The sequence below is a fragment of the Monodon monoceros genome, unplaced genomic scaffold, assembly GCF_005190385.1.
Source record: "Monodon monoceros isolate NGI ecotype Baffin Bay Population unplaced genomic scaffold, NGI_Narwhal_1 Super_Scaffold_21, whole genome shotgun sequence".
Lineage (NCBI taxonomy): Eukaryota > Metazoa > Chordata > Mammalia > Artiodactyla > Monodontidae > Monodon > Monodon monoceros.
Genome location: NW_021703778.1, coordinates 128,311,147 through 128,372,152, shown reverse-complemented (window position 1 = coordinate 128,372,152; position 61,006 = coordinate 128,311,147). Strand labels below are relative to the sequence as shown.

General features: G+C 40.1%; 2 protein-coding genes across 3 annotated transcripts in view; one reads left to right on the top strand and one right to left on the bottom strand.

Moving 5' to 3' along the window:
- Nucleotides 1-9,798: 9,798 nt before the first annotated feature.
- Nucleotides 9,799-38,560, bottom strand: CGRRF1 (cell growth regulator with ring finger domain 1). Its single transcript, XM_029239753.1, has 6 exons — nt 38,334-38,560; nt 26,481-26,620; nt 17,240-17,417; nt 16,947-17,094; nt 10,690-10,797; nt 9,799-10,465 (listed from the first exon to the last, which is right to left on the bottom strand). Exons 1-6 carry the CDS (start codon nt 38,435-38,437, stop codon nt 10,145-10,147), a joined length of 999 nt encoding a protein of 332 aa, XP_029095586.1. The 5' UTR covers nt 38,438-38,560; the 3' UTR covers nt 9,799-10,144.
- A 12,017-nt stretch (nt 38,561-50,577) lies between these two features.
- Nucleotides 50,578-61,006, top strand: part of GMFB (glia maturation factor beta) — a 14,238-nt gene continuing 3,809 nt past the window's right edge. The window contains exons 1-7 of one of the 2 annotated variants that reach the window (XM_029239387.1): nt 50,578-50,675; nt 55,014-55,110; nt 56,476-56,525; nt 57,443-57,492; nt 57,984-58,066; nt 59,106-59,179; nt 60,746-61,006. The exon at nt 60,746-61,006 is cut by the window's right edge and continues 2,550 nt beyond it. In XM_029239387.1, the coding sequence (XP_029095220.1) occupies nt 50,673-50,675; nt 55,014-55,110; nt 56,476-56,525; nt 57,443-57,492; nt 57,984-58,066; nt 59,106-59,179; nt 60,746-60,817 (429 nt within the window). In that variant the 5' untranslated portion in view covers nt 50,578-50,672 and the 3' untranslated portion in view covers nt 60,818-61,006. Of the gene's footprint in view, nt 50,676-50,749; nt 50,809-55,013; nt 55,111-56,475; nt 56,526-57,442; nt 57,493-57,983; nt 58,067-59,105; nt 59,180-60,745 lie in introns of those variants that run through there. The other variant, XM_029239388.1, reaches the window with a different exon arrangement.

Sequence of the window (61,006 nt, the reverse complement as noted above, 5' to 3'; positions counted from 1 at the left end):
AACCGTATGGGGATTCCCTTGTATGTTATTTGTTGCTTTTCCCTTGCTGCTTTTAATATTTTTTCTTTGTATTTAATTTTGATAGTTTGATTAATATGTGTCTTGGCGTGTTTCTCCTTGGATTTATCCTGTATGGGACTCTCTGTGCTTCCTGGACTTGATTAACTATTTCCTTTCCCATATTAGGGAAGTTTTCAACTATAATCTCTTCAAATATTTTCTCAGTCCCTTTCTTTTTCTCTTCTTCTTCTGGCACCCCTATAATTCGGATGTTCGTGCATTTAGTATTGTCCCAGAGGTCTCTGAGACTGTCCTCAATTCTTTTCATTCTTTTTTCTTTATTCTGCTCTGCAGTAGTGATTTCCACTGTTTTGTCTTCCTGGTCATGTATCCATTCTTCTGCCTCAGTTATTCTGGTACTGATTCCTTCTAGAGAATTTTTAATTTCATTTATTGTGTTGTTCATCATTGTTTGTTTGCTCTTTAGTTCTTCTAGGTCCCTGTTAAACGTTTCTTGTATTTTCTCCATTCTATTTCCAAGTTTTGGATCATCTTTACTATCATTACTCAGAATTCCTTTTCAGGTAGACTGCCTATTTCCTCTTCTTTTGTTTGGTCTGCTGGGTTTTTACATTGCTCTTTCATCTGCTGTGTGTTTCTCTGTCTTCTCATTTTGCTTCACTTACTGTGTTTGGGGTCTCCTTTTCACAGGCTGCAGGTTCATAGTTCTCATTGTTTTTGGTGTCTGCCCCCAGTGGCTAAGGTTGGTTCAGTGGGTTGTGTAGGCTTCCTGGTGGAGGGGACTGGTGCCTGTGTTCTGGTGGATGAGGCTGGATCTTGTCTTTCTGGTGGGCAGGACCGTGTCTGGTGTTGTGTTTTGGGGTGTCTGTGACCATATTATGATTTCAGGCAGCCTGTCTGCTAATGAGCGGGTTGTGTTCCTGTCTTGCTAGTTGTTTGGCATAGGGTGTTCAGTACTGTAGCTTGCTGGTAATTGAGTGGAGCTGGGTCTTAGTGTTGAGATGTAGATCTCTGGGAGAGCTTTTGCAATTTGACATTAGATGGAGCCAGGAGGTCTCTGGTGGACCATTATCCTGAACCCAGCTCTCTCACCTCAGAGGCACAGGATGACACCCGGCTGAGCACCAAGACCTGGAAATCCACACGACTTAGAAGAAAAGGGAGAAATAAATACATAAATAAATAAAATAAAAGTTATTTTAAAAATAATTATTAAAAGTTTTTTAAATTAAAAAGTAATAAAAAAATAAAAGAAAAAAGCGAGCAACCAAAACAAAAAACAAATCCACCAATGATAACAGGTGCTAAAAACTATACTAAAACAAACAAACAAAAAACGGACAGACAGAATCCTATGACAAATGGTAAAAGCAAAGCTATACAGACAAAATCACAAAAAGAAGCATAAACATACACACTCACAAAAAGAGAAAAAGGAAAAATATATATTTATCTACATGTTAAAAAAAAAGGAGGAAGAGAGCAACCAAATCAATAAACAAATCTACCAATGATAATAAACTCTAAATACTAAACTAAGATAAACATAAAGCCAGTAACAAATTAGACGCAGAAAGCAAACCCCAAGTCTACATTTGCTCCCAAAGTCCACTGCCTCAATTTTTGGATGATTCGTTGTCTATTCAGGTGTTCCACAGATGCAGGGTACATCATGTTGATTGTGGAGATTTAATCTGCTACTCCTGGGGCTGCTGGGAGAGATTTCCCTTTCTCTTCTTTGTTCGCACAGCTCCCGGGGTTCAGCTTTGGATTTGGCCCCGCCTCTGCATGTAGGTCACCTGAGGGCATCTGTTCCCCGCCCAGACAGGACGGGGTTAAAGGAGCAGCTGATTCGGGGGCTCTGGCTCAGTCAGGTCGGGGGGAGGGAGGGCTACGGAATGTGGGGCAAGCCTGCGGCAGCAGAGGTCAGCGTGACATTACACCAGCCTGAGGCTGCCGTGTGTTCTCCCGGGGAAGTTGTCCCTGGATCACGGGACCCTGGCAGTGGCAGGCTGCACAGGCTACCGGGAGGGGCGGTGTGGATAGTGACCTGTGCTCACACACAGGCTTCTTGGTGGCGGCAGCAGCAGCCTTAGCGTTTCATGCCCGTCTCTGGTGTCCGTGCTGATAGCCGCGGCTCGCGCCCGTCTCTGGAGCTCGTTTAGGTGGTGCTCTTAATCCCCTCTCCTCACGCACCCCAAAACAACGGTCTCTTGCCTCTTAGGCAGGTCTAGACTTTTCCCCAGACTCCCTCCCGGCTAGCTGTGGCGCACTAGCCCCTTCAGGCTGTGTTCACGCAGCCAACCCCAGCCCTCTCCCTGTGCTCCGACGGAAGCCTGAGCCTCAGCTCCCAGTCCCCGCCTGCCGCAGCGGGTGAGCAGACAAGCGTCTTGGGCTGGTGAGCGCTGGTCGGCACCAATCCTCTGTGCGGGAATCTCTCTGCTTTGCCCTCTGCACCCCTGTTGCTGCACTCTCCTCCGTGGCTCCGAAGCTTCCCCCCTCCGCCACCCGCAGTCTCCGCCCGCGAAGGGGCTTCCTAGTGTGTGGAAACCTTTGCTCCTTCACAGCTCCCTCCCCGAGGTGCACGTCCTGTCCCTATTCTTTTGTCTCTGTTTTTTCTTTCGTCCTACCCAGGTACGTGGGGAGTTTCTTGCCTTTTGGGAAGTCTGAGGTCTTATGCCAGTGTTCAGTGTGTTCCGTAGGAGTTGTTCCACATGTAGATGTATTTCTGACGTATTTGTGGGGAGGAAGGTGATCTCCACGTCTTACTCCTCCGCCATCTTGAAGGTCTCCCTGTGCCCAGGCTTTTGACAAGGTTTTTTCCTCAACCCTCAGGGCTCAGCTCAATTGTAGGCTCTTCAGAGAGACCTCCACAGACACCGTCCTATCTAGTTACCTGCTAACTTGCTTTTTCCCTTCAGAGTATGCAGCATAAGCAGTATCATCTTATTTTTTTAATTTACTATTTATTGTTAGTCTCCTCCAGTCATCCAAGTGAGTTCCACAAGCGCAAAGATCTCACATGCCTTGTTCATCCTCTACTTCTAGCACCAAGCACAGCAGCTGATCCATGTAAGACCTTCTAAGTATTTGTTGAATGAATGGATGGTGTTCTGGGGGTACAAACATGAATAAGACAGAGTCTCCCCAGTTTTCCTGACTCACTTTACCCAAGCCAGAAGCCTAAGAGCTATCCTGGACTCCTCCTCTCCATGATCCAATTTGATGAAGTCCTTTGGTCCTTATTGTTTCTCAGCTGGATTACTGTAATAGTATCTCGATCCTGATTTTTCCACATTTAGTCTTCCCCACATTTCAAACTCCAGACCATCTTCCAAACTTACCTATCTATTTATAAGTGATAGGCATGTTCTCCAGCTAATCCAAGATTAGTAAAATGTGATTTCTCATGCAGATAAAAATAAACATGAGTTCCAATATTTTCCCCACATTCCACTTTGTAGACTGCTACATTCAAAGCACCTCCAATACTGACATTTACAGAATGCATATCTGATTATATTGCTCTGTTTTAAATTACTGCAGCAATTCTTCAGTACCTTTAAGATTTGATCGTATGAATTTTATCCTTTGTTTTGTTAATATGGTGTGGCACATTGATAGATGTGCATCTGTTGAACCATCCTTGCATCCCTGGAAAAATTCCACTTGATCATGGTGTATGATTCTTTTAATGTATTGTTGAATTTGGTTTGCTAATATTTTGTTGAGGATTTCCACATGTAAAAAAATGAAGTTGAACCCCCTTCCTCACACCATATACAACATTTGACTCAAAATTGACTATAGACCTAAATGATAAAACCCTTAGAAAAAACATAAGAGTAAATCTTCGTGACCTTGAGTTAGGCAAAGCCTTCTTACGCATGACAACAAAAGTGCAGTAACCGAAGAAAAAATAGGTAAGTTGGACTTCGTCAATATTAAAAACTTTTATGCTTCAAAGTCACCACCAAGAAAGTGAAAAGACAGCCTGCAGAATGGGAGCAAATATTTGTAAATCATATATCTGCTAAAGGCTTTGTATCTAGAATACAAACACTTACAAATCAATAACAAAAAGTCTACTCAATTTTAAAATGGGTCAAAGATCTGAATAAATATACAAATGGCTACTAAGCACATGAAAAGATGCTCCACATCATTAGCCATTAGGCAAGTGCAAATTAAAACCACAGTTACACTGTAGAATGGTAGTTGCCAGGGACTGGGGTGAGGGGGAAATAGGGAGTTGTTATTTAATGAGAGTAGAGTTTCAGTTTTGCAAGATGAAAAATTCTGGAGGTCTATTTTGCGACAGTGTGATGTACTTAATGCTACTAAACTATACATTTTTAAAGGGTTAGGATGGTAAATTTTATGTTATGTATTTTTTACCCAGTTAAAAAAGTTTGATACCACTTCACACCCACTAGGATGGCAATAATAAAAAACATAATAACAAGTGTTGGTGAGGATGTGGGAAAATTGGAACACTATACATTGCTGGTAAGAACATAAAATGGTGCAGCTGCTTTGAAAACAGTTGGGAAGTTCCTCAAAATGTTCATTGTAGAATTTTGATATGAACCAGCACTTCCACTTCTAGGTGTATACCCAAGATTAATGAAAACATATGTCCATGTGAAAACTTGTAGCCAATGTCCACAGCAGCATTTTTCATAAGAGCCAAAAAGTGAAAAAAATCTAAATGTCCATAAATTGATGAATGGATAAACACAGTGTGGTATACCTATGCAATGGAATATTATTTGGCAATAAAAAGAAATAAAATACTGATTTATGCTATAACATGGATGAACCTTAAAAACATTATGCTAAGTAATGTTCTGTGGCCAGTCAAAAAAGGCCACATATTGTGTGTGATTCCATTTGTGATTCTACATGTGATTCCATTCCATGTAATGTCCAGGACAGGCAAATCTATACTATAAAGAAAGTAAATCGGTGGTTGCATAGGGTTAGGGAAACATGGCAGGGATTGGGGGTGATGGCTAATGCACACAGGGTTTTTCGTGTGGGTAATCAAAATGTTCTAATATTGACTGTAGGGGTGGTTGGAAAGCTTTGTGAGTACATTAAACCCTTGAATGGGGCAATTGTATTGATATGGTATTTAAACTATATCTCTATTAAGCTGTTAAAAAAGAAAAAAATGGCAAAAACAAAAAAGGCCATGCAGCTTTTGCCTTGTTCACTAAAAACACTTACTCTTGGAATCCTGAGCCCCCATTTAAGAAATGACTATCCTGAGGCCACCTGGCTGTGACAAAGTCCAAGCCACATGGAGAGGCCACAAGTTGTCCTAGCTTGGCCCGGCTTTCAAGTCCTCACAGCCCAGGCACCAAATACGTAAATGAAGAGCCTTCAGATGATTTTAGTCCTCCGGACTTTGAGTCACTTTAGTCATTTGGGTCTTCCCAACTAAGGTCCCAGACAGGCCCATCCCTGCCATACCCGGTCCCAATACCTGACTACACAATCTGTGAGTATAATAAAATGGTGATGCTTTTATACAACTCCATTTTGGGATGGTTTGTAAAGCCCACGCTTCTGGTTTTCCTCCTACCTCACCGTCTACTTCTCAGTGTACTTGTTCCTCCCAATCTCCCTGAATGCTGGAGTATCCCCTCAGTCCATGGACCACTTCTATTCCTGTGCTCACATCGTCGGTGATCTCATGCAGACTCATGGCTTTAAATGCCATGCTGATGACATCGCATCAAGAAAAGATGAAATCTATCAGCCAGATCTTTCCCCTGAACTTCAGAGTACTATATTCACCTGCTTATTTGAGATCCCTACTTGAATTTCCAACTGGCATCCAAAATGGAACAAAAACAAAATTGCTCTTGTCCTCCAAACCTACCTTTTCCCAATTGTTTCCATCTCAGTAAATTGCACCTCTCAGCCTTGCAGTGGTTAAGGCGTCTTTGTCTAGATATACAGAGCTCACTTCCTGGCCTTCTACAGGTCTCTATTATCCTGGTGAGGCCTTCCTTGACCATCGTATTTGAAGTAGAATCCTCACTTCCATCCTTCACATTCCCGACTCATTCATCCCAGCTTTGATTTTCTCCATAGCACTTAATCTCCACCTGATATATGGTATTGCTTACTAATTTCTCTCTCTCTCTACTAGAATGTAAGGCCTATGAAGGCACGGGTTTTTGCCTATTTTTTTTTACTGCCGTATTCTCATGCCCACACAACGTGTAATGTCTTTGGCACTCGTTAATTTTTCAATTACTGAATGAATAATTAAATGAGTTCAGGGAGCAAACAGAGATGAGATCAATAACACAAGCAGTGTTGGCCTCAGAAGTATCAATATATATAATATACCTCCTCTTTGGAGGAAGAGAGAAAAGAATGTCTACTGGCTTTGAACATCTAAACAAAGCAGTAATGGTAATACCTGTCACACATAGAGCTTACTATATGCTATGCCCAGGTCTAAGCACTTCACATGTATTAACTGGTATAAAACTCAACAGCCTATAGTTAGGTTCTATTATCACTATTTTTCTAGATGAGGAAACTGATCAGAGTGAGTGAGGTTAAATAATTTGTCCAAGGGACAAGTGGCAGAGCTGGGAAAAAACCCAAGATATATGACTTTGGGGGTCTATCATCTTCACCTACCTTTTTTGTGTGTGTGTGTGCGGTACGCGGGACTCTCACTGTTGCGGCCTCTCCCGTTGCGAAGCACAGGCTCCGGATGCGCAGGCTCAGCAGTCACGGCTCACGGGCCCAGCTGCTCCGCGGCACGTCAGATCTTCCCGAACCGGGGCACGAACCCGTGTTCCCTGCATTGGCAGGCGGACTCTCAACCACTGCGCCACCAGGGAAGCCCTTCACCTACCTTTTGGTTCTTTTCTGAAAGTGAGACAGCAGTGGTGGGGTACAAAACTTGACAAGAGTGGAAGAGAAATAGCTATTGGGAGTTCGGTAGGGGGTCCACTAGGAAAACAATAAAAGGATTGTTGAGCAGCAGTGAAGACCTGGAAGCAACTAAGCAGAGAGGCTTCATGGTGGACTCCATAAATTGGTTAGACCACTTGACCTTCTGTGGTAACAGCAGGAAAGAAACATAGTTGAGGTAAGCCAAGCGTGTGGGTTGCTGGGGCAGGTAGAGTGGAGAGGCCAAGAAAGCAAGGCAACATGGTAACACATTTGAAACAGTTGAGCCAGCAACCCAGGAGCAAGCTCATGAATTATTAGAATAGACTCAGGGACCCAGGAACTAGAGGTCATGATGACGAGAGAGAAACGATTCAGGAGAAATATAATATAGGGAGATATGAAAAGAGAGGGGAATTCAGTGTTCAAAATCTAGGTAATGGAGTTAGGGAATTATCCAGTGGAATAAGGGCCATCTGAGGCAGGAGTGAGTAGAAGAGGCTGAAAGCACCTCCACTGACCCTTCCTAAACCCCAGATTACCTATATTGATGCTACAAATTCCCACAAGCCAAGACAAAATTTCATTCCACAATTAATGAGGCTTAAAAAATACAATAATCCCAGTGGGAGATAATTCACGATTATCTGTGATGTGATGAGATGATTTGTGTTGTGTCCTTAAGCAACAGTTTTTAAGTTCCTCCCCTAGAGCTGGTTTCGACATTAAGAACCCTCATAGGTACCAAGTTGGGAAGAAAGGGTCACTGAAGGAGGAGGTGGCTACTCACCTATCAGGTCTGCTTAATGTATCCCTGGTTGAGATTTTTGGAAAGTACCAACTACTCTACATAAAGCAAATGTTTTATCTAATGATCCATAAAATAAATAAAATGCTTTTGTAGATGTTCTCACAAGATGTCCCTTATTCACTGCTGTTGGCAAATTCTGCCATAAGCCTCTAAGAGACACTGTACTTGTTTTTACTTGATTACTTGCCAAATTCCTCATATTTATTACTACTGAGGTCAGGAAAAACAATTCCTTTAGTTGCAGCAAGGGGAGCTAAGGGCAAATCATCTTTAAGAGTTATGAAAAACAATGGGTGAATGGATAAATGAAACGTGGTATATACATATAATGGAATATTATTCAGTCTTAAAAAGGCAGGAAATTCTGATACATGCTGCAACATAGACGAACCTTGAAAACACTGTACTCAATGAAATAAGCCAGACACAAAAGGACAAATATTGTATGATTCCATGTATATGAAGTACCTAGAATAGTCAAATTCATAGAGACAGAAAGTAGAATGGTGGTTGCCCAGGAGCTGAAGGGAGGGGTAATGGGGAGTTACTGTTTGATGGGTATAGAGTTTCAGTCTGGGATGATGGAAAAATTCTGAAGACGGATACTGGTGGTGGTCACATAACAATGTGAAAGTACTTAATGCCACCAAATTGTATACTTAAGAATGGTTAAAATGGTAAATTTTATGTTATGTATATTTTACTACAATAAAAAAAGTTATGAAAAACGGAATAAGATTGCAGGTGGAAGCTATCTCAGATGAGAAAGCAACCATGTATCTAGGACAGTTTAGGTACACATAGATCTGTAAAGAGAAGCAGGATGGATAGGATGGGCAAAATGATCCCTGAGTGTTCCCCCAACTGAACTACAAAGTGAATTTCCCAGATGAACTGCTATACAGCTAGCCAACTGCAGCAGGGACTGTAGCATTTGACCACCCTGCTTCCAGGAATAGAATTAGAACAGGGCCTTAGGAATTACTAAGATAGGGATGTGCTTCTAACAAGCCATCAATGCTTCTGTTAGGGACAAATACTTGGAGGTCAGGAGCCTTGTCTGATTCTTTGTAGCCCAGACTCCCAAAAGGTATCTGGCCCCTAGAAGGTATTTAGTACATAGCTATTGAACATAGATGAAATTTGATTTGGTTTATAAAATGGAGAATAGGTAATGTCTTTTTGAGAGTGTTATATTTGATGGGAATGAAATAATAGTACATAAACACACTGATACAAAGATAAGGCATTATTCTTAATACAAACAGGACAAATGAGCCTTGGAAATCTCCCTGCATGTCACAGTTTATTTGCCATGATCTAATTTCTTAGTGAGTTAGAGGTAATTTCCACTGAAGAAACAGGAAGCTCTGATTTACTTTTTTCTTCTTAGTCATCTTGGGAAAAGTGGGGAATGGGGCTTTTTTGACTACCAGGTTACTCAACTCTTAACAGGATGTAACAAAGGATGAACAAAGTGATTTACTATTCAGAAGGACATGGGGTTTACTTAGAATGAAAAACACCCTAGAAAAAAAGAGTCACTTGTTTCTTTTAGTGATTTTTCTGGCTCTAAACCCCTTCAGTTTTGATGGGTTCGTGTGCAGGAGGAACTCTAAGGTAAGGCATTGAGAGCCTCGCAGATCTTCCCTGGTAGGTCACATCCAGCTACTCTAATCATATTGGACAATACATTTAATTATCCAATAAATTTTATTATCCATGTTTTATATATCTGCTTCCTATAAATGAGTATCATTTAAGTCTATGATACACTGAGAACAGTCAAGAATTGTTTCTTGCATTTATGATTTAAGAAGCTATATTTAAAAATTAAGACTTGTGTTTATGTGACTATAATTATAAGGAAAATTAGAAACCGAACAGCTGGATATTTATAAAAACGGATATTTCAGGAAAGGATTTAAAGTTAGAAGCCCTTTCCAACTCTTTTGTAAACCAGAAAACATACAATTATTTTAAGAAGGATTTCATTTTTACCCAACTGCATTCTAGATTTCGTCAAAGGAAAAACATTCAGAAATCTTAAGACTTTTACTTCCTTGAATTTTAGATGGATTGCTTTTCAGAATTTTTCTAATCAACATTACGTGAAATCCTCTAGCTGATAAAAGGCCAAATGTTTACATTCTTCTCAAGAGGTTGAATGAATTTTTATGCATTGACCCAGAATGGGATTCCAGTATTTGCCATACTGAACAGCAAGGAATAATTAATTTTCACCATCCATGTACCGTACAAATATGAAGTTAAAATAGAATTTTCACTGACGGTTAACACTGTAGATTCCACGTTATGATTAGTTCCAAGAGCACAAGAACACTGCATCTTCAGTGGGAAGTGTACTTCTTAGTTGTAACAACATCCTCAGAGACTTTTCAGTTTGTCTTTACCTTGCTCTTTTTGACTGCAAAGTGCAAAAGATTCTCGAACGAATTGCCTGCACATTGGGCACTGCTGAAAATACTTAACACAGCCATCACACAAGCACGTGTGTCTACATGGCAAGAGCACCCAGTTCACGGTCCCATTCTGGCAAACCACGCAGTCCTTGCTATTCTCTTCTGGAGGCTCTATTTCACTTTCAGATAGTCCAGCCTTTTCCAGCAAACTTCGGTCTGTGTTTTTTTCCTCTGGAGAGGAACTGCTGGAGGGAGTGGAATTATTATTTGCCGACATGAAAAGTTGCTGAAAATCAAAGAAACACATGTAAAGATATTACAAATGACAATTACGCTTCAAATCCGGGGGTCATAAGACGTGCTAAAAATTTATGAGCTAGCAAATCCAATAACTAATAATAGCTAACTTCTATGATAACTAACTGAAAAATATTATCTCTTTATAGATAGTCATTCTTTGAAACTGCAAACAAAAAAGACAGAGGATAAAGACTAGAGGGTACAACTTACCTTAAGATCATGAAATTGACCTTGAGCCAGGAGTAAATATTGATACAATATTCTACAGGAGAGTTTATAAGTCTCATCAGGAATATGAATTACTGACACCATGGAAATCTAAGATAAAAATTGAACACCAGTCAGTACATACCTCCTTATATTATTTAACAGATATGTGAAAAATACTTCTCAAATAAAAATAAGAGGTTGATAAATTAGAAAACTTACAATAAGTTCCTTAAATCACAGTCACAAAAGAGGGCCCAGTTACATATTTTTGCCAGAATTATTTTATTTATACTCAAATTTACAAATTCAATGTTGTTTCAGCAAAAATAGCAATTAGTTTTTATACAGCTGTATAAGTTGACTAAAATTTTCATATGGAAAAATAAAACATAAGAACGGCTAGGAAAGGGGCTTCCCTGGTGGCGCAGTGGTTAAGAATCCTCCTGCTAATGCGGGACACGGGTTCAAGCCCTGGTCCAGGAAGATCCCACATGCCACAGAGCAGCTAAGCCCGTGCGCCACAACTACTGAGCCCGCGAGCCACAACTATTGAGCCTGCGCTCTAGAGCCCATGAGCCACAACTACTGAGCCCGCACACCACAACTACTGCAGCCCACGGGCCTAGAGACTGTGCTCCGCAACAAGAGAAGCCACCGTGATGAAAAGCCCACGCACCGCAATGAAGAGTAGCCCCTGCTCGTTTCAACGAGAGAAAGCCCATGTGGAGCAACAAAGACCCAATGCAGCCAAAAATGAATAAATAAATTAAAAAAAAAATAGCTAGGGAAATATTGAAAAGAAAGCTATGAGAGGGACTAAGCTCAGTCAGATATTAAAGCACACTACAAAGCCTCTAAAATTAGAACAGTGTGGTACTGGCACATGAATAGACAGATGGATGGAACAGAATAAACAGTCCAGAAACAGACATAACTATATATACAAATATGACAAAGGTAGCATCTCAAATCATTAAACAAAGAGAGCCTTCTTAATAAAAAGTATTGGGGCAACTGGATAGCTGTTTGGAAAAATATAAAATTAGATGCATTCCTCATTCCATACATAAGAATAAACTCCAAAAGCATAAGAAATCTAATTGTGAAAAATAAAACTATACAAGTACTAGGAAAAACATGTGAATTTCTTTTTAGTTTCAGTGTAGAAAAAGACTTTCGAACTATGACCCAAACCCAGAGGCAGATAAATTTGACAAACCTAACTACATAAAAATATAAAATTTGCATGACAAAAAGCACTATAAGCAAAGTCAAAAGACATATGACAAGCTGAAATATATATTCACAACGTATATCACAGACTCGGGGTTAATATCTCTAATTTATAAAGAACTCTTAAAAATTGAAGAAAAAGTGAATAAAAATCCTATAGAGAAATGGGCAAAAGACATGAACAGATAATATACAAAAAGATAAAAACATGGTCCTTAGCCATATTAAAAGATGTTCATTTCACTCACAATATGATAAATGAAAATTAAGACTTGACTGAGATATAATTTCTTTCTCATCAGGTTAACGAAAATTGAAAAGCTTGTCAGTACACTCTATGGAGAAGTCATCACTCGCATATACTGCTGGTGGAAATGTGTTAAAAAAAAAAAATACAACTCCAAAGGTACAATTCCAATGGAGGGGAATTTGGCAGTATGTAACAGAAAGAAATGTATTTACTTAGCCTTCAACCGCATAACCTCAACAATGTTAAAATACGGACACACAGGTTATTCAGTGCAAGATTATCTGTTATTGCAGAATACTGGAAACTACCTGAATGTCCAACCACAGGAGATTGGCTGAATAACTGTCATACATGGATACCCTACATACAATAAAGTGCTAGGCAGCTGTAAGTGAAAAAAGCAAGAACATGTATAGTATATATAGGGTGCTACCTTTTGTGTAAGAAAGAAGGAAAAATAAGAAGAAACAGAAAGATATCTGTATTTTCTTATCATTACAATAAGAAACATAGGAAGGATAAACCAGAAAACAATGAACTTGATTATCTGTACAAGAATTGGGGTGTATGAGAATGGGGGTAAGGGATGAAAGCAACATCTGAGTATACCACTTTATATAGTTTTTTGACTTTTGAGAGAACTAATCTGAGTAATTTATGGACACAGTTTTTGACTATAAATCCTCAGTTTGGGGCAGGAAATAAGGAAAGGGCAGTTTGAGGATCAAAATAATCATATTCAGTAATGAATTATAAACCACTGGGGGAAAAAGGAATTCATGAGGCCATGAGGATAACAAATAGATAAACAAAGAGGTAAGTCGGAGGACTCTTGTTTGTAATAGAATGCTGAGGGCTGACTGGAGGGCTGGAGTTGGAAAATAATCTTTTGTTGTTGTTGTTGTTTTGTTTTTGCGGTACGCGGGCCTCTCACTGTTGTGGCCTCTCCCGTTGTGAAGCACAGATTCCGGACGCACAGGCTCAGCGGCCATGGCTCACGGGCCCAGCCGCTCCACGGCATGTGGGATCTTCCCGGACCGGGGCACGAACCCATGTCCCCTGCATCGGCAGGCGGACTCTCAACCACTGCGCCACTAGGGAAGCCCTGGAAAATAATCATTTTGCAACCATCATGGTAAAGATGAACTCTGGTAAGAATCATTAATGGATATTAAATCCAGGGGGAAATTTTACTAAAGAACAGGATATTTGTATGGTCTTAAAGTGCCTCCCCACACACTGCTTATTACTTGCAAGGGAGGGAAAAAAAAGGAAACAGTGGAAAATTGGATAACACCTTGACTGAGAGATCAAAATTTACATCACCAATGAGGGAAAAGAACCTCCCATTCTTCTACAGGTGATGCCCTGAAACGCACACATAATCACCTGCGTGGTACACTGGCTGAGAATGCTCAACTCCAATCTAATCATGATGAAACATCAGACAAAATGAGAAATGTTCTATTTTACAAAAACAGTGTGTGCATGTGACTCTATTCTTCAAAAATGCTAATGTAATAAAAGACAAAAGAAAGGCTATGGAAATGTTTCAGATTAAAGGAGGTTAAAGATACGTGACAAATACAACATCTGACTCTAGACTAGAATCTGTACTGGAGGGGAAAACATGTTGTAAAGAATACTGTTAGACAGACTGACAAATTGGAATATATATTATAATAGATTAGATAAAATATTATATCAATGTTAGATTTATAAAGTAGATAACCATATTGTAGTTATACAAGAGAATATCCCCATTATTAGGAAAACACACTGAAGTATTTGGGTGTAAAGAATCATCATGTATACAACTTATTCTCAATTCATTAAAAATATATATATACACATACACCCATAAATATGTATGTGGGCAAATAGTGAAAATGGTGCAAATGTTAACAATTAACAATAGGAGATCAGGGTAAAGGGTATATGGATGTTCTTCTACTTTTTTATTTTTGCAAGTTTTTGAAATTATGTCCATAAAGAAAGTTAAAAAACAACAACAACCCTATTATGGTTGTAAACATACAATATCCTTTACAGCCTTATAAGGATTTATTAATTTGGCAGTGACTTCAGAGGCTTTTAATACTAAATCAAAATGACAGGATTGGTAAAAGATAGTAATGTTATCACCTACTACTAACAATCCTGCCATTTAATTTAACATTAAAAGCCTCTGAAGCTACTATCATGCTAGTTATGAATATATATATAGTTGTAGATTTATATTTGATATGGAAAAGATGTTTAAAACATACTATTAAATGAAAGCAGATCCCAAAATAGTATGGACAATTTGATCCCATTTTTGTTTTAAAATTACATACATAAAGGTCTAGAAAGATACAAATATTCACAGTGGTTATCTTTGGATGATAGAATACAGGTGATTTTCCTTTTTTCCCTTTTGGCTTATCTAGATTTTCTACTTCTATTTCCTGCCACAAACATGTATCATTTGAGTAGTACAGAAAACAAACTAGTATAATTTAGTAAAAATGAAAAAAAAATTTAAGTCAAGGTCTTGCAGTGACAATCCCTACTTTCCTTATCTACCTAAAATAACAAACTGGTTCCTAACTACACAATCTGAATGTAATTTATTACTGTTACAATAGGAGTGAGAGAGTTAAAAAATTTCTTTCTTAGATTTAGAATTTCTGACCCCAGATAAAATACTGAAAAACCAAATGCCCAATTTGCTTTTAAAATTAAGAACAGAGAACATTCATACAAAATATACTAATATGCTTTAGTGCCAGTGTTAGGCCCCACCTGAGAGGTAAGAAAGCGAGAAGCAAGGATTAACAGGAAAAAAAGAAGGGAACCTACTGATAAGAACAGAAGATACAGAGAAGGACCCAGGCAGGGAGGTGTATACAAAGGACCTGAGAGCCAGGTACTTTGTCTGCCCTGTGGGAATAAGCCTCCCCCAACCACAGCCGGGCCAGTAGACTTCATTTCAGTTGCATCAGGGACCTGAGAGCAAATCTTTCCCTGTTTAGAATGCCACTGAACTGTACACTGAAAAGTGGTTAAAATGGTCAACTTTATGTTATATGTATTTTACACCTCCCAACACCAAACACACACACTCTCTCTCTCTCTCTCTCTCTCTCTCACTCCTTCTCTGTTTAGACTGAGGAGGAAAGTTAGAAAATAAGGAAGAGTCTGAGTACTCACGTTGACAAAGAGCACCAGCAGCGAGAGGGAAAGGAACCACAGGGGAAGCTGAGAGGAAGGTGACAGATCTGACCCTTTCTGTTTCGAATGAAAGGAAAGAAGTAGGGGAGCTTAGAAGAGATGGGGGACACAGTGGTGAGAGAAAGGCTATCTTGCCCAGGTAGGCAGAGTGAAGGACGGAAAGGCTGGACATATCAAACACCAACTTAATAGGTCTTATTTATCTTCAGTTGAAAAGAGTGGGAGGGCCAAAGGGAGGGACAGGGGAGACAACCAGAAGAGCTCTCCTATGGACTATTCAGGAGCTTGGCTGTGAGGCTCTATGTGGCTCACTAACATTGCTTGGTATGACTTTTTTTTTCACTTATCAAATTTACTGAGCACCTATTGTGTTTCAGGCACTCTGTTAGGTTCTGCAAATACACTGCTGTTAGTATGACTTTTATTTGGAAAAAGCAAACTGACTTCAGCTCAATGGAACTTCAATTTGATAAAATTAAACCCCGTTCCCCAAAAAACTACAGAGGCATAACTTATTGAGCAGGGTCTAGATCTCCCAATTAGGGTGTGCACCTTCCAAAGCTCAATGTGTGCTGGTTTTGGTGAGATACTCCTGTTAAAAACAAAGCATACTGCCACAGGACTACAAAGGCTCAGAATCGAGCCCTGCTTCCATCTCTTATTTCCTGAATGCCTGGGAGTTTTCTTTAGTCTCTTTCAGTGTCTATAAGACAGATGCCCTAACACACAAAGTTGTTGGAAGGAATAAATATGTTAATGGTAGCGAATGTACTTTGTATATTACAAAGTGTCATAAAAATGTTACCATATCTTTACTCATCAACATATCTATTTCATGCACTTCAGAAAAGTAGTAAATTGTGTATAAAGCCATTCTAATCATGATAGGATTTCACCAAAAGTTTATTTCACGTACAAGCTTCTACCATACTTATAGAAATGTCAGGCTCAGGACCTTTTAGACCTCTAACATGCTTTTATCTTCCTAATTGGGGTAAACTACCAGACTAAAGAAATAATTAGCACATAATGAGAAAAGGAAATTAAAATAATTACTAAAAATATAGGGACCAAACACATATAAGATGTAGGTGCAGCAGGGGCTATGATGGAACCAAGATGACTGCAAATATGCAAAGAAAAGAGTGGATACTGTCTTAAAATCAAGCCCTTCAGATCATTACAATGCTTATTTATTCAGTGCTAAAAATGCTAGGAATAAACATGCTTCCTAACAGACCTTTTTCTATGTGGCAAAAATGACAGAATATAGGATGATGAAATTAATGTAATTCAACTCTATCTTTCATTTTCTAAATAAAATCATATTCTTGCAATCCATATGGAAAAAAACAAGTCATGCTCTGAAGGAGCATTACACATATAAAACGCATACAAGTGTACTTCCCATGTATTCATTTTCCAAAAAAAAATGTGTCCAGGCCAAATGTATATCCTCAGAAATTAAAATAAACCTTTTTCTATTTCACCAAATAATTAAGACCCATCATCCAAATCACTTAAAAGTTAATGTTTCCACAATTTTAAAATTACTTACAATATCATAAATTTCTCGGTTATCTTCATCAGCTAGGGTCAACAGTGCTACCAATGGATAGCGAGATCTGGGCACTGTACCAAAGTCTTCAATTTTAGTATCTTTTGGTAACTGGCAATATATTTCTTCTTTGCTGTCCTTTTTAATACTTTTTGAAGATGTAAAGAGAAATTGCCACTATAAGCAAAAATACAATATACCAAAGGGGATAAATAATAACTTAGCAACACTATTTTATCCATAAAAAGTCTAAAATTTTCATGTGCTAATGGATATATCAGATAAAAGGATACAAATACTGCTCTTGATAGAGATATTCACTATACAGAGCATCTTCTAATGCTTGAGGAGTGTTTATTCGGAAGCAATAAAAGTGCTTCTGCAGAGCTTCATATAATTTTTGAACACTGCACCCCCAGTAGCAAGTAAGGAGGCTATCTTCAAGGCAATCTGTTGTCAAAGTTATGCCAGCTGTGGAAAACAAACGAGACAAAGAGAAGAAAATTACCTAATGCTATGTCTACTACAATTATACATAGCCAGTAACAAAACCTTCCTTTTGGTTGCTGGCCAGGCTGACGGCAGTTAAAGGAACTCATTAAAGGGTACGTGCCTATAAATGAAGGAAATGGTCTCTAAAACAAAAGATATAAAAACTTCAATGTCTACACAATTTTAAAGCGCTGTCAGTAAACTCTAATTTACATTATTTTATATTTATTCTTGGAAGTTATAAAGATTTTTTTTTGATGACTTCAAGACTCTTCCCACATATATTTAAAAAACTGAAATACAGTTCACTATTGATAACCTACCACTCTAATAGTGTATATAATCCTAACTACAAGAAGTAATAGAGCTGTCTCTAAAAGTGGATGCATACAACCCATGCGGTCCAGAAGATGATCAGTGGAGTAGGAAAAACATTAAGAAGAAATTGAGCCTTACTAACGTTAACATACTCATTGACAACACTGATATACTCTTGTCACACAGTTAATGTCCCATGTAATATGCAAAATATCCTAAGGAAAGAGCGGAGATTCCGAAACATGGAGGGTTTAATAGTGTTGCCCTCATTCATTTGTTTGCTTTCAGCATAGTAAAATATATTACAATTTAAGTAAACCTGATTAAGTGGATATATAAGTTATAAGTGGACATTCAAATTATCTTATATAGTTTTGCCTATTTACCTAACACTTACATAGGACTTACTATGCGCCACCTATATGATTTTTTCCCTTGCTCATTGCAGTTGTAGCAATATTAAGTTCAAGGGCAGCAGCATCCAATGTCTCATACTGCTGGCAGTGCAAGCTGCAACATCTAGTGCTCAGTGGCCATGGCATACTTACCAGAGCAAAAGGGCATGGTTTTGGTCATGGTTCCTGGCTGAACAGCCTTGGTCTCTGATTATGGCTCTCCAAACCTACAGGCAATTCTGTAAGCTACTCAATGTCCTTGGAGTCATTTCTGTTGTTTGCAAATAGGAATTTTTATTGATACATTATGTATTTTTTAAAAGGTGATCAAGAGTATGAGTTGGAAGGAGATACACAAACACAAGCAGATGCTCTACAGCAGGGGTCCCCAACCCCGGGCCGTGGATGGGCAGCGGTCTGCCGTAGCCTGTTAGGAACCAGGCCGCACAGCCAGAGATAAGCAACAGGCGAGAGACAGAAGCTTCATCTGCCGCCCCCCATCGCTTGTGTTACCGCCTGAGCCATCCCCCCAACCCTGCCCCGTGGAAAAATTGTCTTCCATGAAACGGGTCCCTGGTGCCAAAAAGGTTGGGGACCGCTGCTCTACAGGACACCAAAAATTGAGCTTTACACTTTTCTTCTCACTATTCAGTAGTATGTATACAGAGTCTCAGATTCTGAACATGTACAGTAGCAGCAACATAGAGCAATTTCTAATCATTGTTAAGCAAAAATCTTAATTGGCAGGAATTTCACATAGGTAATTGGAACAGAATTTGATTTCAAATTTTTAAATAATGCCCAACATCAGGTATTAATTCAAGAATGGAAAATTCAGTTAGTTATTTTTCTTGATTAACTATTGAATAGCTGAAGAGGAACACTCTATTAATACAAATTATATATATATATATATGTATATGTATACATATATATTAAAATCACACATACTTTCCTCTATGTCACTAAAGAACCACAAAACATGAGGAAAGGAAAAAAAGTTGGACGTAGACAGGACAGGAAAAAATATAAAAGGCATATTAAAAAAAGTAGAAAAAGAAAAAAAAAAGGAACCCAGAAAATGATTTCTTAATATTATTGTATTACTGGCAAAAATGCAAAAAAATGTGAAAAGATCTATGTTTAGAGCATAATTATAGCAAATTATAGTTATAGCAAAATGCTGGAACCCACCCAAATATCTATCAATAAGGGATTAAATGAATAAAATATGGAATATTTTATTTTTGTTTAACATCTTTATTGGAGAATAACTGCTTTACAATGGTGTGTTAGTTTCTGCTTTATAACAAAGTGAATCAGCTATACATATACATATATCCCCATATCTCCTCCCTCTTGCATCTCCCTCCCATCCTCCCTATCCCACCCCTCTAGGTGGCCACAAAGCACCGAGCTGATCTCCCTGTGCTATGCGGCTGCTTCCCAATAGCTATCTATTTTACATTTGGTAGTGTATATCTGTCCATGCCACCCTCTCACTTCGTCCCAGCTTACCCTTCCCCCTACCCGTGTCCTCAAGCACATTCTCTATGTCTGCATCTTTATTCCTGTCCTGCTCCTAGGTTCTTCAGAACCATTTTTTTTTTTTAGATTTGTTAGCATACAGTATTTGTTTTTCTCTTTCTGACTTATTTCACTCTGTATGACAGTCTCTAGGTCCATCCACCTCACTACAAATAACTCAATTTCGTTTCTTTTTATGGCTGAGTAATATTCCATTGTATGTATGTACCACATCTTCTTTATCAATTCATCTGTCAATGGACGCTTAGGTTACTTCCATGTCCTGGCTATTGTAAATAGAGCTGCAATGAACATTGTGGTACATGACTCTTTCTGAATTATGGTTTTCTCAGGGTATATGCCCAGTAGTGGGATTGCTGGGTCATATGGTAGTTCTATTTTTAGTTTTTTAAGGAACCTCCGTACTGTTCTCCATAGTGGCTGTATCAATTTACATTCCCACCAGCAGTGCAAGAGGGTTCCCTTTTCTCCACACCCTCTCCAGCATTTACCGTTTGTAGATTTTTTGATGATGGCCATTCTGGAATACTTTATAATGAAGTACTGTAACTCTTAAAAACGAATTGAGCCGTATCAAAATATCTGCATGTACTATCGTGGAACAATCTTCAGAATATATTGTTGAATGAAAAAAACAAGGTGAAGGGAAGTATATATAGTATGTTACTGTTTACCTCACAGGAGAGAATATCTATATATATGGTTTTACTTACACTAAAAAAAAGAACAATGGAAGGATAAACGTTAAAAAAAATATATAAAAACTCAACTTACAGAACATAGAAACCTACCCAGTGTGTTTGCTTTGTAAAAAGAATCAGAGTTCCAGCGGTTCAGAGCTGCATACAAGACTTGTGTACAGACTTTGTACATCTGACTACAATAGGGAGTGTCAGAGTCTACTCACCACTGGATATTACTCATACTTTAACATAATATGTCTCTGAAATTAATAAGTTAACAAAAAGAACTACAGAATCTATAAAATTCTACTCCCTACAATCTTTCATAAACTTTTCCATTAACAGACTGACAAGAGAATGTCTCCCTTTAGTTCTTCCCACTTCTTTGCAAATAGAATTCCCATTCTTACATTTTCTTAATCTTCTATAATTCAGTGTGGACACAACGGCATCTTAGATCTGCTGATCTAACAGATCAATAACAGATCATTAACAATACTGGGGCACAGGCATAAACCAGAAAATTCAGAAGCCAAATTAGGTGAGGCAGCATGGATGTGACCTCTCTCAACCTGCCCTTACGTGCCTAGCTGTAACAGCCAAGTAAAGCACAGCACAAAAGATAGCCTTGCAAAAAACTGGAAAAAAAAAAGGACTACAGTCAAATGAGTTGAGCCGTTAAAAAAGGAGAAACCCTAGGGCAGAAAAGCCACAAACCTTGAAGAAGAAGCCCTGAGAAAGAAGAACTATATACAAGGAGATCATGCATGAGGATAATAAAACCGGAGGGAGTACTGGGAGCTGAAAATTTTAGGTTGTAGGGAAGAGAGGTTCACAAATTCCTCCAAAAATGCTACGTGTGTCATCTTGCACAAGGGAGCTGTTTACAAAAGGACAGCAGAATTCCTGAACCACCACGGTTCTGCACATTTTAATCAGGAATGTTTTCTAAACAAGTTAGTTTTCTCTGTCCTATCTTGAAATTTGTTCTTCCTAAGTGCAAAATGTCAGAATGAACCCCTTATCTACCACTGGGGGGAAAAAAGGTCCTTAGTTCCCTTTAAGTCAATTCAACTCAACTAATATACCCTGAGTACTTACTTTTTTAAAAAAATAAATTTATTTATTTAACTTATTTATTTGGCTGTGTGGGGTATTTGTTGCTGTGCACAGGCTTTCTGTAGTTGCGGTGAGCGGGGGCTAGTCTTCATTGCGGTGCGCGGGCTTCTCACTGTGGTGGCTTCTCTTGTTGCAGAGCACGGGCTCTAGGCGTGCGGGCTTCAGTAGCTGTGGCACATGGGCTCAGTAGTTGTGGCTCGCGGGCTCTAGAGCACAGGCTCAGTAGTTGTGGCACACAGGCTTAGGTGCTCCGCGCCATGTTAGATCTTCCCAGACCAGGGCTCAAACCCGTGTCCCCTGCATTGGCAGGTTGTTTTTTTTTCTTTTTGCTGTTTTGTTTTTGTTTTTCAGCAGTTTTATTATGATGTGCTTATAATGATTTTCTTTGTATTTATTCTACTTGGGGCTTGCAGTGTTTCTTGAGTCTGTGGCATCAGATTCTTTATCTGTTCTAGAAAATTCTTGGTTATTGTATTACTTTTACAACATTCTCTCTCAGCTTTCCTTCTGTAATTAATGGTGTGTGTGTGTGTGTAATGCTCTTTTTTATCATTATTCCTGAAGTATAGTTCTTCAGAAATCCCTAACAAAAATCATCTGATACTTGTCAAATTCTCTATTCTTTGGAAGAATGGGACTCAGTATTTTGGTTCCACCTGTCCTAAGAAATTTCAAAAGCTCTGTTCAACTTCACAGCCTCTCAGCTACTGTTTTCTGCTCAGCTTCTCAGTCTCTTAATTACTCAATTATAAACAAAGAAAAACACCGAGCATCAGGCTAATGGCAGGTGGACTCTTAACCACTGAGCCAACAGGGAAGTCCCTGAGTACTTACTTTTAATGTCATTAAAGCTTCTACCCTGGGGACATGGAAGCATCATAAACCCACATACATTAAATAATAACAAAGCAATCCCAACAACCCACGCCTAATAAACAGAGCTAAACAACTAAGATTAAAACTGATTCTCTGCTTTATTTTCAAGTAAATCAGGTCTCCAGATGTTCACCCTTCCTCCTCTATGTGCCAGGCATCTTAGGTACAGCAGTGAAAATAAAGACTTGCATTTTTAAACTACCTATATACACATCAAATGAAATAACCTCTTACAATCTCACAATTATTGCTCAGAATATTATTTCAATGTTCTGGTTAGACACCTTCAATAACATCCACCATTCCACAGTTTAAACAAATGAATTTTATTCTACTGAATATAATTCCCAGCAAAACGTTCTTCTTATTTCCCCACAGAACATAGATAAAGAATGACATGCATTGCAAAACTACAATGAGGTACCACCTCACACCAGTCAGAATGGGCATCATTAAAAAGTCTACAAATAACAAATGCTAGAGAGGGTGTGGAGAAAAGGGAACCCTCCTACACTGTTGGTGGGAATGTAAGTTGCTGCAAGCACCATGGAAAACAGTATGGAGGCTCCTCAGAAAACTAAAAACAGAATTACCATATGATCCAGCAATCCCACTCCTGGGCATATATCCAGACAAACCTATAATTCAAAAAGATACATGCACCCTTATGTTCACAGCAGCACTATTCACAATAGCTAAGACATGGAAACAGCCTAAATGTCCATCAATAGATGAATGGATAACGAAGATGTACATATATAGGACGGAATACTACTCAGCCATAAAAAAGAATGAAATAATGCCATTTGCAGCAACATGGATGGACCTAGAGATTATGATACTAAGTAAAGTAAGTCAGAAAGAGAAAGACAAATACCATATGATATCACTTATATGTGGAATCTAAAATACGACACAAATGAACCTATCAATGAAACAGAAACAGAATCACGGACATAGAGAACAGACTGGTGATTGCCAAGGGGGAGGGGGTTGGGGGAGGGATGGAGTGGGAGGTTGCAGTTAGCAGAAGTACGCTTTTATACATAGAATGGATAAACCTACTGTGTAGCACAGAGAACTATATTCAATATCCTATGATAAACCATAATGGAAAAATATATTTTTAAAAATGTATATATATGTATAACTGAATCACCTTGCTGTACAGCAGTAATTAATACAACATGGTAAATCAACTATACTTCAATTTAAAAAAGAGGGACTTCCATGGTGGCGTAGTGGTTAAGAATCCGCCTGCCAATGCAGGGGACACGGGTTCAATCCCTGGTCTGGGAAGATCCCACATGCCGCGGAGCAACTAAGCCACAAGCCACAACTACTGAGCCCGTGTGCTGCAACTACTGAAGCCCTCATGCTTAGAACCTGTGCTCCGCAACAAGAGAAGCCACCACAACGAGAAGCCCGCGCACCACAACAAAGAGTAGCCCCCGCTCACCGCAATGAGAGAAAGCCCGTGTGCAGCAATGAAGACCCAACACAGCCAAAAATAAATAAATAAAATAAACAAATTTTTTAAAAAAGAATGATATGCATTAGTATTTGAAAAATTAAAATACTTCAGTAAGCATGCAACAAGTCTGCACACTTAAAATTTTTTTCACATACTTCACTAATGCTACTGTTAGCATCTTGTGTGTTGGACATAGCAGAGAGGTCATCTACTTACTGGGTATCTTTTCATTTGCTTCTAACATTTACAGGGTGGGCTCTATTTGAGACTTTTTCTGCATGAAAGACAGACTGATGGATTTCCTCACACATTCTAGCTCACAAGTGTCCTGTATTTGTTTGCTCATGATGTGACAGTTCTTCTTTTTCAGTGTTTCCAGGCTTGTGGAACTGTGCTGCAAGAAGGACAGTTTTGTGCTGGTGGATTTTTTTTATTGGCAGTCCTGCTCAAAAGCCAGATGTGACATTATAGCAGGTCTAAGTACGTGTCCATAGAGGTTAGCGATCAGGAAACCACCACAGTTCTGCACATCTTAATCAGGCATGTTTTCTAAACAAGTTAGTTTTCTCTGTCCTATCTTGAAATTTGTTATTCCTAAGTGCAAAATGTCAGAATGAACTGCTTATCCACCATGAGGGGGAAAAGAGGTCCTTAGTTTCCTTTAAGTCATAGGGTAATCATACAATATTTATAGGTAAGGAATAGGAAAAAGAAATTTTGTACTTTTTCAACGTAAATCAAGATTTACTTAAGGTTGGACTTCCCTGGTGGCACAGTGGTTAAGAATCCGCCTGCCAATGCAGGGGACACGGGTTAAAGCCCTGGTCTGGGAAGATCCCACATGCCGTGGAGCAACTAAGCCCATGTGCCACAACTACTGAGCCTGCGCTCTACAGCACGTGAGCCACAACTACTGAGTCTGCGTGTCACAACTCTGAAGCCTGCACGCCTAGAGCCTGTGCTCTGCAGCAAGAGAAGCCACAGCAATGAGAAGCCCACACACCAAAACGAAGAGTAGCCCCCGCTCACTGCAACTAGAGAAAGGCCCCTCACAGCAATGAAGACCCAACGCAGCCAAAAAAAACCCACAAATAAATGAATGAATTACTTAAAAAAAAGATTTACTTACGGTTGATAATCCCTGTTGACTATGTACACTGATGACAACTGATTCTAGAAGTTAGAGGCTGGAAGATGACTAGACAAGAAGGTCACAGGTGCCAAGGGAGAGGATGTCAAGAAGGAAGGCCTGGCCAACTCTGCTAAACACTGCAGAGAGAGCACTAACTCAGGCCGGAAATGCGTCCCCTGGATTTTACGACGTGGGGGGGGGGCCAGAGGTGGGGGCTGAAGCAGTAATTAGTGACCTTGGAGAAGGCCATCTCAGTACAGGGATACAGGCAAAAATCAGACCGCAATCATCTGAGGCGTAAAAGGGAACGAGCTAAGAGAAGGCAAATGCAAACCACTTTTAAGAAGCTTGGCTGCAAAGGGAGGAAGAGAAAGAGGACAGTGGCTAGAATAAGATGACAAGTTGAAGAAGTTTGGGGTTGTTTGTTTAGAAGGTACCAGAAATGTGAGCAAGTGTGAAAAATGATAGGGTCTTAGCCCAGAAATTCTTGTAGAGCTACAGAACTGTGTGGAGAACTGCCTACTCTATATCTCTACTTAACTGTCACAGAAGCATTTCAAAGTCACAATTTCAAAACTGAATTCATTACCTTTCTTCCAAAACCTGTTGCTCCTCCTGCACTCCTTACCTTGGCGATAGGATCTGTCTATGGAGGACCCACGCAAAGAACTTGAATTTTCCTTGACTATTCTCTCTTACCTGTCCCACCCTATGTTTTATACATAACAAACTACTTATTGTTTCTCTAATGTATTATTCTGTTTATATCTCATTGCTGTGCTCATGCTTCTCTCTCTACCTAGAATTTTTCCCAATCCCCAAAGATAAACACCTACTTATCTCAAAACTCTACTCACCAAAAAAAAAAGGGGGGGGGTGAGAAAAATAAGACAGAGGGAGACACACACACAGCACACTCCTCTTTATGAAGCTTTTCCGGTATATGCTTCCGCAAACTTAACCCTTTTCCTTCTTTCTTTTACTCCAGTGGTTCCTAGATGATCTTGCAGACAATTTATTTCCCCAAGTACAGAAATAAACAACCACCATTTATTATTACCATTTAATACCAAAATACCATAATTTCAGATGAAAAGATGGCTGTTCTTCAGAAGGGTAGCAACCTTACATTAGCTATACTTATACTACACTGCCTTACTTTTCTCACTGCACTGAAGAACAATGAAAATGGCACAGTGTCCTAACAGACTTCTCTTATTAACACCTGTGATACTTTATTTTTCTCATACAAATGCCTCTATTTACTAGTTGATAAGCTCCTTAGGAGCAAGGTTTGTGAATTATTAGTCTTTGTATCTCTGGTATGTAGCATAGCTCCTGGAACAGAATAGGGGCTCAATAAATGTTTGTTAAGTCTGAGGAAGAGAAAGCAGTAGAGAAAGAAAATTAAACGGCTAAGCAGTAGAGAAAGAAAATTAAAGCGTTAATTAAAAGGCTATAGAAAGAGAGAAAAATCTTTGGAAAATAGCCACCAACTTGTAATTGAAGCTGAAGATGGACTGGTGATCTCTAAGCCAAAAGGATTCTTGACTTGTCTCATTTGCTTTTTGAAAACTCTTGTGTTGAACTGGGTCTCTTCCGAATTTCTCAGAATTACTGGAACATCCCAACCAAACCTGAAGAAAGGTAAAAATAAAATAAGACATAATTTTAATAAATATTGAAACTTTATATGTAAAGAATGCTGTGCTTTATTAGTTATTCCTGTTAACATAAGTATCAGAAAAATAGATTCAGTTACTCAAAATTTTACATTATATTGCAGAATTAATCCAAAACTAAGAGATATTAGAGGCCCCATAGAATTGCAATATATTGTTTGGCTGGCTGAATCAACATACTCTTGAAAACAGAGAGTTCTACTGTTAACTATTGTTGATTACAAAGGAGTGCCATGATTATAGATAAAATGAACCTAACACAGTAGCAAAAAGAATTATTGAATTTTTTAAATGAAATGAAAAGCAAATATATATTTAATGTGCAGACTATTTGATATTATTTATGGGACAAGAGAACTTTTAAACACCAAATATAGCCCTTCATTAATATAACATATTCTCTACTTTTAAATTTCATGTAAAAATGTGATAATGAACAGACTTAGAGGGAAAATGGAAGGGATAAACTCAATTCCTTATAAAAGTAGAAAGCAGCTGAGTTTACTCAGTTTAAACAAAACAACTTAAAATGAAAACACATTAGTTAAACCAGGGGACTTTAGGTTAAGATAGCACAGTTAGATTCATGCTTTAATGCACTCTTTTCTCTCCACACACTTAGCAGTGATAGATGAAAAAAAATAAAAAGAGAAATCAGAAGGACCGCACTGAAATGAGTAAACAAACAGCAGGTGTGTTTAAACAAAGCAATAGTACTGCTCAGCAATGAGAAGGAGTAAATTATTACCACAACCACATGGCTAAATCTCAAAAACAACATACTGTGCAAAAGAAGCCTTACATAAAAGAGTACATGCTCTATGACTCCACAATAGGAAATTCTAGAGCAAGCAAAACTAATTTATGGTAGAAATAAAATACAGAACAATGGTTCTTCTAGGGGTGCAGGAGTATGGACTGACTGGGAAAGGGCACAAAGAAACTTGCTCTGGTGATGGTAATGCTCTTACCTTGACTGAGGTTTGAGTTGTATAGATATGTTGGTAACACTTAAGATTTGTACATTTCACTGTATATAAATCTTACTTCAAAAGAAAAATACAAAGAAAAACAAATATTCAACTCTAGCTAAAAATATGCAATGCTTTAGTACTTATGGATAAAGAGTATAACTTACTTTGAAGTAATCAAGAAATTAACATGGATTGATGGGTAGACAGAGGAACGGATGGATGGACAGATATGTAATGAAGACATTATAGTGAAATGTTGATTGTAGAACTTAAGTGATGGGCATATGTGTGTTCACTACGTAATTCTTTTAAGTTTTCTGTATGTTTGAAAATTTTAATAATAAATTGTAATAAAAAAGAGACAGCTGGGTTAAAAGACAAATCTTTACGGATCTGAAAAGGAAAAGAAATACAAAGTAATGAGTAAGGCTGATGCCATGGTTTGATGGGTTCTGAGTCTGGCAGCAGGCAGTGGCAACTAAGCCTTCACATGGTAAGAGGGCTTACAGGTTGTCCACTCAAGACAAGGGCCAGAGCCAGGTTCACAACTTGAATCCAGGAGCTGGGTTAGGCTTATATCAATATGGGACAGAACTTTCATTACAAGACCTACTCCCTGATGAGGGAGTCTAGAAATCTGGTTAAACAAGCAAGGATGAGGAAAAAGGAGGGGGACAGGGGACTTCCACTAAAATTTAGGTTGCAAACTAAAATTTCAAAACACATGAATAAATCTAATGCCAAGAGAAAGCCAATAAAATTAACAAATGAAATAAAATTTCACTCTAAATGATTTTAATTTTATAGAACAGTTGGATAAGCCTGTTCTGTTCCTGCTTTAAAAAGCTGAAAAGCAAGCCTCTAACAGATCAAAGCATTCCAGGTAAGTTAACTGAATCCCAAAACAAAGTTCAGGAATATTTGTATGAATACAAAAACATCCAGCACCCAATAAGGTAAAATTCACAATGTTTAGCATCCAATAAAAAATTAACAGGCATGCAAAGAAGCAGGAAAATATAACCCATAATGAGCAGAGAAATGGTACAGATACTAGAATTAGTAAATAAGGATATCAAAATAATTTTTATAACCATATTCCATATGTCAAGAAAATAAGTAAAGATCAAGCATATAATATAGAGACATGGATGATATAAAAAAGATCCCAATCCATTTCTGAAGATGAAAAATACAATGTTTTGGGTGAGAAATACACTGGATGGGATTAGCAGCAGGTTAGATATTACAGAACAAAAGATTAGTAAATTTGAAGACATAGCAGCAGAAAGTATCCAATATGAAACACAAAGGGAAAAAAGGCTGCACAAAAGAACAAAACATCAGTGAGCTGAGGGACAAGTTCAAGCAGTCTAACATAGGTGTGACTGAAGTCTGCAGTGGAGGGGAAGAGACAATACAGGAAAATTACAATACCACTCAGGAACATAAATATAAAAATTCTTAACAAAATTTTGGCAAATTAAATCCAACAGTATATAAAAATATGTCAAGACCCAGCAAAGTTTATCTCGGGAATGCAAGGCTGGCTTAACATTACATTAAAAATGTAATGTAATTCACCATATTAACAAACTAAAAAAGAAAAACCATACAATCTTCTCAATACATGCAGAAAAACTGCTTGCTAAAATCCAATGTCTGGTCCTGATAAAAACTGTCGGCAAACCAGGAATGTAAAAAAAGAACTTACTCAACCTGATAAAGAGAGGCAATAAAAAAAAAAAAAAGTATAGCTAACATCATACTTAATTAAAAACTGCTTTCTTCCTAAAGCGAGAAACAAGATACTTAATAGCCATGTATCCTTAAGCAATCACTCAACCTCTGTGTAACTGTTTCCCCACCTGTAAATGTCTGTAACAGGGCTTGGCACTATGTAAGTGATGATGATGATGGAGTGGACTCAGGGGTTGGAAGAGAGAAAACAGAAATCCAGTAACTTCTCCTCTTTGATTCTCATAATCAATTACCCCACAGCTTTTGTCTCCACTGCTCACCATTGCCCCAGTGCCCTTTAGAGGTCAAGTCAGGCATACGGAGTGGTAGGACACAAGATATAACCTTCCTGTTACAGCCATAACACCTTCCCTTTCTTTCCTTCGTCTCTTGGAGTGAAAAAAAGCAAAGAAAAAAACACCACTCTATGCATACTCCTCATTATATTCCCTGGCCCTTTCCTCATTATTTAATTCTCCCTACCTCTCCCCACCCTTTTCTTTCTTTACCCATACTGCCTTACTCTTTATACCCACTGTACCAGCAGTAAGAGCTAGAAGTTAGAGCTCATGGTGTTCATTTCTACTGTAGGTTCAAGTACTGTATTTCAGGTACTTTATAATGTTGTACCTAAAAATTTCAATCAAAGAATCCTTTAAGGCAGGGGTCCCCAACCCCTGGTACCGGTCAGAGGCCTGTTAGGAACTGGGCCGCACAGCAGGAGGTGAGCTGCGGGTGAGCGAAAGAAGCTTCATCTGCCGCTCCCCAGCGCTCACTTACCGCCTGAGCCATCCCCCCACCCCTCCCCGTCCGTGGAAAAATTGTCTTCCACAAAACCCGTCCCTGGTGCCAAAAAGGTTGGGGACTGCTGCTTTAAGGTACAGAAGCCAGAAACCACAAAAGGCAAGGCTTTGGGGAAATTTCTGGAAGCGGTCCATCGTGAGCATAAAATTCCTTTGTAAAATGCTTTTTATACTCCATAATATATTTGGTTTTAATAGAAAAATATTATTTCTCCAAATCCTTACATAAAATCAATATTGTAGGAGGATATAACATAGCTGCTCTGTGGCTTTGGATACACCTCAGAGTGAAACAAATAATTTGACATGTGCAGTGCTGTTTCTCTTTAAGCGTGCTTATCCAATACTGCTTGGCCCAGCATCACATCAACAGTTGGCAAAGCATATCTATTATTAAAAGAAATTCCTCTCTCTCGATTTTTTTTTTTTTTTTTTTTTTTTGGCGGTATGCGGGCCTCTCACTGTTGTGGCCTCTCCCGTTGCGGAGCACAGGCTCCGGATGCGCAGGCTCAGCGGCCATGGCTCATGGGCCCAGCCGCTCCGCGGCATGTGGGATCCTCCCAGACAGGGGCACGAACCCGTGTCCCCTGCATCGGCAGGCGGACTCTCAACCACTGCGCCACCAGGGAAGCCCTCTCTCAATTTTTAATTTCTCTGCCTCATGCTTAATCTTGGGTCTACATTTTCTAATATCTTAAGGTCCTTGATTTAACATCTTTTAAAGTTGTTATGAATCTTGCTCAATCTTTGGCCTTTTAATATTATATAACCTTTTTACTGTGAAGGATAACACACATATAAAAAAGTACACAGAATACTTTTCTGAATAACAAAATATTTGTTATTCAGGTTAAGAACCAAAATAATATCCTCAGAAAGTCTCCTTGTGTCACCTCCCACATACTACCCCTTCCTTCTCTATCTTGATTTCAATTACTATAATTTAGTTTACCTGTTTTTGAACTTTCATATAAGTGGAGGCATGCTGTGTATACTTTTATTTCCTATTTTATCACATTATGTTGAAGATTCATTCTTGTATCTATACTTAGAGCATTTTTGTGGCTGTATAGTATTCTATTGTACAAACATGCCATAATGTGCTTACTCATTCTACTCTTAATGGACATTTAAGTTGTCCCCACATCTTGGCCATTATGAATAATGTTTATATGAACATTTTGTTCATATGCATTTCTGTTAGGAATGGAAATTCTCGGCCATAATGAATAATGTTTATATGAACATTTTCATAAGAGGCTCTCAACGCACATACATGTACATGCACTTCCGTTAGGAATGGAATTTCTCGGCCATAAGGTCTGTGCTTCTTCAACTTTGGTGGATAATCTTAACAACTGCTCTATGTGGTAGTATCAATTTACACTCCACCAGCAATGAATGAGGGTTCCCCTTGCTCCATACCCTTGTCAAAACATTATTAGATATCCTGGTAGGTGTGTGGTGGCACTGCATTATGGTTCTAATTTCTACTTTCCTGAATATTAATGAGGTTGAGCACTTTTTATGTTTATTGCTACTTGGATATCCTCTTTTGTGAAAGCCCTTTGAAATCCCTTCCCTGTTTTTCTACTGGTCTGTCTATTTTTCTTATTTATAGAAAATTCTTTATATGTTCTGAATACAAGCCCTTTATTGGATGTATGTTCAGCTCTTCTACAACCTTGCCTTTTCACGTACATAATAGTATGTTTTTGTTTTTTGTTTGTTTTTTTACATAAATGGAGAATGCTTTTTTTGTGTGATTTATTTTTGGCTGTGTTGGGTCTTCGCTGCGGTGCGCGGGCTTCTCGTTGCAGTGGCTTCTCTTTGTTTCGGAGCATGGGCTCTAGGCACACGGGCTTCAGTAGTTGTGGCACGAGGGCTCAGTAGTTGTGGCTTGCAGGCTCTAGAGCATAGGCTCAGTAGTTGTGGCACACGGGCTTAGTTGCTCCAAGGCATGTGGGATCTTCCCGGACCAGGGCTCGAACCTGTGTCCCCCGCATTGGCAGGCAGATTCTTAACCACTGCGCCACCAGGGAAGTCCCATAATGGTATCTCTTGATGAACAGGGTTCTTAATTTTAACACAAAAGTTATTAACCTTTTCCTTTAAGGTTAATGTTTTTGCTCTTTGGCTTTTCATTACTGCCTTATGTGAATTACGGCCTAACACTGCTACACTTCTGAATTACCATCTCAGACACTTTTGTATTCTTGTCCTCTTAGGGGAGTCAGCCAAGCATGGCTAGTGCAGCCAGCACTCAGTCAAGGCTCTGCGTCCTTATTTGACTTTGCCAGTCTTGCTCCCTTGATATCCTCATGCTTTGAAGAGAAAACAGGGGGTGAGGGGGATAGAGTTCACTGTGTAGCAGAGTGACATCGTAGCCTGACAACACCTCTTGTCCTAAACATCACACTTAATGTAGTCTAAGATCATGTCAGCTGACACACTGATGACTCACGTTGAGCTTTCAGCCTAGAATAACCCTAAACCTTTTCACATACCTGACCCATCGTGAACTTGCTCTTTTGCACAAAAATCCACAACTTTTACAGTTTAAACATATTTGATGTGGACCAATATTTCTATCTTTAATGTACTGCTCAAAAGCCAATATGCAGAAATGATTTGGAATAAGGTTAAATGCTAGAGACTGTCTAAAGAGCAATCCATAATTGGTGCTGCCAAATGGTTCTATAAAATGTTAGTAAGTAGACTCTGTGATGTGTTTCTGGCCACCATTCTACATCTGGCCTTTTTCACATTTTTAGTCAAAAGCGTGAATAAAGACACTGATGCCCTGTGTATCAGATCATGGCTGATATGACATTAGAAGAAACAGTAAAATAGAAAATTGAGCAATTTTCTTTTCAATCAAATTCCATTTTTATCTTTTTCCATTCAAAGTCATTTTGGCAACTGTTAGCAATAGAATACCAACTAAATAAACGTTTCTTAACATTCATTACTTTCTCTTTTATATAAACTCAGCCTCCCACCCTTTTCTTTTCCATTAAGAGAATTTTCCATTCTCTTTACTGTTAAAATTTCATACTTAATCCTCCTGGAATTTTCTATAATTCTGTTTTTTTCCCATTTCTAAAGTGTTTGTTGCACATGTTCATACTGCTTAAACTTCCAGCACAGCAGTAACCTGGGGACTTCCAATTCTGTCCAGACTTTTTCATATTGCCTGTACACTGTCTTACCCTGCACACACTTCCTAAGCTTCCACCCAGCAGCTGAATCAGAACTGACCTCCTTTCCTTGTTGGAGTCTCACCGAGTCCCTCCTGAAAACAATTTACTTTGAGGCTAAAGTGTCAAGCTCAGCAGTAAACAACTTTTATCACCCCTTCAGCCTTGAGTTCTAAAGTCAATTAGAAAACACACAGGCAGCTGTTAATCTGGGCGGGGGCGGCGAGGGGGGGGAAGCTTCTCTCCTGTGCAATCTCCCAAAGTTAGCCTCACTTGGCTAGTTGGATACTGAGATTGGATCAGGATATAAAAAACATTCTTGGGGGAATCCTTGGTAGAGGAGGAGGGTTGTTTCTGGGCAAACTGATGTGCTAACAGACTTCGAGTAAATTACTCAATCTCTAAAATTCTGTGCCTTTAATTGTAAAAAGAAGGGTTAGAATAAGTTATCTTAAGGCCCTATTAAGGTTTGAAATGCCATTTCTAAGAGCTTTGTGTTTTCTTCTAGATTATTCCAAGAAATTTCTTGCCAATAGAAGTGTCATATATTTTGTACCCTAAGCAAATACAAAATAACGCTATATTCTTTCCCTAAGAAGGAATCTGTACCTCATCACACATACACAACCTACTGCATTCGACAAGTAAGATGAGAAACAGTCAAGGTCAGTTTATCAGGAAGGGTTGGCAGGAGACAGCTATTTCGACACAAAGATTTTAATATACAGAACTATTAAAGTACTGGAGGACTGAAAAGCCAAGAAGGGGACACTGAGGTACCCTAGCAAGAAGCAGTTATCCCTCCAAAGGCTAAGGAAACAAAAGGAAGAGTGGGGATTATTACAGTTTAGAAGCTGGGAGAAGGAATCCCCCAGAGCTGGACCCAGACTTTTCCAGTAGGAGTGCTGGCCAGCTGGTGCTCATATTTCTGAAGAAGTGCAATAAGGCTGTTTCTAGGTATGAGGAAAAACTGTAAACTAAAATGAACTGCTGCTACTCAGGCCTACTGTCACTGCCAGGGTGATGCCAGGGCTGCAGGAATGTAGACCAGGAAAAGGAAGCAAACGGTTAACAGAAGTCCAACCTTATTAAATATAGAGCACCTCTGAGTCCAAGTTTCAGTCAACCAAGTATGAGTTAACACTTTAGAGTTAGAAATTTTTTTAGAATACACCCAGATAAATAAATGTAATCTGCTCTATTGTTACATTCTATCCTCCTTGGCCTAACCTACTTACACTCCATTCTCACACATACTACCCAAATTCGCAATGATATAAATGAGCAAACTTTTATAATTCTTTTAGAGGCTAGGCTATTTCTGACTAGGTCAGAATTTTGTCCCTGTCCTGAGGAACATGAAGAGATCTGCACCTCGTGGCAAAAGGTAATAGAGGTACGTCTTGAGTATAAACACCCTTTGCAAAGCAACTGCCCTGGGAGAGGTTATTACAAGATCTTCAAGCAAGAGAAGCCTAGTTTTCTCAGACACGGAAAGCAGGCTGCTTCCACCAAGAAGGAAAGCTCAGAATGACTGGGGTTTCAAGATTCTCAGCTCTGTCCATTTAGATGTTGCCATTCCTAGCTTCAGGGAGCTACTCTTTTCTAGTCAGTGTCCTAAATGAGACATTGACAAGGCTATGTAATTCTAATACCAGCACAAATAAATCTGTGTTCAATTTTTAGCTTTGTGGCATGAAGTAAAGTACTATAAAACCATAACAACCCTTGATTCTCTAAGACTTGATCTGAGAGTTTAAAGACATGAGCTTGTCATTTCCTTTCTGTTAAGTGTTAAGGTGCTTGGTCCCCCAAGGCACTTACTTCAGAAATCATTTAATCACAATCACACAAAGATAGTAAGTTGATTAATTATGAGGCCAACACATGCCATAGATTACTAGAATCTTATTTCCCATTGGCAAGGAGCTAAAGAAATGACCAAAGCCAAATCCCATCTTTGAAGGTCCTCCCCCCAACCCAGGATCCCATTCTGAGTAACGATTTCTTGTATATCAGTCCAGTCAAGAGACCAAAACCACACCAGTATTTTAACAGATAATTTAATGTAAAATTGCTAACCAGATGTTGAAGAACTGAAAAGGCAAAAAGGGGACACTAAGCTTCAAAGAAGTAGTAACAGTGGGAAGCACCTATCACACCTAGGACAAGGAATAGAGCAAAGAGGATTACTACAGCTTAGAAATTTGGAGGAAAGACCCCCATGCACGTGGGACTCGGATCTGAGGAAGGGATATTGAAATCTTTGAGGGGGTTCAATGAGGCTGGTTCTAAGAGAGTGGAAAACTATAAACTGCGACCAACTGTTAATGCCAGGGTGAGGCACCATCACTATGGTGAGACAGAGGAGGACAAGAATCAAACAGAAAGCAGCAAGTCCTTTTGCCCTCCTCTAGCCTTCCACTCCCCTTCCCCTATAGGCAAAGCCTCATTGAGGCAGCGAGCTAGTAAAGAAGAAACGTGGTTTAGAGGTTCTGCCCCAGATTCACAGAGCAGAGTATATAAGGGTGGTATGAAGCCTGGAGATGACACTTTAATAATTCGCAGTCCAGAGGAAGCAGAGAGTAGCTGCAGAGTTAGGTTCACTGATTATTTGAAACTATTAAAGGATGTATATGGCATTTTGGTCTCCTTTCTGCACAGTGCCTGGTAAATAGCAAGAGCTTAATAAATGTAGCTATTAGAGCTCACAGAAACCATCACACAGTTAAATAGAGATACCATACTTCCAGTTGCATGATTCTCTGCTATGGCCACTGGGATTCCAACAACCAGGTGCTCCTGTCTTTCTCCATTCCCACACAGTGCAAGTGGACAGGGGAAAAGTGGAAAGAAACGCAGAGCAGTACCGAGGTAAGAACCATGACAGAGAAAACAGATGACCAATTGAAATTATATTTGGGGGGGTTAAAAAAAATGACAAGCATAGTGAAAAAGCATAGTGGATTAATGGGTTTACCTCCTGCCTAGAGAACTATCAGATAGTTGATTTGATGAGATCTAGATGGTTTTCATTGTTTCTACTCAATGAATCTGTAGCCGTGGCTTAGGGCAGCAAATAAACACTAGTAAAAAGGTTATCTAGATGGGCAAAGCTAACCCAGATGGAGAGAATGGGTGGGTTAGGCTCAAGATAACCGGTTAGGCCCAAATCAGGATGGAAGTGAGTGGCACTTACATGGTCTTGTGTCCTCAGCAGTGCTTAGTTCAGACTTCTGAAAGTTCTACAATTACCTGGCTTTCCACCCCTTGTAAAAGTCATACTTAAATGGAGTGTTTAGATAATCATTAAGTTTTCAAACCAAGCCAAATTTGGCAGAGCCAGGATTTGAGCCTAAGTCTGTCTGACCCCAAAGTCTGTCTCTTAACCACCACAAACATGAGGTTCCTAACTACCCTTCACCCACAGATGCCACCATCATTATCAGTATGGTCTTCACTTATTTTCCTCTTACCAGTACTAAAGACGGACATCTGAGATACCTAATTAGTTGAATTAGGCCGACTGAAAATTAATTTTAAAATAATTAGGCCTATTGAAAATTAAAATTTAAGGATATAATGTAATTATCAACTAGTTACTTATTTTCCTTAATGGAGGAAAATTACACTCTTGAAGACAATAACACTAACATTATAGTCACTAAAAGTCCTGTGTTAAGACAGCTTTCAGCTTTTCTCACTTAGGCAACATCTTCCTAACTCCAATTACAAACTTTCTTGAAATGAACAATAGCAAGAAAGTCTGATGGGTCAAGAATAACAAATTGTGTAATACTGGTCTTATTCTTCCCCCACCAACCAACAAGGAATTTTATGATCTACTGCTGATAGGGTGGGAAGCAGTGTGAAAACATTAAAACTTTACTTAGTTCCTAAAGATGGCATATTTTTCAGAAATTGACCAGGGCTTGTGTCCTTTCTTTAACCTAATCACATATATGTGCTCAAAGGGTATTTTAAAACTCATTTTACACAGCCTGCTCTATTCGCTAGCATGTCTTCTCTGACCCTCTGCTCATGTATTCTCTGAAATGCTTTCTATTCTCTACTATACACCTTTAACTCCATTTATTTTTCAAAATACTCATTCTTCAAATTCCAGCTCATGTCTCTCTCCTCAATGGATGAGGCCTGTAAGATGGTTTCAAATAGCTGTATTTTTAAGGCTTCCTAAACATGATACAATGGCATCTCCTCAAGAGAGAAATTTTAGAATTTCTGAGCTAGAATTGCTCAGGGATGAGCTAACAGTCTACTCTCCTTGTCTCCAATAGGTAAAGTGCCCTTACCCCTTACTGTAACTTATCTCTAAGGTCTCTTCCAGCTCTAAAATTATGTCTTTATGGTTCTATCGATCTAAATACTCCTTCAAAAGGTGTGAAATATGTGTAGAAACCATTAAATTCTCAAACGGTAACAGAGTTCTGTCAGTTATAACTTATACTGTAAGATCTGAGGCCAAGTGCTCAGTTCAGGTCAGAACAACAAGGATCAACTCGGTTTACTGTCCACGTCTGTGGACTGCACCGCGGATGACGGGTTCACTCGGGCACACAGTAGGCCCCAATTCCGGACAAAAGTCTGTTGTACAACCTCTCTATCCTAACACCAAGACCTGGCCCTTACTGGTTGCTTTATCGTCTAGAAACAAAGCTGGGTAAAATACCTCAATCCGGCACCACCCTCAGATGCGCGCAGCGACGGGGACCGGACGATGATGCGGAGCAGTGATGCAGGTGCGGTGTCCACCTTGTTTTCCTCCCGGAGCCAGTCGGAGCTAGTCGGAGTCCTCGGCACCGGCTCTCCGACAGCCCCAGGTGCCCCAATCCAGCAGCCACCCAGCTCCTCTGCCCCCAGTTGCCCGCCGCGACCCCACTCCCTGGCTGTCCGCCCCGTCGTCCCTTGCCCCTGGCCCTGGGGCACTTACCATCCCAACACCAGGCCGGTGGTCACGATGAAGCAGGTAAAGACCACCGCGATGTAGAAAAGCGGCGAGTACTCGTAGAGCGTTACTAGAAACACCGCAGCCATCAGGGTCTCCTAAGCTGAGCCGAGTTCCAGCCGCTGAGCCCAGTCTAGCCCAGCCGGGCCCTCTCGGCCAGGGTAAAAGCCACTACGGTGCCCCGGAGCGGACAAACTTTGTAGATCCGCACTAGCCTGGAGCTCCGGCAGACTAGTTAGGGGTAGCCTCGCGGACTGCGGGAGCCTGCGTGCCAATCACGAGGCGGCCTACAGGGCTCGCCCCGCCCCTCCCGCTCCCGTCCAGGGTTATTGGCTTCGCAGAGGGGCGGGGCCGAGACTCGCACCGCCCGCGACTCGCACCGCCCCCGACTCACGGGCTTGGTGTCCAGCGAGCGTCTTATTTCGTGGTCTGCCCCAGCGGTCTGCGCTTGTCTGCGGCAAAGTCTGAATAGATGTTGGTGCCAACCCCGCCCAAGACTCAGGTAGTTTTTCTGATGCCAGAGAGAGGAGGCACAGTCCGAAATCCACGTCACAGAGTCAAAATCCTGAGATCCTGCCTATTAGATCTGAGGCGGTTGTGGGAGGAAGAGGGCGGCTGCATCTACAAAGTAAAATAACCCCACACCTACTCTTGTTTTATGTACAAAACTTACAAATAGGCACTGTACGAAACACCAAAAAGAGTCTCACAAGCAGTTTATAGGAGCCTTGTCAGCATTTTCAAGTTGGATTTAATGCTAGAGGAAAATTAGCATTGGGTGTCAAGATTCTCAGAAATAAATCAACTGTCCTCCCATATCCCTTTCTTTTTTTCCTCCCCTATACCCCTCAAATTAGAATTAGATATTTGAATATTTTTTGCATTAATTTTCACTTTAATAATAATTTTAAATATGTATTATGTGTATATATGTGCATATATATACATATACATATATACAGTTGACCCTTGAACAAACGCAGGTTTGAACTGCACAAGGTCCATTTATAGGTGAATATTTTTCAATAGTAAGTACTATAGTACTACACAGTCTGTGGTTGGTTGAATCCGTGGTTGAGGTATCGCAGATACCAACTAAAGTTATACCCGTCTCTCTCAACACTTCCACTGAGATCTCATGGGTTTGCGTTTGGTCCCAAGGCCACACCTAGCGGCCACGGAGTCAGGGAAACGCAGCATCCCCGCTACAGATCAAGGATTTGTTACCACGGAAGAAAGGGACAAAGGACCTAGAGATAGATAACTAGTAGTCCCTCCACACTCCCAAATCACCAGTAAAATTACTGCTGGAGGAAGATGAGCTAAATTTGTCCTGTGGCTTCACCTATCCTTTGGTGAATGACAACGTATTGGGTATTCTCTGGAGTAGTGCTGTGTGAGAAGCTTGGTTCAACAGCATAATTTTTTTAATTAATTAATTAATTTGTTTATTTTTGGCTGCATTGGGTCTTCGTTGCTGCGCACGGGCTTTCTCTAGTTGCGGCGAGTGGGGGCTCCTCTTCGTTGTGGTGTGTGGGCTTCTCATTGCGGAGGCTTCTCTTGTCCAACAACGTAATTTTTTTTTTTTTGCTGTACGCGGGCCTCTCACTGTTGTGGCCTCTCCCGTTGCGGAGCACAGGCTCCGGACGCGCAGGCTCAGCGGCCATGGCTCACGGGCCCAGCCGCTCTGCGGCATGTGGGATCTTCCCGGACCAGGGCACGAACCCGTGTCCCCTGCATCAGCAGGAGGACTCTCAACCACTGCGCCACCAGGGAAGCCCTGGACATTTTTTATTATTATTATTAAAGACAACACTGCAGTGATATTCTTAAAGCTAAATCATTTCCTTGGGATAAATTTCTAGAGGTGGAACTTTCGGTTCAAAAAGTATGTATGTCTTAAGCCTTTGAAGAAACACCGTTCTCCAGAAATGTTGTACCAATTTATGTTCCCTGCCTTTTATCCTCGGTTTTGTCATCATTTGATATTGTCACTTAACAAAATCTTGGCTAATGTGAAAGGCAATTTTATTTCAATAAACAATGAAGAATTTTCATAATGGAAACAAAAATGTAAGGAGTTCCAAGTGAAAGTGGTATATTAAACATATGCCTATAAGTTTGCTCTCTCCCAAAACTCCACTAAAACTACATCAAAGGGATTTTAAAAATAAATCAACAAAAACAAGAACAGGAAATAAAATAACAGCAGCAACATATTGGAAGATGGAAAACAGCTGAACAAGGATAATTCACTAGCCAGGCTATTAAAGCCAAATCCCAAACCAGCAGTGGAGAAATAGAACCAACCTGACTCACACCAAAGAATTCTCAGAAAAAAGAACAGGAACTGACACAAATTTAAGACAAGCCCTAATTTTCCACTTGGATAACTGCTACAACCATTGAAACTTGTAACTTTATTTCCAACATAGATTATTTCTAGTACACTCTACACAGTGCTGGCAAACATTTTTTTTTAACACACATATATATTTTTAAACATGTCTTATTTCACTCCACTGCCAAAACTTCTTGGTTGTCATGCTATATGTCCTTGAAAATAAAGTTCCAAGTTCCTTATTTAGCATACCCATCTATCCATGACCCAGCTCCCACTTACCTCTTAGTTATTCATTCATGAAATGTTTATTGAGGGTCAGTATGTGCCAGACACTGTAGAAAACAATAGGGATACAATAATAAGCAAAAAGTGACACATCTCTGTTCTCATGGAGTTTATCATCTAATGGAAAAGACAAACATTAACCAAAGAGTCTTGAACAAAATATAAAGGCAAAATTATAACTGCTACTAAAAATAGGTACATGGAGCTATGAGAGTAAATAATGGGGAAATGGGGAATATAAGGAAGATCAAGGAAGGCTTCCCTAAAGAACAGATGGTTGACCTGAGAGCTGATGGAAAGAGGTTTACCAGGCAAAGGGACAGGATGGGACAAAAAGCATTTAGGTCAGAAGCTACAGCATGTGCAAAGGCCCTGTGGTGGGAAAATCATAGCATACCTGAGAGAATGAAAGGCCAGCATGGAGAGGGAGGAGGAACATGCTATGAGATGAAAATGGAGACATAGGTAGGACCCAGATCATACATGAGTCTTGCCATTTTAACTACTCAAATAACCTAAGAGCAATGAGAAGCCTCTGATATGACTGAAGAAGAGAGTTTTATGGACTGAATTGTGTCCCCTCCTCAAAATTCGTATGTTGAGGCCTTAACCCCGCAATGTGACTGTATTTGAAGATAGGGCCTTTAAGTAATGAAGGTTAAGTGAAGTCATAAGGGTGGGATCCTAATCTTATAGGACTGGTGTACTTATTTAAAAAAAAAAAAAGACAAGACACCAGAGATTGCTCTCTGTGTACACGTGTGTACAGAGAAAAGGCCATATGAGAACACAGCAAGAAAGCAGCTGTCTAAAAACCATGGAAGAGAATTCTCTCCCGAAAGACTGCTGGCACCTTGATGTTGGGCTTCTGGCCTCCAGAACTATGAGAAAATTTCTATTGTTTTCGCCACCCAGTCTGTGGTATTCTATTATGGCAGCCCAAGCAAACTAATATAGGGAATGACATTCTATTTGCATTTTATTTTATTTTATTTATTTAGTTTTTTTGCGGTACGCGGGCATCTCATTGCTGTGGGCTCTCCCACTGCGGAGCACAGGCTCCGGACACGCAGGATCAGTGGCCATGGCTTACGGGCCCAGCTGCTCCGCGGCATGTGCGATCTTCCCGGACCGGGGCACGTATCCGTGTCCCCTGCATCGGCAGGCGGACTGTCAACCACTGCGCCAACAGGGAAGCCCCTATTTGCATTTTAAATCAATTACTTTAGCTATTGTGTAGAAAACTTATTGGAAGGAGGCTGGGATGGATATAAGTGAATATGGAGATACCAATTAATAGATTCTTTCAAAAGTCCAGAGAAGAAATATTGGTAACTCTGATTAGGAAAGTGATGAGGACTTGCAGCGAAGTGGATTATTAGTTAGAAGTGATTTCAACTGTGAGTGACTAAATAAATAAATAAAAACAGTATCTTACTTGAGATAGAAGTTTATTTCTCTTTCAGGTGAAAGTCCAGAAGTAGGTAATGCAGGACTGATACAGTGCTTCACAGTGCAAGGGACCCAGGCTTCTATTTTGCTCCACTATGTGTAGCCCCCATTCCTAAGGTCACCTCATGGTCCAAGATACCTGCTGCAGCTCCAGCCACCATGTCCAGATTCCTGCTAGCAAGAGGGAGGAAAAAGAGGAAGAATGAGACACCATTTCAATTTAAGGAAACTCTAAGGATATACGACACATTCTGTTGGCCAAAATTTAACTGTAAGGGAGGCTGGAAAATACAGTCTTTGTTCAGGGTGGCTGTGTGTCCAGCTAAAACTAGAAGGCTCTATTACTTACAGAAGGAGGAAACAGTTTGAAGGAGAGAACTCTTGTCACAGAAGAAGTATACAGGACCTAATGATGCATTGGACATGGGGCATGAGAGTAGCAGGAGTTGAAGTTTCTGGCTTCTTCTACCAGTTGAGTGGATGTAGCTGTCATTCACTGAAATTAGATCCTAAATCTCCAATCTCTCAACTCTCATCCCTGTTCCCCTTCTCTCATTTCCTCCAAATACAAATCTTAGACCTATTGAATTACCAGTCTTCTAAAATACATTAGAGATGCAGGTATGTGAGGCCTGAAGCACATACCATTTGGGGGGCCCATTCTAGGAGGGTGAATACAAAATCACAAATACAGAATTAACTGTAAGGCCTTGGAAAGGGCCTATGCAAGCAAGTGGCCCCCAAACTTAAACTTCATTCACTTTAGGGTGCTTTAAGCCTCACCTTTACTTTATGTATCACCAAGAAAAAAATTGTAAGATGCCACGATTGCTAGGTGCATCCTGATTTCAGAGAAGTTAAAGTGTTGGGAGGAAATGAATTTTGAACTCAGTGAAAGAAAATATTTGCAGATTTCAGAATTGGCCATTGTATTAGTCAGGGTTCTCCAGAGAGGGAGGGAGAGAAGGAGAGGGAGAGAGGGATTCCCACAGTCAGTTCAGCCGTCTATAAGCTGGAGGGCCAGCGAAGCTGGTGGAGTAATTCCTGTCCAAGTCTGAAGGCCTGAGAACCAGGGGAGTCAATGGTATAAATCCCGGTGCAAGGGCAGAAGACCACTGTGCCAGCTCAAGCAGGCAATCAGGAAGAAAAAGGGGGCGGGATGGGGGGCGATATCCTTCCTCTGCCTTTTGTTCTCTTCAGGCCCTCAACGGATTGGATGATGCCCACCCACATTGGGGAGGGATATCTACTTTGCCAAGTGCACTGATTCAGTGCTCTTCTCATTCAGAGACACCCTCACAGACAGACTCAGAAGTAACGTTTAATCTGAGCAATACGTGGAGAAGTCAGCACATCAAATTAGTCATCACAGCTCTGTACATATGCTCTTCCCTTTGCCTGAAAAGCCCTTCTTCTTTCCTTTTCCCTCTCCTGGCGAACTTTTAACCATTCTTCTTTTTTTTTTTTTTTGCGGCATGCGGGCCTCTCACTCTTGTGGCCTCTCCCGTTGCGGAGCACAGGCTCCGGACGCGCAGGCTCAGCGGCCATGGTTCGCGGGCCCAGCCGCTCCGCGGCATATGGGATCCTCCTGGACTGGGGCACGAACCCGTGTCGCCTGCATCGGCAGGCAGACTCTCAACTACTGCGCCACCAGAGAAGCCCCTAACTGCCCCTTTTGAGTAGCTGTCTCTTTCAGGAAAATTCTTAGTCTCTCCTCCCTCTTCTCTTGCTTCTCCTTAAAATGGTATTCAATTGTACAGGGTATTCGTGTGATCTCACGGTAGGGTTGGGAAAACAAGGTCTCACTTTGCACACCTTTGAGTCCTCAGTAAGGTGATGCAGGTTTCATCTGGCCTTTTGTGGCAACGGGCTAGCAACCACTCCTGAGATCCAGGGTTCTAGCCCTTTATCTCTGGTTGTAAAGCCCTCAAGCACTAGCTTAGCTGGTTCACCAGACTGTTCACCATTTCCAGTGGTACTTCCTTAGGGAACTACGAATGTGTACCTCCTCCAGCTTGTACCCTGCAGGCCACTGAGAACCTCAAGATACCAAACTAGGCCCCCTCTGCCATTGAACACTGTTGCTCCTGAGTCATATTCAAGGAGGTGCAAAGCTAAATGCAAGGCCTCTCCTCCTTTCTCATAGGAAAAGTGGACTGCCCATACCAATCTCCTCCTGCTATCCTACAACCCCTCCCCACCCCCCATTCTGAAACTTCAGCCGTGGAGCCCTGCCAGAACAGGCTGGCTATGGCTGCCTGTCATACTTCCCCAAGCCCTTTCTGTTTTTTAATTTTATTTATTTTTGGCTGCGTTGGGTCTTCATTGCTGCGCACAGGCTTTCTCTAGTTACAGCGAGCGGGGTCTACTCTTTGTTGCAGTGCGCGGGCTTCTCATTGAGGTGGCTTCTCTTGTTGTGGAGCATGGGCTCTAGACATGCGGGCTTCAGTAGTTGTGGCTCGTGGGCTCAGTAGTTGTGGCTCACGGGATTCAGTAGTTGTGGCAGACGGGGTCTAAAGCACAGGCTCAGTAGTTGTGGCGCACGGGCTTAGTTGCTCTGTGGCATGTGGGATCTTCCCGGACCAGGGCTCGAACCCGTGTCCCCTGCATTGGCAGGCAGGTTCTTAACCACTGCACCACCAGAAAAGCCCCCCCAAGCCCCTTCTTCTTCCCACGCTGCTCCAGATCAGAAGGGAGACTTTCTCTCCTTCCTACCCTCAGCAGGTACTTTCCTTATGTCATAGCCTCAGTTTTCTCTACCATATGGCGTATATCAAATGCCACTTTTAATTTTGCCAAGGTCTGGATTTCCAAATGTTAATGGAGCTTTACAATTTTATAAAACCTTTCTCCCTTGGTAGTGTCAGGCTTTTTCAAGACTACTGTGTTTCTTCAGATTCAAAAATCCTATTTTAGTAGTCAAAAGCTGCTTGCTTTCTTTTGCATTCCTGACATCACGGTTCTGTTTATCCTTTGAGGCTAATAGATACTTCTGGGTGACCAAGGAGAAGGTCTCATTAGAAATGCTAAAAATATTAACATGTTTTTAAAACTTATTTCTTTTATACATTTTTCTTGGAGCTGCCAATCCCTTCATTCATTTTATATGGACTTTGTATCTCCCACATTATTTCCTGGAAGGTCAAATTTATCTCTGTTTTGGAGACACCAAGAGGAATGATAAACATCATGACTTTGAGTTTCAAACTTTGAGACAATCACTGCACAACAGAATTGAATGAATGTGCAATTTGGGTATGATCTCATAGATGACAGGAACTGTGAAACATCTTATAGTCCTTTGGCAGAACCTAACCTTTTGTAGCCCATCGAACTTCCAAGTCCCTCTAGTAAAAAAAGCTTTCATGGTCTTCGATGTTGGGCTTTTGTCATCTGTATGTACTAAGTGTTAGGAGCCCACCTGAAGCCTGCTCCAACTGAGCCGACACTGATGACTCACATGGTGCTTAGTCTGTGGCCCAAACCTTAAGGCATTCACCTAGAACAGCCATTCTCAACTGGGGGTGAATCCTCACCTTTGGGCCCTGACACCATTTGACAATGTCTGGCCACATTTTGGTTGAGGGGCTACTAGTGTCTAGTGGGTAGAGGACAGGGTTGCTGCCAAACATTCCCCAATGCCCAGCACAGCCTACCCACCACAGGGAATTATCCAACTCCATATGTCAATATTTCTGAAGTTGAGAAACCCTCATACAGAAAATTCTTAGTAGTTCTGGGCACTTCTCACCAAATCACTGTTTCCACCTTGGTCCAGGCCATGTATTCCCTGGATTACTACAATAGTCTCCTGGCTGGTTTCCTTGCTTCTCTATTTCCCACAGTTGGTTCTTTTTTTTTTTTTTTTTTTACTTTTTAAAAATTCAATTTTTAATTTAAATACAGAAAAATTCATTATGTCCGGTGTACAGTTCCTATCACCACAACCAGGATACAGAATGGCAGCTCAATTTTCAATGTCTTTACTATGCTGTTTGGGTCTGTTCGTTACATGAGCCACTCTGGACTTAATCTGAGTGTCGGCAGTGGTTTATATTGTAGTTAAGCTCTCAAAGTCTTTGCCATGCTCCTGTGGGTGTGTTCTGCACATGTGGAACTTGGGTATGTGCCCAGTGTCAATCCCAGTCTCTCCTCTTCAGGATTTCCTCTACATCCTCTGACTCCCAGAGACCCCTTTCTCCGTTCTTCTGGCCTGAAAGATGGGGAGCTTCCAGAATATTTGCCCTCTACACTGCTGGGTCAGTCTGCATGACTGAGCCTGTCCTTCAGCTAAAGTGACAAAAGAAAAGGGAGAAAAAAAATAACTGGGATACCGCCATCAATTTTTGTATAACAGGGACCTTTTTCCAAATTCCTCTATGCAGAAAAATGGATTTTCTCTCCTGGTTTTAGGTGCTTGAGCCCCTGCCCTGCTGTAACAGTGCCAACTTGATTGGTGTTGCCCTCAGGGCAGGGCTAGGAGAAAAAAAAGGGAGTTTCCTTCCACACTCTCCTTTCCCAGGGGCCCCTTTTCGCCATCCCCAGGCTAGAAGGAAGGGTTCCTTTTGGAGGTTTTGCTGTCGCTGCTTCGCTGATTCAGACCACTCTCAAGTCAGGCAGTAAAGGAGGAAAAAGAACTAGAAAACTTACCAGCACAGTACCAGTCATTTGTCAAGTTCTGAGTTCCTGCTGTGTAAGGCCTAAAATTAAGGTGTAATATTATGTGTTGCCTTGATATCTGGTGAAATCGGGAATGACCTAACTGTGAGTTTCTATCCCCACTCCTCTCCCACGGACAAGGTCCCCTACCCAAACAACCCTCCTTATCAAGGGGACCAGGCACAGTGCCTGCTTATCCCTGAGTACCAGGTTTCAGTTTCCTTCCAGCTCCTGAAATTATTCAAATAAGCCAGTCACATCCTCCCGCAGGACCAGGGGGCACCTCACCCTCTTGATGCTACAAAGCCTGCCTCCCACAGCCTCTAGTTGTTCACTCTGTTCCCTAGGGCATGGCACTTGGTGTTCCCCTCCCCCAGACTGTGAGTGTATGTGACTAAAAAACTGCTGTCAGTTTCACCTATCCAGTATTGGGTGTTGTGTGTTCAGCCATCTCCATAATCCTAGGGAGAGAATCCCTCCCTCACAAACAGGATGAAGAAGAGGTGATCAAAACACTTCCTTTCTCAATCCACTAGCTATTTTGCTATTATTTACTCTTCAGAGTCCTCTGGTAGTTGTTTTTCATATTCTCTCCAGAGCTTTTGGTTGTAATCAGTGGGAGAGAAAGACTGCAATTTACTTACTCCATCTTGGCTGGCTCTGGAAGTCACTTTATCCCTACAGTCTAACACAACAGAAGGATCCTTTAAGAAGGACACTGAAGTCAGAATGATTCTGCTAGGGGCTTCCCTGGTGGCACAGTGCTTAAGAATCCGCCTGCCAATGCAGGGGACACGGGTTCGAGCTCTGGTCCGGGAAGATCCCACATGCCACGGAGCAACTAAACCCATGCGCCACAACTACTGACCCTGTGCTCTAGAACCCGCAAGCCACAACTACTGAGCCCACGTGCCACACTTACTGAAGCCCGCGTGCCTCGAGCCCGTGCTCTGCAACAAGAGAAGCCACCACAACGAAGACTAGCTCCAGCTAACCGCAACTAGAGAAAGCCCGGCGCAGCAACAAAGACCCAAAGCAGCCAAAAATAAATAGATTAAAAATATAAATTAATTTTAAAAAATTGTTAAAAAGAATGATTCTGCTAAAATGCATAACAGGTCACGTCACTCCCCTGCTCAATCTCTCCAAGGGCACGTCCTTGTGATGATTGACAAGGCTGTACAGAATCCAGCCCTCTAATCCCTCTGACCACACCTACAACTCACTCCAGTCATTTGACTGCTGTTTTGTCCCCTGTAACAACATGCATGCTTCTGCCTCAGGGCCTTTACAGTGCTATTCCCTCTGTGTGGGATGTTCCTCCAGATATCAACAGGCTTAATCCCCACAGCTTCAAATCTTTGTTCAGACATGACCTTCCTAGTGAAGACTAGGGCGACTTCCCTATTTAAAATAAAAATCCCTCATACAGTGCACTCCCAATCTCCCTTTTCCAATTCTTTCCCCCAGCACAGATTACCTTCTAACTTATAATATTTACTAATTTACTGTGCTATTGTCTGTTACCTCCCCCCCCCCATTAGAATGTTAGTTCTAGAATGGTAGGGATTTTAGTCTGTTTTGGATCTTGGCACCAGGACAGAGCCAATGGGTCCTCAATAACTATTTGTTGCATGAATGAATATGTAAATAATAGAAATACTTTAGCATGGCTGCCAATACAGAGAATGGAGGACTTAGAAAAATTCAGGCCAGAAAAGATTATTCTAATTCTGATCTTCCCTCGATTTTTAATTAGAATACTCCTTTCCTTTCGACCCTGATCTTGTCTTGACATCAAATGCTTCCCTGAGATAAAACACATTTCAGTGACCTCAACACAGCTTAGTATTTATAGGTTCTTGAGTTTTTACTAGGGGCTACCCAGGCAGAAAAGTGCTAGAAAACAGTTTGAACTTTTCCCCCTCAGAATAACCCACGCCCGAACGGCATTCCCAAACCTCATTTAAAATAAATGTAATTTTTTTTTCCTCGTTCAAAGAATATTCTACAGACTGAGTTCAAGTAAAATTTCTGTACATAGTCTATATTCATTTTACACCTCCCACATAATAAAATAAATCATATTTTCATCATTGTCCTTTTCTTGTCAGCGTACTACTCTGCCCAACCTCTCTGGGTCTAACATGAGACCAGCCCATTTCATAGCCATTAACATTTAGGAAACATTAAAAGAACAACATAAGGGCTTCCCTGGTGGCGCAGTGGTTGAGAGTCCGCCTGGCGATGCAGGGGACATGGGTTCGTGCTCCTAGTCCGGGAAGATTCCACATGCCGCGGAGCGGCTGGGCCCGTGAGCCACGGCCGCTGAGCCTGCGCGTCCGGAGCCTGTGCTCTGCAACAAGAGAGGCCGCGACAGTGAGAGGCCCGTGCACCGCGATGAAGAGTGGCTCCCGCTCGCCGCAAAAGTCTAATATACCTGTTCATGGACCAGTAAAAATCATTTTCTCTTCCACCATTTCTTATATGGTACTACATGTCAAATTTACCAGTTCCCTTGTCATGGTAAAAAGTATTGCGGCTGGGGGGCAGATCACTAAGAGAATGTAGTTGAGCTGTGGAACTTCTTATAGCTAATCCTTCTAGTTTTCTAACTTATGAGAAAACATAGGTATTGTATCAAATTAATTTATATATTTTGAATTCTGATTTAATGCTACTTATTAACATGCTAACAATTCATTAAATTTAATATTAAACACAAACTTTAAAAATTCTAATAATTCAGTCTAATACTAATGAAGAAGGATGTAAGTGGGAGCATGTTCTGGAATTTTCTTTTTCTTTGCTTCTTTCACTCTTTCGGCAAATATGAATTGAGCATCTACTATGGATGCGGCATCATGCTAGCAGCTGGGGATAAGCTGTAAACACCATGAGATCTTGCCTCAGGCAGCTTCTTTCATTGAAGGCACCTGTATGAATTCTGAGTTCGAACCTTACTTCTTCTAAACTACTTTCCCCACCACATTAAAAAGTAAACTTGCTCCAGTAAGTCGGCACCTCCTACAGAAACTTCTTAATGTGTGATTAGACAACAGCTCTAGATGAGAGCACTCATCTAGACATCAATCATCATTCAATCATACTTCAATAAATAAACACCATTGAGAAAAGAAATGTATTAATCAAGTCCCAGAAGCTGGCGGGAGTCTGGGGTAGGGTTCCGGAAAGGGTGGGAGGGAAGCCAGGGTTAACGCACACATTTACCACTGAAATCGTAGACTTAATCATGTCACCAGGAAATTGATCTCAGAGCTTGAGGAAAGTTAAAAGGAAGCAAAAACTGGCTTGAGTTTTAAGAGTGTATTTTGGCACGGTCGCCCACTCCCAATCAGACAGGGCATCCTCCCCTACAATGGCTGAAGAGCAAGCGGGCGATCGCGTTTCGGCTAATTTTGAGCCGCGCAGCACGCCGTCCACCGTCACGTGCCGGCCTGCCGCTGCCGCGTAGCTTGGTGGGGGCGGCTCTCCCTGGCGCCGGGTAGGAAGGGAGGCGGCTGTCGTGCCATTCTTAAAGGGACCCGAGGGAAGGCGAAAGGCTGCTGACGGCCGGAAGGAAAATGGTGAGTTGCTGCCGGGGAGGGTGGGGGCCGGCCGGAGGGCTGGGCCAACCCGCCGGGCTTTCCTGTTTGCCAGAACCGGTCTCGGCGGGCAGCGCCCGGGGTGGGTCGGCGGCCGCTTCCGGCCCGGCTGCTGGTGGGTACCCTCAGTCTGAGTCTTGGCCTCCGCCCGCGGACGCTGCCGCCTCGCCTAAGGGCAGCATCCTCCTGCCGGGCCCGGGGTCGAATCGCCCAGCGGGCTTGGCGACTAGGGTGCGACCAGCGCGGGTGGGTGATTCTCATCGGGTGCTTCTGGATGGAAGGCTTTAGCTGCTGCGGCGCTGAAGGGTCGAAGGGGCCGTGGGTCTGGCCCAGCCGAGGGCTCCCCCAAACGCCGGCTTTTCTCCCAGGGCCCGGGCCAGGCCCAAAGGGCCGGCGGACGCCGAGCACTTTCGGTCTGGCCGCCTTTGCTGGGGAGGGCTCGAATTCTGACTCCATTCTCTCGGCCTCGCCTTAGTTTCTTTTTCCTCCTTCCCCTGGCCTGCCTCTAAGGATTTCTCCTTATCCATGCTTTCTTCGAGTTATGGCAGTTGGAAATCTTTTGACCCAGTGCTTTGACCCTTGGCCTTAAAGTAACTGTAAAAAGCTTAGTTTTGCGCTGTCTGGGGGTTCTGGCTTCCGTCTCGTATGGGTTAGACCCCGCGCTCAAAAATAAAGTGTAGAATTAAATTAGTTCCCCAACGAGGATCTCCTGGATCTTTCCCATCGGGTTTTAAAATATGCTTCTCGTGTCTTTAATTACAAGCAAAACACAAAACTCCCACTGTTGTATTCTCTGACCTCCCACTCATTGCTCAACTCACTTCCATCGAATAGATCTTGTCTTGGTCACTAAATCCAAGGGACTCACTCTTCAATTCTCACGTTTCCTGACCTTTCAGCTGCATTCTGGGTGTTGATCACGCTCCCCTCTTTGAAGCATTTTCTTCCCTCATGCTTCCCCCTTGGCTTCTAGGATACAGAACTGGTTTTTCTCCTACGTCGTCTCCTGTTGTTCGTCTGTCTGTGTCCCATGCATTTCTCCTATCCTGTACATCACAAGTAGGAGTCCTAGGCTCCATCCTAATGCTTCATTTAACATTCTGTATTTTTTTCTCCTTCATGTCTTACCTACACTCATAGCTTCAATTACCACTTACCTATATGTAGATGACTTGTGAATTTGTAGTGCACACCTTGCTTCTGAGATCCAGCACAGATTTTATATCCCACTATTTAGTTAACATCCCCTGGGAAGCTTTTCCCCACTTGAGTGCCTCATAGCCCCCTCAGTTTGTCCAAAATAGAACTCATCTCTTTCCCCTCAAACCTGGTGTTCCTCAGTGGTTCCTTAACTTAGTGAAAGGTAGCACTGTTTAAGTCTTAACACAAGCCATAAAGCTTAGGAGTCACCTTTTTTACCGATCCACCCCTGCCAGTATTGTCTGTCACCAGCTCCTTTGTGGTGGTTAAGTGTGGGCTAAAGTCAGGCTGTCTGGCTTGAGTGCTGGCTCCCCTAGTTGCATAACTTTGGGGGAATATACTTAATCTCTCTAAATCTTATTAATAAGTTTATTGCAATTGGGTATACTATAATACCCATCTAATGGGATGGTTTTGAGGATGAAGAGAGATCCATGTAAAGTACATAGCACAGTGTTTTCTCATAGCGTTTAATACACGTTAACAATTATTAACAGAATTCACCTGCTTCTCTTTATCCTCATCAGTCTGTCTAAGCTACTTTTCATCTCTCACCTGGACTAGCCTTGTCAGTTAACTAGTCTTGGTCTGTTCATCCAGGTGCTCTGCCTGTTTCCTTCCTGTCACCACCTACTTAAAACACCTTAGTGGCTTCCCTTTGCTCATAGGATAGAGACCAAAGTACTTAGTATAACTCACTGGGCCCTATGTGGTCCAGCCCCTGCCAGCCTCCTCTTGTACGTGTTACAGCTCGTTCTCTGTGCTTGAGTCACACTGGCCTTTCGTTATCTTAGATGTGCCGTGCTCACTTTAATCAAAGGGCCTTTACATAGGCAGTTTTGGTCCTTTAGATGCCTTTTTCAGGCAAGTCTCCTGTAACCATGCTGTTGTACACTAGTCATAAGTTCTCATAGCATCAAGTTTCTCTCCTTTCTAGCTCTTATCCTAGGTACAAACAAGTGTATATTTTTTTACCTGATGATTTTTATGTATGTCTGTTTTCTAATAGACTTTATAAGCTCCTTGAGGGGCCCATAGTTTTAATCTATTTATCTTATAGCATTGTATCCCTAGCACTTAGCACTTGCTGACACTCATTAAATGTTCATTGTGTGGATTATCCAATAGATGACCACTTGAGTTCAACTCTCCACTTTGTATGTTAATATTTACCATACAGTGTTGTTTTCAGGGTGTTATACTGATTTTTAAATGCTTCTATTGACTGAAAGCATTAGAGTTAGCTGAGCTGTGGTCCTTTTTCTTGTAGGAAGGAATTTTTGGCCTTATTAAGGTATTGGGAGGGGTGAAAATGAAAAAAAAGCAATATAGATTAAATCACAGCATGTTTTTCACTTGGTTTACTATTCTTAGAGTGTCAGGATTGCACAGGCAGCTCTGGGTATCAGAACTGTAAGATAAGACTCATGACAAATTGCTCTTTGCCTACAAAAATCTAAAGTATTTATTAGTTTCTACTAAAGGGTTCTATCTTTGGTTGATGAAAGATTGGAAATTCTAGTTTTCTGATTTATATCTCTTTCTTGAAAGATAGGAAAAAATAGACTAGGCTTGAATACTGCATTCAGGAAGCTCTATATGACTTAGCATTTCTTTCTCTAAAGAGAAGTAAAAGGATGGTCATACATGACTCCTACTGGAGCCTAATTTATTGGATAATATGTATTGGTGGGATGTACTTTCTAATTGTATAAGTAGCACATCCTATGGTATATCATAACTTATGTTACCAGTGTTATGAATTTAAAGGACAACTTAAAATTGATAGCTATTTACTGTTGTAACATATGCTCTTATTTACCCAACACAGGATGAAAAAGCAGCCTTTTCTTAAATTTTCCTTTTAACTTAAAATTTGAAGCCTTAATTCTTTCGGATTGTAATGAGACATGTATTTGGCATTGGTCTCAAAACACTTTTAATTTTCTGAAGAAGTGGGTGGTGGGGGGAGACCCATATACGAAGAGACCAAAGAATGTGGACCTTGTTTGGAACCTGACTCAATCAAACTCACTGTTAAAAAAGAAAAAAAAAAATTAAAACAATAGGGAAATTTGAACTTTGAACTCTACTTGAATAACTCACTGGAATTATTATTAGGTTTTTTTAGGTGAGATAATGTTATTGTCATTATGTTTTTAATGGCACATACTGTCATTTTATTAATACATATTAAAATATTTATAGTTAAAATGACTTTGGGCCTTTCCTATATGACGGTCCATGGGGGCAGTATTGAGGTTTTTGGATGAAATAAGATTAGCTTTGTGTTGATAATGGTTGAAGCTGAGTGTTAAGTGCATAGGATTTCACTATACTATTCTCTACTTTTGTATGTGTTCAAAGTTTACACATTAAAGAAAAAGATTCCCATCCACATGCTTGCAATCAATAGTGCATTTGTACCACTAAAAGAAGAGTGATTTTGATAATTTCCTTGTCAGATTTCTGGAGAAGAGTTTCTAATACTTTTTCATAATTTATAAAAGGTTCTTTGAGTGTTTATATTTGTTTCATCTGGTTTTGCTTTCATAATTCTTAATAGCTCCTTTTTTTTTGATCCGTGTAGTCATTTAATTAAGATATAAAATGTAATTGGTCTTTACTCTTAGGTTTATTTTTCATAACTTTTGCTTCTTTTTATTTTTTCATAGTTGTGAGACTCAAAAATGAACTAAGGCCTTGTTAACTCTAAGTGTAATAAGATGATTTTCCTGTTCTTGCTGCATAGTGCAAAAATAGTATACTTTCTAACAGCAATGATCCTTGACTTTTCCCTTATTCTTCCCTTCCTCTACAGTTCTGATGAAATTGCACATTATTATGTGTCTAGTTCCTTGAGATATTTAGTAGCCAAAGAGAAAGTATACCCTACATATAAGATGAACAAATGTGTATAATTTAATAATGTAGATACAAAGCTTGGTAGATTTAAAAGCTTTTTAAGTGTTCATGTGTTTCACATTAATACTTTCACATAATTATGACATTTGTAGGTGTCAGTATACCTTCATAAAGGTATTAGGTTTTATAACTTTAACATGTACATATGTATATTGAAGTCATGGCATTTGCTAACATGATTTTTGTCTTTTCTAGAGTGAGTCTTTGGTAGTTTGTGATGTTGCTGAAGATTTAGTGGAAAAGCTGAGAAAGTTTCGTTTTCGCAAAGAGACGAACAATGCTGCCATTATAAGTAAGCTAAAAGCGATTGTCTCCGTTACATGGTCTTAGTTTGGAGTTTGGCTTTATCCTGTAGCTACATCGAATAACCTGAACCTTTAGAAAGTTACCTCTTCCAGTTTTAATGCCCCCCCCGCCCCCGCCCCCCTCTGTTAGGTCACTTTAAAAAGTAGCAGCTACTGTAACAGAACAGAGGCAGAGTGTCCTGCCTCCGCCCTCAGCTGCCTACACAGCTCTGGAGAAGATGATCATCTTCTTGGTCACTTGGTCATTTGTAGTGACCCATCCAACTCCATCCTTTAACTTTCAGGGGACTAAAAATAGCCTGGCCGTTCATCCTCAGACACCTTTGCCTACACCTAAAGTGGTACAGTTCAGCATTATGTTCAAAGTGATTTGAGGTCTTAATTCAATTGTAGACTTGAACTCTAGTTTCATGGAGAGTACTTTTAAGTGTCACAGACTTTTGACAGTAGAAAGAATGATTTGTATATTGCCTCTTCCACTGTGAACTGTATGTGATGTTATGGAGATTTCTTTTATATTCTTAGGTAATATTTAATATGTGGGTAGTGATTTAGAAAGATAAAGGAAGGGTGAGGGGGTGAGAATGTAAAACTCTATATACTGTTAACAGAGATGCATCTGGCAGATGTGAATTAATGAGGTGGTGACAGCTTGTTGAATTATGGTTCTTTTACAAACAAATACTACAATGTAGGCATACAGTTCTTTAAAGTGACAATGTGTGTCAGTGCCATTTTGCCACAAAGAGTAAAGCTATTTGAGATCATATTGTGTCTCACAGGATTTACTATGAAATTAGTGCAAAATAAAAAATTGGATAACTTTTCAGAGTAATGGATAAGAATACAGGCATAGATTATCTAAACGTATTTCAGTTTGGCTTTGGGCTCTGTTGCATGTATTTTAATAGAGATATCACTACTATTTGGTAATTCACTTTCTCAGAATACTCATACTGCACCATGAAATCCTGACTCTGGAGAAGCTGGGAATCTGGCGGTTGTTCTGTCCTGACCCTTGGTCCACGTTTTGCTTGCAATTCTAACCATGTGCAATAAACCAGTCTCAGTCACAATGACCTTTTCTTATCATCTAGGAAGTGCATTTGAGTTACGAAGTTCTTCATATACACAGTAAATGTAAGGAGTTGACATAAAGTTCTAAATTAGGTGCTGGGAATTCTGGGTAAAAGCTTTTAAATGCTGACTGCTTGTAGAGTCAAGCTTGTGTTTTATGCTTGTGTTTCTTCCTGTTTTAATTTTGGATGCCAAAAAAGGGCTAGGACTCTGCGGGTTGGGTAGATCAAGTCACATCAGAATCACAGTTTACTCATACTATATTTTTATTTTAGTGAAAATTGATAAGGATAAACGCCTGGTGGTGCTGGATGAAGAGCTTGAGGTTTGTTGGATCAGCTAAATATAGTTTTATCATTAAGCAATTATTATTGCCCAAAAGATGCTATATTAGTTACAGTTACTTCTAAAGCGAGTTCTAAACCTTTAGACATGATCATTATGCATGAAAAGCATGTGCTAATTATTGTGTAGTGCATTGTCTTGGTAATATAATCACCTCCCATAAAACATTAATGAAATCCAGGGTAATAAGTAGTAGAAGCTAGGGCTATATGTCTGGTAAAAACTGAATCAACTTTTTTTTTTTTTTTGGCTGTACGCGGGCCTCTCACTGCTGCGGCCTCTCCCGTCGCGGAGCACAGACTCCGGACGCGCAGGCTCAGCGGCCATGGCTCACGGGCCCAGCCGCTCCGCGACATGTGGGATCTTCCCGGACTGGGGCATGAACCCATGTCCCCTGCATTGGCAGGTGGACTCCCAACCACTGCGCCACCAGGGAAGCCCCAAAACTGAATCAGCTTTATAACTTGCTTCTAAATTGGTTGGCCAGTAATTAAAAACTAAAGCCCTTTAACCTAAGTATTTAGTTTGTCAAGTTAAGTAACTAATTTAGAGTGAAAAGAAATTAACTTTTTTCCCCTAAATCAGATATTGTTGTTGCTCTGAGGAGCTGGCTTATCTCACTCAGTATTTTCTGACAATTGGAACATGAGCATAGACTACTCTGCCTCCCAGCCCCATGTTTAGTTAATACACAGAGCTAAACTGGGTGGGCTGGAGTAGGCTTTCATTGCACTGAGGTTTTAATAACCTCAGCTTATGTACAATTTAGTAAAATAAAATTTTATGTTGTGGTATAAGGTTATGAATTTATACCTGTTAGTAGAATAGGTGCTGGTATATCTCTTAAGAATTTATGGGTAAGAAAATGTTTAAAAGTTGCTTTCTTTATGGTTCCAGGGCATTTCACCAGATGAACTTAAAGATGAACTACCTGAACGACAACCTCGATATCCTTTTCTTAGTGCTTTAGAAAGATTTGTTTTTTTAAAGTGGTCACCATTTTATTTATGAAGTTCATTTGTTCAACTTTTAAAAGACATATTTTACAAAATTTTCTTCTACACCATGATCATGACCAAATTATTCAATAAAATGTATGCTCGTATTGGAAAAGAACCAAAAAATTAATATTATTTTTTAAAAGTTCCTTTTATTATTACATGTTTATAATAAAAATTGAGAAAGAGAATAAATCCATATTAAATCTATACTTTTAATAAATTTATTTGTGAGAGAGTATAAGATGTTATAACTTTTGGGGGGGGGCCATTTATAATTTTGTGGAAAGATAATGAATAATGAAGGTGTGGCCTAAATGGATAGGATAGAAATTTGCCACCCATTAGCTCCCCTGGTGCGTGTTTTCTTTCAGAACTTTGTTGATAAGTACTTGTCTCAAACAGAGCAGTAATTTTAGTTTCCTTAACTTGAGAAAAACCTTCATTGTATATAGTTATAAGTATCAACATGATGATGGAAGAGTTTCATACCCTCTGTGCTTTATTTTCTCCAGTCCTGTTGGTAAGTGAATTTCTTTAAATAGTGCATATTTGGTTCGGATCAAATTAAACCATTTTTATACTAGACAAATTTTATGCTCATTTTAAGGAGGAAAAGTGATGAATAACCTAAATTGCAGTATGTGCGCACGCACATACACACATGAATGCATCCCTAAAAAGAAGTTACTATAAAGCATCATCTCTTAGAACTTGCTTTTCTTAGGATAGATTCCTAGAAGTGTAGTTAGGTGAAATTGTACAGATGTTTTAAGGAATTGATTTTAAGGAAAATGTAATGACATTTTAAAATATCAAAAGTACATTTTCTTCTGTATTTTAATTTTATTTATAAGTATGTGAACTATGTGTATGATTATGATATATATTTGGTGTCTATCTTTAAAATAGTAGTTACCAGTGATATGCCTATAATCTTGAAAATAGTCCCAGAGTAGCTTACATTGGATACTAAAATGGCTTATTGGTATTTAAAGTATCCATTATCACCAGAACTCCCACTGCCACCACCATTCAAGCCCACAATAAAGTTTCTGCTCACTGAACTCCTCCCTGAACTTTATTATTTGTATCATTTATGTAGCACTTAAAATATACTGCAGTCTATTTTTTAATTAATACGTAAACAGACTGTAACCTTTTTTCAGAGTCAATCTCCTGACATTACTGACCCAACAGCATCCCCAAACCTATATGTATTAGGCCTTTGTAAAATTCATCTTGATATTTACTGTCAAAACTAAGTGCTGAAAAGTTTTAAAGTATTTGCAAGGCTCTAAAAGTCAAGATCTTTAGAGATCTATCCTCATTTATTTTTGCTGACCTAAAGCCTTGTTCATTAGTAATATAGCTGTTTCTCTTTGTGCAGGCAGTATGCAGTGTAAGACTCAAAATACAGCCTTTACACATTTAGACAGAAGTGTTTGTAAACTTGATAGCATAGGAAATCCTAAATGTGTCATTTTTATAAAGTAAATAATGAAAACTCATCACTCTTTCAAAATTTAAGTCTCATTTCTACTCTGATCTGTCTCTTCCAGGATGTAAGCCTGAACAACAGATGATGTATGCTGGGAGTAAGAATAAGCTAGTCCAAACAGCTGAACTCACCAAGGTGGCATTTATATTTGACTAACTTGTTGAGACAATTTTTTCCCTTTCTAAATAGAGCAATACCCAAGTAATCTGAAGAGTTAAGTATTTCTTTATATAGGTGAAAGTTATTTAGAACAGAGCAGTAAACTAGAGCTTTTTATTAGTTGGAAATAGAATGATAGAAGTCTTTAACGAAAAGTGTGTTTTTGGAATGAAAATTATAAGTTGATTACAAGAACTCATATTCAAAATATAGGCAGCTTTAGAAAACTACTCAATCTATTGAGAATTTTTCATCTTCCATAATGTAATTTCTAGTAGATAAATGCAGCATTTGAAGCTTCTCTGGGCCCTTTACCATAGACTAAATGAACCAAATTCTGTGCAGGAATTCCATGCTATGCAGTTAACTGTATTGTTTCCAAATCTAAAATTAAAATTTTAAGAATACGTATTAGCTTTATTAAGTTAGAGCATTCTGTTTCATATGAGACACCTGCTTCAAGATTTAACATGTTCCCATTGTTTTATGGCATTTTTGAAGGTTAAAGGTAAGAGTGGTACTTGCTTTCAAACTTTATTTAACTTCCATGCATTAGTTTGAGTTGAAAAAGTATATACATTTAATGTTTTGAAATAGAATTTTACATCACTGGAATGGTATTAAATAATATTTCCTTTCAGTTTTTATTTTAAGGAGAGCAGGGTTTTCCCCTTGGGTGCTTAATTATCAACCCAGGTGATGTTTTTAAGTGCCCTCTGCTTTTTCCCTTTAGCCCACATGATTGTCATTGATACCACCAACTTATAGACACTACTTATCCTCATTTGTACCACGGGAATATGCTGGAGTTGCTCTAAGGGGATTGGGTGGTTAGGAAGGAGCTCTGTTAACAGGCTCATGTCTGCTCTAATCCTAGGCCTGCCCTAAAGTGCTGGAATTAAGGCGTTACAATTTACAAGTTACTTTTACAAATAATCTGATTGAATCCTCACCACAGCTCTGTAAGTTGATGGTGAAACTCCTGTTCTTAGCTGGGAAAACTGAGGTTCAGAGGATGAATGACTTGCCTAGGGTTGTATATTAGTACATTTCAGAGCTAGGATTCAAACTTTCATCTGGCCTCAAATCCCATCCTTTCTGCTCTATTACATTGTCTTACACAAACTGTCTTTTTATAGCCGTTATACTTTCTGGGCCTGTGTGTGTTCAGATTCTGGCTAGAGATTTGTGGCTGTGGACCACTAATCTATCCTTATAAAAACAGCTGTATTCCCTTCACCTGTGAAGGATCAGCACCTGCTCTTCCAGTTCCTAACTGGATTGATTTTAAGTGTGTATACTTGGCTCTCTCTTTTAGTGGGTAATATTTACAGAACTACTCTTTTAGAACATTTGTAGATTTGTGCTTTTAAGAGTTTTGATTTTATGCTGTCTTGATTGCTAAACTTTGGTAACTGAGGCCCTAGCACTCAAACGTAAAAGTATATCTAATTTACACAGATTAAGTCATGACCAACATGAAAGGAAGGAGAATTTGGTATTTAATACTCAAATATACAAAATATTTGATTTTTTCTTAAGGTATTTGAAATAAGAAATACCGAAGACCTAACTGAAGAATGGTTACGTGAGAAACTTGGATTTTTCCACTAATGTGAACTTCTGTGTTTCTAAAGTATTTATGTATTAACCTGACCATACTGGAACCAGACATAAATACTTATTTATGCCTAAAAATGCACTGTTATTTACAGTTTGTTACCTGCAGTAAAGAAAAATTCTTCATTTGTTCAAAGTTTGAACAAAGGGGAAATCATCTTCATAGTAATGAAACTTTGTAAA

Excerpts from the sequence above, each read along its gene's own strand:
- CGRRF1 (XM_029239753.1), bottom strand. The coding sequence starts at position 38,437 with ATGGCTGCGGTGTTTCTAGTAACGCTCTACGAGTACTCGCCGCTTTTC. Across the intron at positions 17,095-17,239 it reads CTCTATCAAGAGCAGTATTT|TATTAAAAAGGACAGCAAAG; the intron begins GTATCCTTTTAT and ends ATCTTCAAAAAG. Across the intron at positions 10,466-10,689 it reads GTCAATTTCATGATCTTAAG|CAACTTTTCATGTCGGCAAA; the intron begins GTAAGTTGTACC and ends TTTGATTTTCAG.